Genomic DNA, 52,236 nt, shown 5'->3' with positions numbered 1-52,236 from the left:
GTTGGTTGTATTTTTTGAAGTTTGTTTTTTTTAATAAAATTTCGCTTACCTTTTTCTCAAAAAAAAAAAAAAGAAGTCCTGTCGACCCAAGCCTTACCAACCCCTCCTAGAGTATATATATTGATCTAGCGTTAAATAGCTAGTGTAATAGGGTTTTTTTTTTTTTCGTAAATCGAATTCTCTTCTTCTTGCCGCAACAGACTGTTGTCCATGGCAGTGGATGCTGTTTCTTCTCCATGTTGCAATACATCAAGATCAAGAATAGAACAACTTCCTGATGATGTGTTGTTGGAGATCTTTTATCGACTCCCTTGCCGATCGGCTGTAGGATGCAGTTCCGTCTCAAAGCGCTGGTGTTCTCTTATTTCTCATCCTAATTTTATTCCCCACTACATTAACCACAGGCACCAATACCAATACATAGAACCCTTCACTCTTGTGTTTCAGAACGGCGACGATCTCGTGGTTCTTCCATCCGATAATTCTAGTTCTGAGTCCTTCGAGGACTTTGGACGCAGTGGCGGCTATGGCAGAGTAGTCGATTTTCTCAACTTTCTTCCCTATAGACAACCATACAATGATCTTCGCATTGAGGCATCGTTCAAGGACTTATTACTGGTACGCAGCGAAGTTTCGACAAACTGCGACTACTTCATCTGCAATCCACTTACCGAACAATGGCTCAAGCTTCCTCGGCTTCCACCCACGATGTCGATATGGCCTCCATCCCAATACACTTTGGTCGGCTTTATTTGCGAACCCTTTACACATAGTTGTAAGGTGGTACGTATTCATTGCCCCACTAGAGAAGCCAATAATATTACTCTCTTACGAGTGGAGACATTTTCTTCTGAGACTGGTGAATGGAGCAACTCGTTTGTTTTGTCGCCGCAGGGATTGAATCCCTTCTCATTTGTGTCAAAGCTACATCGTGTTATTGCCTGCAATGGAATGCTGCATTTGGTGCAAGTGGATAGTGGAGATGGACGTGGAACGATGAAAGGCATCCTTGTGTTCGATCCACAAGGAGGCCACCTCCGTTATATAAGTCTACCCGTCTCGCCTCGAGGCTATGTCATCTCCTTTGGAGTGTTCCAAGGGCGTCTCCGGCTATTCCAACGTTCCCTAAACCTGCGCATTCCTGACCGCGAATTGGGATATCGTTATTTTAGTTTTTGTGCCAGCGACGCTTGCAATTTTTCCGTTTGGGAACTTGAGGATTACGCTGATGCAGGTACATGGTCCTTGAAGCACGAAGTTTACTTCAAGGACATGCTTTCAGAATGTTCTACTTTCATTAAGATGGTGGCGCGCAGAGAGCCTGTGGTGTTCATAGCCTTCCACCAAAATGATGGTGATATTGTCTTCTTAAACTTCGGCGATGACATCCTCTCGTGCAACTTGAGGACGAGGGTCTGTACCTTAGTTCGCGGCATTGTGTCGTCTATGCATAAGTCGTCTGTATTCGTACTTGGCCAACCATCGTGGCCAACACCAGTTCATCCACTCCCATTGAAGTTTGAAAGCCCTCCTCCTCCTCCCGATTGTTAGTTTAGTTCAGTTGTTTTTTCAAGTGTGTAATAAGATGTGTGAAACAAGTTTAACCCATATGTTTATGGAATTTTTATAATGAGTTTGATATTTATATTCGATGCTGTGAATTTGGTTTATATTATTTGTTTAGTTTATATAATGAACTATTTTACTGGGGTCTGTTCTGGCTTAAATTGCTAGCATATTTTCATGAGGCTTAGCATTTCTAAGTACAGCTTAAGCCAATAAACTGAGCTCATCCAAAGATTCCAAACACACTACTAGTTTTGTAACCTTGTCATTAGTCATGTTACTGCTGCTTCATCTAATTATTCTATTGCTCATTCTTGGGAAGCTGCTACTACTCTTCTTACGCATACAAATTATCTGATATTGCATTCCTGCTTTTCAAATATATCTGCTGTTGAAATTGGGTTCCATAACGTTTTTATTTACCTTAAATATCCTTACAACTACAATAAACTATAACATCTATGAAATTTAAGTTTTATTTTTCTTACATATCTTTCTATGCTTAAGTGCACTAAGCAATTTCATGGTCTTTAGATGTTTAACCTGTTTGAATATTTGGCTTAGATATTTGGAAAAATGCTGTTTTTTTTTTGGGTAAGAAAAAGAAAATGTCTCTTGGTGCTACAAGAGTTTTGCAATTAAATTAGGAGAAAGACATATGTTAATGATGACAATCTACTTGTCTGAACAATCTCATTTTGGGTAGCTGTTGATAAATACTCTCTGACACTGACCATTGACGACATAAACCCACTTTTAAACGAGAATATTTCTCATTGAAATTGTAGTTTTGATAGCAATTCCATTGGTTTACTTCATTATCCTCATCCTGCTTGGTTTGGACATTGTCATCACCCATGTAATCCATTGCTGCAGTGAATTTTCTTTTTCACATTTGCTTTTGTCAGCTTGCCGTGGATTACAAGTATAAATCTTTACTATATATGAATTGGTTATTTCTGTCTTGCATTTCTTCCTATGTTAATTTCCACTCTTTTGCATCATCTCAATTTTGATTATACCGCTCATAATGGCTTTTTTGTATGTTATTACCATCAAATGGCAATCGAAGTCAAGTCATTATCTAATCATATTATAATTTCTGTATAAGTTAGAATTTATTTATCAAATAGTATTTAATGTTGTTCTTCTCAATCACTCTGTCTTCTTTTTATTTCCTTAGTTTTCCTTCTGCTATAAGTTCCCTCATGTTTATGCTCTAATAAATTCGTTTGGTTTGATTTAGTTTATCACAGCCATCGTCATTATTGTTTTATCAGTATTGTGAACTTATTTCTTTTCCTTTTTTCCTTGGTTTTCTTTAAGTACAATTAAACAGCCTATGTCTTATTGCATGGCCCTTGACAATTTATGGACTAATTTTCTTTACTAATTGAATATACTGAAATTTTGGTTCTGTCTTGGGGGTTTCTCAAACATGCATCCTGGTATGATGGAGCCTGGATGTATTTTTCATTAACAGGATCTTTTTTAGAAGTGTCTGTTGCGATTTATTGCAGTTATATGAACTGCAAATCTATTAAGCTGCTCTAAATTTACTAATAATATCATATATTTTGCTGAAGTATTGGTTTTTACCAAAATAATTTTTATTTGAAGGTCTGTTGATAGTGCTTTTATGGTAGTGTTTCAGTGTAAGCTTACATGTCTAATGTTGTTGATTAGTCTTTTGGTGATAGTTCCTAAGGAATGCCAAGATATACAACCTCGTAGTTGGCTTGATAGTCTTGATGATGGTACAACTGTGGTTGGGATCAATGCTGTCTTTGATATTGAAAAAGCCCATCTAAAAACGAACGCCTTCTGAGTTTGTTGTTCTTTCTTTAGCATGACTCCCGACACTTGTGTGCTTTTCTTTGTAAAAGTTGTAATTTATCTTACTTTTTTTGGATGTTAATATAAACAATTGATGCTCAAAAACATAAATGGATTGGCCGAGCAGAATGTCCATATGAGGAGGCAGAGGAGCCTTGTGCAGAGTCTTTTTTTACCAGTTTTAAAGTAGAGAGATGGAGTTAAAACATTGCTCAGAAAATTTATTTACTGTCTACGTAGCGCTTGCTTGTTTGGAATTTTTTTTGGCACCTGAACTCCTTGCCGTGCCCTTGTGCTAATTTACGAAAGTGTTATAAATGGAACTCAAAGAGCATAAATGATTGCAGGAACCTATTGAGTGCTATCCCCAACAAGCAAATTGAGCAAGTGTATCACGAAGCCAACCAATGTACTGATGCACTGCAAAGTTTGTAGCTGACACTCAATGTCTTTTTGTCTCTTTTAATGAATCACCGCTTGTGGTGGAGAACATGCTTGCTTTTGACAAAGTTGAGCCAAGCTGTAACAAACTTACTAACTTTTAATGTAATGCATATCCTCTTTTCACCAAATAAAGTAAAAAACATGTGTTAACTTTCCTATTAAAAAATGAATTTCTTATGAAACTAATACTAATTCCATTCACTTGTATAGTTGTCAACAATATTAACTTGTTTTATATGCACACAGTATATGACATTGAAATCCAATAGCATTTGGGCCAATGGCGTCTCCTCTCCCTATAGACAAGGTGTCATGTTTTCAATTCTATACTGTGTAAGTTGTATAGAAAAGAAATGCTACACTAATCACATCTATGTATGTAAATTAATTCACAAGGCATAGACTCCAATTATACTCAAATCATTCAAGGTATTATCTCTAACATCAAAAACTCAACACTTTATAAGTAGTTTCCACAAAATTTATATAACATCATCAAAAGACCCATGACACCAAAGTCATAATATCATACAAGACAAACAAATTGAATCTTTAACTAGTTCCAAATAATCAATAAAAATTATATTCACCATTTATCTCACATTAAAAAGCCAAAACCCCCAAATCTTCACCACAACAAACCTTAGATAGCCACCATTGTAAAAACTATAAAATCACTCATCAAATAAATCCACCAAGACAAAACCCATATCCCATACATATAAACACATGAATATCACTTCCAAAGCTCATAAATCAAATGAGTATCATTATCAAATCTTAGATAAAGAAAGTCTCTAGCAAAAGCATATAAACCCACCAAAAAGATTAGAAATTTTTACCTCAAATAAAAGGGATGAAGATGTTTAGAGGTTCTTAAGGATTTTCTAGTGATCTTGCTGGAAAAATGAAGGTGAAGGAGGTACACCGATGGGAGAGGATGAGAGAGTGAGAGAGGAGTGTTTGTATTTGTGAGAAAATGAAAAAGAAAACAAGTGGGTCCTTGTTGACTAGCCAAGAGAGTGAGAGTGTGAGATGATAATGTGTGGTGGGGAAATAAAAGGGGTAGGTGGGTTGCATGTGTGTCTCAAAAAAAAAATCTAACCATATACTTTTTTTTTTTAGTGCTGTGATGTTACGCTATATGCTCTGAACTCAATGGTGGATCAACAACCTAAAAAAGAAAGAAAGACTATCAAAGGTGATCGTGGTGGTATCGACCAAGGTCACTCTGACAGTTTCAATATTTCTCTCAAGGACTCAAGTATGAGAAGTGGATGAATAGTTATGCATACCTTGACTTGATTAGGCTTGGTCCCTTTTATAGAAAGTTTAGATTGGGTCTACTTGTTAGGTGACACTATCATCGTGGGAGATGTGTGGACTTGTGGGGAGAGTGGACCGAATTTCGAAAAACTCACCCCATGTCTTAGAATAGTGGATTATGGTGCAACCGTTCTTGGGTTGCAGAGAACACCTTAGAATTTACCAAGTGCTCATTGGTCGTCTACAGTCTCTTGTTGTTAGACGATCTTTCTCCTTAGACGACCTTTCTCCATGGTGTTACCATTTTTCCTTCTTCCTTCCAAATCATTATTTTGGACGAACCTTGTTCTTGTGCACGACTCATATGGACGATAAACACTTTTTTAATTACTCATCAATATATAGGGTGCAATATGGTGCAATTACTCCATTTTGTAGGCAGTCTTGGTCAATTTAGGAGGGATCATACAGTTTGCAATTTAAGCGGTTTACTGAACACCCCTATTTGACTGTGATAGATTACCATAAATTGGTTTTATCTACCTAAATTACTCTTCTTTTGCTATGAAAGTGAATGCTTATTTTCAAGAAACCTATAGCATGCATAACATGGACCCGTAAAAGAACTCCTCATGCTTTGATCATTCTTTGAAGATAAATTTTATTAGGGAAAATTCTATTAGTGTGTGAGCTTCTCATTAACTTGAAATTAGTAACAAAAAAAAAAAAGTCTTGATCATCAATATGAAAGAACAATTTATACAGAAAATTCACCAGGGGAGAGAGAACATTGATTATACATAAATTGCACCATATCGATCTTAGACTCATAGTCACTGGGAAACCGAACTTACCCAAACTTAAAATAAATGGGCCGGATACCTAGTGAGCAAACAACAACATTAACAATTATCCAAAATTAAATTAAAATAAATATATGGGATTGGATAGTAAGACATAAACAAGGAAAAGGAAACGGAAACCGACATATTTACCAAAAAAAAAAAAAGGAAACCGACATATACAAGTCGGCGGAACGGAACTGACGTATAAAAAAAAAACATATCGCTGAGTTCTTTTATCTTACTCCCAACAAATATTTGCGATTCTGCTTCTATTGTTGCCACGGTGATGATGGTTCCGCGTCTCAAACGAAGAAAAGAAGAAGGTTCAGGTTCGGTGGTGTCTCTATTTCCATGTCGCAAAACATCAACATCGACATCAATACAACAGCTTTCTGATGATATGTTGTTCGAGATCTTTTGTCGACTGCCTTGCGAATCCGCTGCGAAATGCAAGTCCGTCTCAAAGCTCTGGCTTTCTCTTATTTCTCATCTTTACTTTATTCCCGGCTATATTCGCCACCACCACCAAACCAATGGTAATGCAACACAACCTTTTACTCTTCTCTTAGAGAGTTTCAGTAATATCGTAGTTGTTCCATCTGAGTTCGATAAGAAAATCGGTGTCAAAGTAGTGGATCTTCTCAAATTTCTTCCCCCTGCGTCTGAACTACATATTGAGGCAGCTTTCAACGACTTATTACTGGTATGCAGCAATGATTCACGGTTTTGGTTAAAGAACACAAGCGTCTTCGACTACTACATCTGCAATCCATATACCAAACATTGGCTTACACTTCCTCGGCTTCCACCCATGACCGTTGCCTCGACTCCATTGCTCGGCTTTATATGCGATGCCAACTTTAGATATAAGGTGGTACGCATTCACTGCCCTTCTAAATCTTCATCAGCCAATAATAATACTACTATGTTACGGGTGGAGATATTTTCTTCCGAGACAGGTGAATGGTGCACCTCATTTGTTGAGTCACTGCCGGAATTGAATCGCTTCTCACAGTCGACTATGCAGCATCCTGTTGTTGCCTGCAATGGGATGCTGCATTGGCTTGATATAGATGTGTATAGTAAAACTCGAAGGAACAAAGGCATTGTTGTGCTAAATCCACAAGGATGCCACCTCTGCTATATCGATCTGCCCATCTTTCCTAGTGGTTGTTTCATCTCCTTGGGAGTGTTCCAAGGGCGTATTCGGATATTCCAAAATTCTATAATCCGGTGCCCTCGCTATTGCAGACTTCCACCTCGTTATTGTCCTTATTGCGCCGGTGATGATATGAATTTTTCTGTTTGGGAACTTGGGGATTATGCTAATGCAGGCACATGGTCACTGAAACACAGAGTTTACTTCAGGGACATACTTTCAGAATATCCTATTTTCAATATGAAAGGGGCGGAGCTCCCATGGCCTGTGAAATTCATAGCCTTCCACCCCAATGATGGCGACATTGTCTTCTTACAGTTACTCGAAAATTGCATTGTCTCGTGCAACATTAGGACAGGGGTGTTCTGTTCCTTACCTGCTATTGTGTCTATGGATGTGAAATCTGTATTCCTACTTGTGCAACCATCATGGCCAACACCAATTCATCCACTCCCAACGAAGTTTGAAAGCCCTCCTCGCCTCAATTGTTAGTTTAGTTACTCTGGTTAGGTAAGTTTGGAACTACAAAAAGCTTTTCAATTTTTCATCAAGGTTAACTTGCAGCATTCCAATGCTTGAGATTGTATTCTTTAGTTCAGTTTGTTGACTGGATTATATGTTTATGGAATTTTTAATTGTGGGTTCTTTGTAATGAATTTGATAATGGATTTGGTTTATATTGGTATTTGTGTAGTTTAATATGAACTTTTCTAAGTACAGATTGAGCCAATAAAAATAAGCTTATCCAAACATACTAGAAGTTTTGTAACTTTATCATGAGTCATGTTACTGCTGCTTCATCTAATTACTCTATTGCTTATCTTGGGAAGCTGGTTTTACTCTTCTTACAAATTATCTGATATTGCAAATACTTCTGTGGTTAAAATTGAGTTCTATAACATTTTCATTTTCCTTGCATATTTTTTTACAACTCTAATAAACTATAGCTTATCTTGGGAAGCTGGTTTTACTCTTCTTACAAATTATCTGATATTGCATTCCTGCTTTGCAAATACATCTGTGGTTAAAATTGAGTTCTATAACATTTTCATTTTCCTTGCATATTTTTTTACAACTCTAATAAACTATAGCTAGCAGTTGTGAAATTTAATTTTTATTATTGTTACATATCTTTCTATGCTTCATTGCACTAAGCAATTTTATTATCTTTTATTTTTAAATATTTGGAAAGGTGTCAGGCCAAATCCAGTGCTTGAATGTGGTTCCCTCCGTAGCAATGCTTGGGATCATGAAAGTTTGCCTTATCAGTGCTACAAGAGTTCATGCTCTTCTCAAGAAGAAGAAGGATGCTTTAACAGGCTAGTTCCGTCAGATTCTAAAAAGATTGCCTCCAAGAAAGAATCAATGGGAGAGATCATGAAGACCTCCTCATTTGCCCAAACTGAAGCCAAGTATATTTCTAGGGAGAACAGTACATTGTCCTCGAGAATATCCAAGATGCATCTCTTAAAGTTTGATCAAAGCAGGAAAATGTTGCTGGTTTGAAGCTCCTGAAGTTTGAGTTTTTCACTGATGGTGAGACCAAGAATGACCTAACTGGATGGCTAGGGGTGGACTACAGGTTCAGCTCTGTTGTGCTGCTTATGTGGAAGCAATTGAGGTACTTGTTGAGCTCACTTCACTGCAGAAATCATTCTTAACACTCAATGAGGCAATGAAGACCACTAATCATAGAGTTAATGCTCTAGAGAATTTTGAGAAGCCAAGGTTGGAGAACACCATAAGTTACATTAAGGGGGAGTTGGATGATCTGGAAACAGGATTCCTTCTGGTTAAAGATGATGCAGGGTTATAAGAAGAGGGAAATTGAGAAAAATATTGCGGCTGTCAAGCAATTTGCAGAGGTGTCTTTGCAGAAAGGGATTTCAAAACACAAAGTTTACTTTAGGGTCATGATTTTAGAATAGGGAAGTCACAATATTTAGTGCATTTCGAGTGTGTGTGTATAAGTTTGTGTGAAAGAGCGTGTGTGTAATAAACAGCAGTCTTCATAATATTCTAGCTAGGCTTGTTAAGATAGTGAAGGTGCACCAGCCCCCTGTGGATTTGCTACCCTTCCAACAAACTGTTGGCAATTTTTTTTTTTACAATTTGACAATTCTGTTGCCTTCTACTACATGCGGACAAGGGTATTGAAAATGGCTAGCAAATTACAAATTACAGTTAGAATCGAAGCCAGTAACCCCAGCTACATTGTGTTTGTGCCTGTAAAATCTGTATTTCTACTTTTTTCGGTTAACAACTTTTACCTTCTTCTTTTTTTACACCTTTTATTTTCCAATGCATTTTGGTTTTGGATTACATAAAATTTTCTTTGCTTTTAATGTGTGTGTGTATATATATATGTATGTATGCATGTATTTTAATGGTTTCATGACAGTTTGTCTAGGTATGGGAGTTAAAATTGACGGAGACCAAAAGCTAATGTGATGACTGATGATTGCCCCATGTAGCAAATGAAACCATGTGTTGTTATGAGTTTTACTAATTAAAGTGGTTTCTTTTACTGATGACGTTAAAGTTTCCTTTGCACTTTGCCCTTTACTTTGTGTTAAGCATTTGATAAAACCTAAGCCGTAGCCTATGTTGCCTTGCTTAACATTATCCTTCCACATGCCAAATTACGTGTTGAAGAATCCTAGCAACCCTTATCTTGTGCTTGTGATGCTCCTCTTTGTTTGAATTTTCTGTCCATGTGTGCCTACACTCTACAGGTATGACCAATAATATGAGTTTTTCAATTAAATCAGGAAAAAACATATGTTAATGATGGCAATCTACTTGTTTGATTATTCTTATATTGGGTACCTGCAGCATAATTTCTCCCCAACACGCTAACCATTGATGACATATACCTGGCCTGAAAGCCTCCAAGAGTTCAAATTTACATTTTGAAACAAGAATTGCTTCATTGACATTGTAGTTTTAGCATGAATTATGTTGGCTTTCTCCTTTATCCTCCTCTTGAGTGGGTTGGGCATTGTCATCATCAATGTAATTCGTAGCAATGAATTTTTCACTTTTGCTTGTGTCAATCTGTTGCAAATTACTGGTATAAATCTTTACTATCGGTTGGTTATTTTTGTCAAATATCTATTCCTATGTTTTCTTTGCACTGCTCTGTATTAAACCTTGCTAGTGCATTGTAATTTCCACTCTTTTGCATTATCTCCATTGTTGATTATTATGTTGCTCATACTGATTTGTTGTATGTTATTGCCATCAAATGACAATCGAAGTCATGTTGTCTGATCTTATACTTCCTATAAATGTTAGCATTTAGCCATTTAGTTACCAAAAAGTATACAATACTGTTTTTCTCAGTCACTTCACCCTCTTCTTTCTATTTCCTTAGATTTCCTTCTGCTATTATAAAATAATAATAAAAGAGTTTTCCTTCTGCGATTAATATCCTCCTTATATTTATACTTTAGTAAATGACACTGGCTTTAATATATTTTCTCTCACACTCATAGCCATCATCATTATTGTTTAATCAGTTTGTTAACTTTCTTTTTCCTTGATTGGCTAGCTATAATTACAACTGAATGGCCTATGTCTTATTGTGTTAGCCCTTGTCTATTTATGGGATAATTTTTCATACTGAATATGCTGAAAATTTGGCCATGTCTTGGGGTTTATCATACATGCATTCAGGCATGATGGAGTCTGGATGTGTCTTGCATTTATAGGATCCTCTTTAGAAGTGCTTGTTACAGTGAATTTAAGTAAAATGAATTGCAGATCTTGTAATGTGCTCAATATTTACTAATGATATGTTATACATTTTGCTGAAGTGTTGCTTTTTATCAAAATAATTTTCAAAGGTCTGCTGATAGTGTTTTTATTATGGTAGTGTTCAGTGCAAGCTTACAAGTCTAATGTTGTTGGATTATAGTTTTTTGGTGATAGGTCTTAAGGACTGCCGAGATATACAACCTTGTAGTTGATGTATTCGGCTTGATAGTCTTGATGATGGTACAACTGTCGTTGAAACAAATGCTGTCTCTGATATTGAAAAGGCCATCTCAAAACGAATGTTTTCTAAGTTTATTGTTCTTTCCTTAGCATGACTCCAACACTTGCTTTCTTGTCTCTGTAGAAGTAATTGACTTGTAGTTTATTGATAAGGTCTACCCTATCATGTGTTGGTGTCTTGCTGCATTATATCAGCTAGTATATTGCTGCATTGTATTAGCCACCTAGCCACTGGTATCAGCTACTGCTGCTGTTGGTTGTGTCACTTGCTATTGCTGTTGGTTACATGGCATAAGGACTATCATGGGACTGCACAGTTGCTGCACTAGCCGCTCTATAGTTTATTATCTGAATTAGTGTGGCTGTTCTTTTAATTGGATATATAGTTGCTATTGTAGGGTAGTTAGTTAATACAATTATTTTTTTGAGAATCTAATACCATTATAGTTTAACAGGAAAACTTGCTTTGCATAAATGCATATATATTATAATTAGAAAAGATGTATATGAGTGTTTTGCAAATATAACTTTCACAAACAAGTCTTTGTTTCTTTTTCTTTGATTGCAGATTAGGATTCCAATCTAAAAAATTGAACGGCAAATATTGTTTTTCTAAAATTAGTGGGATTGTTTTGCAACTTTAAAGAATTTTTTTGTTGCTTCATAGTAGTCGTTGAATAAATCATTTTTTTCTCCATGAATGCATATGTTGGTGTGAGTTGTACATTGCTTTCAACATTAATTCTTTGCAACTTAGTAGAATCATCATTTGGTTCCATCAGAGTAGCAATTCGGCCTACTTGGTCCATTTCGGTCTGTTTGGTATATTTCAGTCCACTTCAGTCTACTCAGTCCACTGGTTACACTTCAGTCTATTTAGGTCCATTTCAGTCTATTCAGTCCATTAGGCACAGTTCAGTCCAATGGGTACGTTTCAATCCATTTTAGTCTATTCGATCCACTTCGGTCTAGTTGGTCCACTTTAGTCTAGTTTGGTCTATATCAGTGCATTAATTAAAAATGAGAAAAAAAAAATTTGAGTTGCACTTATTCTAAATCCGAATTTATTAAAAAAAATAGATTCAAACTCAAGGGATGGCAACAGTAAACAAATCATCAAATATTATTATATTATACTCACTAATATAAAATATAATTAATTAAATTTTAAAAGATTTAGGGGCTGTTAGGTACTAGATTTTTAATAACAGTTTTCAGTGTTTAAACAGTGAAACACGTATATACACAACACTTTTTAACCCACATATATTTCCACAACACTTAAACAACGATACTAAAAATCTCTAACCAAACAGGCCCTTACTATTGGGTTTTGCCAACCCCTTGCCAACCAATGGTAGTTGTTGTGGCAATGTTCTTCAGTGATGTGTAAATCTGAATTTGTGAACATATATACATATATTTTTTGTTATTGAATATGCAAATGTGACAATTGATATATACTTGATCCGCTTAGGGCTCAATCATCAACTTTTTGGGATTAAACGGCAGAAGCCCAATCATCAACTTGAATGTCAGGTGCAAGCAGTTTTAACTTTTAATAATTAATCAATCAGTTTGCAATAGATGGGAGAGTTCTCCACCTGAAGGGATTAGGTTCAGTGGTAATTCCATTCCAAACAGAACATATGAAATGTGTTGTACCAGTTATATATAAACCTCAAAAGTCTAGAGACAAACTTTATCGCCCACTTTACCATAACATACGCATGTTGTGTTATATGGAGATTGGATTTTTCACCAAGTACCAGCTGGCTTAATGCATTGCAGAGTCTAAGACAATTACTACTTTAAGTGAGATCTATTTTTATATTTTAAATATTAATAAATGATTAATTTAACTTTTGGGGGTCTCTTTTCATTGGAGGCCTTAGGTGGTTGTCTACTTGCCTCATACTTTGAGACGGCCCTTCTAAGTACTAATAGTGGTCCCATGTGTAAGTGATATAATCCAATCACAAATTAACAAATGTACAAGTTATGGTAAAACGTGTGTCTCTAGAAGAACAAACTATAGTGCAACTCGAATGTGAGCCTCAAAACCAGAATAAATATTATACACACACACCCCTCATCTTCTTATGCATCTAGTCAAGGCAATATAACAGGATAATCAGATAGAAATAAGGAATTAACGTTGACACACCTATAACCTCCAACCTCTATATATACATCCCTCACCCCAAAATCTTATGTACTAGATTACAATCAATTTAAAGATGAAATGCTACCTGCACACCCTATATTTGGGTAGCTGCAAGAGGGAGGGCAGTCTTAACCACAGAATACAGATTAAAGGTAAAACCCCCTAACCCCCCTTCTTCTCAGCCCCGAAAAATATACATATCAGATCAATAATTACTCTTGCAAAATTAACAACAAGCTCGTATTGCGCTTCAATAACTCTTCAAGCTTCTATTGTGCTTCAATCACTCTTTACACAAAACTGCACTTCTATTAGAGGTTGGTTCATTAAATGAACAGGAGGAGAATCATCCATTTTTTCTAAATCATTATTTATATTTTATGAAAAATATTTTAGAATTTATTCAAAGAATAGTAAAAATTATAGTACATGTTATTGAGGTTATTCCCTAAACACATGATGGCATATTATCTGGCCAAACAACCTCTTATAAAATTACATTGTGAAAGAAGCAACACAGACTACGTATTAAAAGAAGAATACGAAAATAAAAAATAATTACCGACTAAAGTTGTTGGATTGTCACAGCCTTTATATATTACTAGTCTAGACTCTAGCCACTAACTACCGTGATGCACCAGATTCTTCACTATGAAAATGAATTAAATCTAATATTTATAATATGAAACAAATTAAGATATACATATTAATTTTGAAAATATAATTAATCATATTGTGTCTTTTTTATAAGATGAAATAAAGACACATTATTTATGTTTTTATTGTATTTAAACTTTTATGAAGCATGGAACAACAAAATACAACAATTTAATGATAAAAGAAAATTTTTTAACATTAGGAAAAAAAAAAAAACAGAGTGATAATAATAAAAACATTATATAACACAAAGTATTCATCAGACAAAACTAAGATATCTAGAGAGTAGAAACTACAGAGAGAGTAAATAGCATGGAAGGTTTTGGTGTGGAGCTATATATATTAGGTTGGTTTGTTTAAAATACTCCATGTTGCTGAATAGTAGTTGGTTTAAAACTCTTTTTTTGACATATATATATATATATATATATAATAAATCAAGAAAAATTTTTTGTAAAATTTTGAAACTAATAACACTTACGTGGCAAAATATTAGTAGTAAGTTTAAAACTCTTTTACAGATTATTAACAAACAAGGACACCAACAAGTACAAGGATTAAGCAGCGTAAGGTATAAGTAAAACGAAAATGCTAGACTTCTTTTCTTCCAAAACAAACATATATCTGCTTCTGCCTCTGCTGTTTCCATGGCGGTTGATTTTGTTCCGTGCGTTTCTCTATCTACATGTGCAAGCAGAATAGAAGAACTTCCTGATGATGTGTTGTTCGAGATCATTTATAGACTGCCTTGCCGATCGGCTATCCTATGCATGTCCCTCTCAAAGCACTGGTTTTCTCTTATTTCCCATCCTTACTTTATCCTCGGTTTCATTAACCATCGCTACCAAATCGGTAAACATTACTATTCCTCAGAGCCCTTTACTTTTCTGTTACAGCACTACGATAAGTTCATGTTTCTTCCATCCGATAATTCTAGTTCTGAGTCCTTCATCAAGGACTTTGGCCACAGTGGCAGTGTAGTCGATTTTCTCAAATTTCTTCCGCCTGGAAGATATAATAAGCTTTGCATTGAGGCATCGTTCAACGACTTATTGCTGGTATGCAACGAAGTTCTACAGTGTTGTAAGTCAGACAGCGACTACTACATCTGCAATCCGCTTACCAAACAATGGCTCACGCTTCCTCGGTCTCCGCCCATGATGTCAAGCTTCAACAGACCCATGTTGGTCGGCTTTATATGCGAACCTTACAAAGAATGTATTACAAATGCCAATTATAGATATAAGGTGGTACGCATTCGTTCTCTCACTGAATCGGATAAGACTACTCAGTTATGGATGGAGATATTTTCTTCTGAGACTAACGAATGGTGCAACTCATTTGTAGAGTCACCACGGGAATTGTATCGCTTCTCATTTAAGTCTAAGCGACTCGGTGTTGTTGCCTGCAATGGGATGCTGCATTGGGCGGATGTAGATGGTGAAAACGGAATGACCAAAGGCTTTGTTGTGTTCGACCCACAACAGTGCCACCTTCGTTATATCGATCCACCCATCTTGCCTATCGAGCGTTTCATATCCTTTGGAGTGTTCCAAGGGCGCCTCAGGCTATTCTATAGCCCTATGTACCGCTCTCCCGATTGTAGACTTGGATATTGTGATTGTGAAAACAATGCTAGCAATATTTCTGTTTGGGAACTTGTAGATTACGATAATGCAGGTACATGGTCGCTGAAACACAAAGTTTGCTACAAGGGCATAATTTCAGAATGTTCTACCTTCTTCGATAAGAAAGTGGAGGAGGAGGAGGAGCTCCAGGGGCCTGTGAAATTCATAGCCTTCCACCAAAACGATGGTGATATTGTCTTCTTACAATTTAGCAATTACATTGTCTCGTGCAACATGAGGACGAGGGTCTGTGCCTTTGCTGCCATTGTGTCTATGCGTGTGACATCTATATTCCTTCTTGGGCAACCATCATGGCCAACGCCAATTCATCCACTCCTATCGAAGTTTGAATGTCCTCCTCCTCTCGATTGTTAGTTTAGTTTTGAACCACAAAAAGCTTTTTCCAATTTGTCTAATGAGGAGTATTTCATCAAGTTTTGAATTGTAGCATTCCAATGTTTGTCGATGCTTGAGATTTTTATTCTTAAGTGCAATTCGTTGACTGGATTATGCGTTTATGGAGTTTTTAATTGCCAGTTCCTTATAATGAGTTTGATACTGGTATTTGATACTGTAAATAAGTAAATTTGGTTTATATTGGAGTCTACGTAGTTTAATATGAACTTTTTTTTTTTTTTTTTTTTTTTTTTTTTAAGGGACTGTTTTGGGTTAAAATGCTAGCTTGGACAGCATCTTCGAGCCTTTTACTATTTCTAAGTACAGCTCTTATCCAAACACATTAGAAGTTTTGTAACCTTGTCATGACTCATTTTACTGCTACTACATCTAATTATTCTATTGCTCATTCTTGAGAAGTTAATATTACTCACCTTACAAATTATGTGATATTGCATTCCTTCTTTGCATATAAATCTGTTGTTGAAATTAGTTTCTGTAACTTTTTTTTTCCTTACATATGCTTACAACTCTAATTTATATATATATATATTTAAAAGTTGAAACTGAGAATTTAAATGCTATGCTTTTGTTGGGTCACATTAGTAACCACATCATTCACCTATTTTTCTATTATTTTTAACTCTTTTTCTTCTTATTAATTTTGCACCTTACTGTTACACTTCCTCCAATCATTTCCCCATCACTTTTACCTTTCCAGTTCTTCATTGTTCTCAACCTTAATGTCACTCTTCCTTTATCCCTTCATTTTCATCTTATTTTGGCTCTTCTTATTATTCTGTTACTATAAATTTGTTATTCTCTCTCCCATTCTATACATATTTTCTCACTCAAAAAAATGTTATTACTCTCTCTCTCTCACACACATGTTTTTGTTTTGTGGATTTTTTTACTTTTTGTATCTCTATTTTAGGTTGATGAATTTATGTGTTCTTTAAAACTCAACTTTGATTTGATGCAATTTGGCTTTGTTTTTTTAAGTTATTATCTTTCCTTTTCTTTTCTTTGATTGTTAAATGTTATCTTAATATAAAGATAGTGTATAAGAATATAATTTTATATAGTATGGCTTAAATAATTTGGTGTTTGAGTCATAACTATATCTTTTATTTTGACTCCTCTTCTTCTTATCTTATTCTCTCTCTCTCTCTCTCTCTCTCTCTCTCTCTCTCTCTCTCTCTCTCTCTCTCTCTCTCTATATATATATATATATATATACTTTAGATTGATAAATTATTATATTTTTATTACACCATTTTGGGTAATACGATTTGGCGTTTTTTTTCTTCTTTAGTTTTTCATCACAACTCTTCTCTCTCCCTTTTATAAGTTTTGTTTGATTTTTGTTTGACATAATATTTAGTTATTTTGGAAGTGAGAATGATTTTATATCAAAATACAATCTTGGTTATGTATATGAATGCGTCTATCAACTATTTGAGTAATATCAAGTGCACTTTTGTATAAGTTTTGATTATCATGATAATCTCTTTTAAGAGAATGAGAAATTTGAATGGACAAAACTTAGGTATAGTACTTAGGTACTATTCATTAGGTTCTCCATTTAAGATTTAACTATGTGACTTTCTTCTCATAGGATGGAAGTGTATTTTAGTTAATTATAACCACATGGCTGAATCTTAAGAGGGGAAACTAAAGGAACAACATCTTAGTACTATACATAATTATAAGTTTTGCCTAATTTTAATAATATATTTGAAAATTAAACAGTTTAGTTGTGCGGGAAAAAAAAAAAAAGAAAAAAAAAGGAAAATATCATGCACCATAACATATTTTAGAAAAATGAGGACAGCCTAAAACAGAAATAATATCAATTAAACAAATCCAAATAATAAAATGATGATATATTTTTTGAGATAGATAAATAAAAAATAATTTTACAAATTGTATAACTTTTTGGGAGAACAAATTATTTTCCACAAAACTTAGAGAACAAATTATATATTTTACGATAACTACAAAATAATTATTTATTCTCACGCATCGCGCGAGTCTGAGACTAGTAAACTACAACAGCTGTGAAATTTTATTTCTCTTAAATATCTTTCAATGCTTCAATGCACTAAGCAATTTTATTATCTTTGATTTTTAAATATTTGGAAAGATTTCCAGCCAAAGCCAGCGCTTGAATGTAGTTCCCACCCTAACAATGCTTGGCGTCATGAAAGCTCGCCTTATCAATGCTACAACAGTTCGTGCTCTTCTCAAGAAGAGTGATGCTTTAACAGGGTAGTTCCGGCAGATTCTTAAAAAGATTGTCTCCACAATGGAATCAATGGGAGAGATCATGAAGCCCGCCTCATTTGCCCTAACTAAAGCCAAGTGTATTTCTGGGAGAATAACAGGCACATTGTCCTCTAGAATGTCCAAAATGCATCTCTTAAAGTTTGCTCAAAGCAATAAAATGTTGCTGGTGTGAGACTCCCAAAGTTCGAGTTTTTCGCTGATGGTGAGACCAAGAATGACCTAATTGGATTGGCTAGAGGTGGACAATAGGTTTAGCTCATTCTTTCTGCTTATGTGGGAAAAATTGAGGTTCTTGTTGATCTCACTTCACTGCAAAAAATCATTCTTAACACTCGATGAGGCATTCAAGACCAGTAATCGTAGAGCATTCGAGACAACTGAAGATCACTCATCAAATGAGAATCTCATGAGCAAAGGAGAGGTAACTTGTATGGGAAGATAATTGTCATCTCTGCATGTATTACTCTTTCCTATTGATAGCCACCAATCATTAAGTGTTAAATGACCCGTTTGAACAATAGGGAAGGCTAATGCAAGCATATAACCTCTTCCCTAACCTAGCAATGACCCATATGGTGTGACGGGATCCCACTACCACAATACTTTTTTTTTTTCCTCAGAACTGATCCACCTAGACTATAAATATCCCCATCACATCTCATTGAAAGGGGTCTAGCTTTTTGGAGAGAGAGAGAGAGAGAGAGTCCCAAGGAATACATTTATGTTTAAGATAAAACAAGGGAGTTGAGTGTGTGAGGAGTTGTAACTTTCCAAGTTTTATTATAATTTTGTTGAGATAAATGAATATACTGTATTGAGTTTTATTTCTTTTTGATTCGCCCTTTCGACCTTCCCATTTAGCGTTACGTTGTTGGTGTCTCCTCTCTTGACTTTTTTTTGGGTAGGTTCTAAACAAATAAACATTATTTCAAATTGCTACAATGTTGTGGTTTATATGAAATCATAGAAACACATGTTTCTTTCTTGACTATATCCAACTGCCACATTTGGTTTCACGGATTGAGATTAGATGCCAATACCTAGGATATTGCACCTAATGCAATTATCCACATTTCTTTTACAATATTTTTTATATTCTTAACTTATTACTTCTTTTTAATATTTTTTATTTAATGGTTGAAATTGAAAGTTTCTTTTTCCGACTCTCAATCTCAACCATTCATTACAATTGCATCAAATTGTGGCTTCACAGAAAGCACATCAGTTTATAAGGTTTTAAATAAAGTTGTGACTTTAGAGTTCAGAGTACTACTTTGAGAATTCAAAGTCATTGGATGCTACCAAGTATAGATATATTCAAGATCAACATATACAGTATTGTTTTATAAGATCTTGAGTTCAAAACATCTTGAGGCTATTCTCATGGGATTTCTTCATGTAATTACCTAGTGCGTGTTGGATGGGAAACTACATACACCTGAAAGGTCAAATACTCGAAGAGATATGAACACCCTCATTTGTCCCCCCAAAAATAAAACATATATGATGTAGTGTTTAAAGATATACAGAAGGTTGGGGTTGGAGTCGTGATTAAGAATGATCAAGGCTTATTCACTGCTGCATCAAAATCTCTTGAAGACATGGGTACCCGTACAAATGCTCAGGTGCTAGAGCTTTAGCAGCCATTTGTGCTTTCAATTTTGTGTTTTCAGTTTGCCCTTTGGTGTGAATGTGGAAGGAGACTTACTAGGTAATTCAAGCTTTAAGATCTGATAAACCAAACTTGTCTTAGGCAGGCCCTTTACTATTGAACCTCGCTAAACACAAATGTTAGTTTTTTAAAGAGATTTCTTTTGCCTATGTTGGTAGGGAATGAAATGGAGTTGCTCAAGTATTAGCTTGTCATGATAGAACTTCGAGTCATTGTACCATTTGATTGGAAGAGGCACCTGCATTTTTGCATCATAACCTCCAAGAAATTTTTTTTTTTTTTTTTTTTTTTAAATATTAGTTAAGATTGAATAACATTTCACATAAAAATTTTATGCCACATGGACTCAATTCAAACAACTGTAAGTTCTATACCCTGAAACCCTGGGATCTGCTGTGGTACTGCCCACAGCTGGGCTAAACATGAAAGAATTTGGTGGCCTAGAGCATTTCCCACGGCTGAGCTAAGTAGTAGCATGAAAGAATTTAGTGGACTAGAGTTTGGACCGTATAGAGCAATGCTAAACTGTACTTGTTTACCCACAGAACTAAATGAAAAATATCTTCTCTTTTCCAACCACTCAACCAAATACAATGAATAAAAGTTGTAGAGAGCTCATACATTACATTTTCTGTTCTTTTTCCAATTTAGAGCACATACATTACATGTACTGCACAAACATTAAGTACAAAACTAATATCACTTGGACTTGTAAAAGACTTCTGCTAGATTATCTGTTGAATTATCACCAGTTGGTCACAACCAATTTAATATTACAAAGAACTTTAAAAAGTCCAATATTGTTAGGAGAGATTCTTTACAGTGTAAGAGGATGATAAACTTCCCTGGAACAATGTTTATAAATATTCGGATAGATCTGCTTGGTTCTCCAAATCCCATATAACCACTTTTCCATCCAATCCTGTGACAGTGAGGCATTAGAATTAATGCAAGGGGGCCTTTCTAAAATTGGCAATGTGGTTCACAAATAATTAAATAAGAATTTGGTAAAGATTTTCTTTTCCTTTTCACTAACCTGAAGTGCTGAAGCGCATTACTGTGGAGATCCCTGACCGTCTAAGTGGCAGAATACAACTACAGTTTTCAAAAAATGTTGCCATGCATTCAACTTCATTATAATTAATAAGGGAAACAGTTGCCCCAATTCCACTTGCTTATTGTTTATCCACCCCACCTTATTAATTCTAGGGGACCTACCTCTAAATAAGATATGGGATGGATACACAATATTCAAAATGGAAGTGTGGCTATATATATAAAAAGAGAGAGCGAGGGAACCAGAAAAACTTTTGGAGCAACAAAATAGTTATGAAGTAACTTAGTACTTTATGCAGTTATCATGAATGCCTCCACGTGATCTTGAAGGTTCAACAGCATCATTGCTCAATCCATGCTTTGATTGCCCATATAGTTTCCCAAATGCTTCAGAAAACTGGTAAATAAAGATAGAAATCAGAAACTCTCCTAGGGAGGCCTAAAAAGAAATGAGAATTCAAAATAGAAATATATGACTAATATTAACCCAATATATTTTTAAATAGATATATAATAGTGCAACTCCATCCGATAACTATCTTTTAACGCTCCACAATTAGCTCCACATTTCCTATTAGCTTTCATCACGCTATCAGAGATTGAAAGAACAAACTTTTAAAATAGGAGTTTGGGTGAGAATATGTAACACCTGGAATTGTTGGCTATCCATATACCCAACTGACCAAGTGCATTAGCCACTTGCCCTTTATCTCAAGTACTAAGGCTTGGGAGGAGGAGGGTTTGTGTGGGGTCTTACGTTCAAATCCTTTTTCTTTTCTTTTATTTTTTTTTCTTTTATTTTATTTTATTTTATATATAATTCTTTTTAGGGTTTTTTTTTTAATTAAAAAAAATTTTTATTGAAAATGAAAATTACTTCACATTCATGATGATGAACAGAGCATCTTAAAAAATGACAAGAAGATTATATAGAAGATCTAAAAGAGTGTTTGAATTTCAAGTACAATGTGTTAAACCTAAAACCACATCTGAGACCACTTGCAAAGTACTTATCAACAAGGATTTCAATTGATCAAAAGGTCTCTCAACGTCTTCAAACATATGACTATTCCGTTCCTCCCTCCCATACTATCCACATCAAGCATGCCGACACTAGATTCCATACATCTGAGAAAATTTTCCCACTAAATCCCAAACAGTTCGCTCCACAAAGCACAGGCCACCTCGCAATGGAGCAAAAGATGGTCCAACGTTTCCCACATTATACCAACACATACCACACCAATTCACTTGTGATAACCCCTCTTAATAAGGTTATCAATAATAAGAATCTTACCCCAAACTGCTGACCACAAAAAGAAAGACATCCTTTTGGCTCTTTGGGGCCACAATACACCAAATACTCTTCCAGGGAAAAGAATAAGCATTGATGCCACAAGTATAGTAAGATCAAACATCAAAACTCCCACCCCTATTCAATTGCCATGTTCTCCTATCACCCCCTCCCCTAGGCATCTGGGAATAGATATGATCAAGAATAGAATACACTGCCTCCATCTCACAATCGTTAAAGTCTCTGTGGAAACACAGATTCCAACTCCTAACCATCCCGTACACTTGAGGATCCAACACATCTGAGACTAAAACTTCCCTATCCGCCGAGCACTCAAACAAGACAGGATATAGATCCTTCAGAGGAAGTGTCCACTCCAAAGATCATACCAAAGCCTTACTCGATTGCCCTCTCCAATCTCAAAAGTAACGTGCTTCCTCTCTGATACTCCACCACAACCCACACCCATGCATCCCTCTACCAACTTTTGTACACCATCCACCCCTCTCTCCTCCATAGGACAGGAATATTCTTGAATGGGAAAGCATGCAGGGACAACTCAGCCCTAAGAAACTTCCTAGAAATTTCATAACCATCTCTAGAAGAGTACCACCTATACAACACAAGGTACAATCATAATATATCTTCCTATTTCTCTAACACCACCTAACAGAGAAAAAAACTAAGAACTAAATCTGTAGCAGGACAAAGAAGCATATCCAAGCCTTCTCAAGTTTTAAACTCAGAATATATCATCTTTTAAAGTCTTTTAGATCAGCAGTACCGAATGCAAGAGCATTAATTGTTTTCCATTTTTCTATTACTCTTTTCAAGTGGTTGAAATGACTGAACTCTCAACATCCTTTGTTGCTTCTCTTGTAAAACTGCATATTATACATATATAGAGTTCATAGTTTATAAATTATGGGTCATATTTAACAGTTATTTTGAAACCCAAAGTTAATATTATAAGTACCACCGCACACCCTTGGTATGTTAGTCACTCCACAAGTATAAGTGTTTGTGGGGTGTGGGGGGCAAGGGACAAAATTCAAGTCTCCAGGAGAAAGCTTCACACACATATACACTTAGATTAAGTTAGAATAGAAATTCTATTTTATATAATAATAAAAAAAAAGTTAATATTATAAGTAGTTGTAATGGCACTAATACCCAAATGACTTCAGCATATGATGAAAAAAAATTGTTATCTGATGAGAGATGAAACTCTTTCTTATATAGAGAAACATCATGGACCAATAAGCAGAAAAGATTTGGCCTCATATCCACATTGTAATGAAACCTAGCCCTTGCCTAAGCCTGGCGTGTCCTGAAAATTTTCAACATCATCACACAGCTGACATTTTTCAATGAGCTCATCAATTTTCATAATTTCCTGGTATTATGGATTGGAAAAGGCTTATATGATTTTAGCTACCCATATACTATTTCAGATTAACAACTAAAATGACATACAATTAATCATCTACGCACCTGTGAACCATATTTTGATCCTGAAGAAATTGTTTTCCTTTCGCCAAGGAATCTTATAAAGCTCCTACAAATCCAAAAGGCACACATATCACTTAACTATTTTACTTGAAGAAAAGATAAGACATAATTCTGTGTTGGGGGTAGGTTTTTTATAGTGTCTATGTAGTTGTACTAGAGAGAACAGAGACATACAATCAAATCATGCTGAGGGTTGGGCACTTTTTTGGGATTTTTATTACCTAAGTACAGAGGCGGCCCTACAAACTTTGAGGCCTAAGGCAATATATTTAAATGAGGCATTTTTGTTATTAATTAAATAATATTTAACTAGTTTTCAATATCATAATTATTGGTGCACAAAAATGCATTCTTTTTATCTTGTAATATGTTTTTTTTTTTTAAGAAATGCTAAAACTATAACAAATTTTACTAAAAAAACTTCCAAATGTTGTAGCAATGAATGTAATTAGTGACACTTTAAGAAGATAATAAAGAAGTATTTGAATGAATGATGTTAAGGATATTATAAATTTTACAACATGATGCTTAAAAAGATGTATCACTAAGTAATTTAAAAATGCATTTAATAAGTTGTTGATGTATACAAATCATATTAATTGTCACAACAATTTGAAAAGGTTTTAAAGTAAAATTTATAGCATTTTCCTATTTAAATTATTTCTTGTGATTAGTGACACATATTTGTAAGCCTTATGTATTTAAAGTTGTATTATCTATAGCATTACTCAATTCTTTGGTACTTCTTAAAAGTAGAGGAAAAATGTAAAATTAAATTTTTTTCCTATATCTCAAAAAAAAAAAAAAAAATTTAAAAATATATATTTCAATTTTTGCCCCAAAATTTGGGGGCCTTTCTCTATTAGGGGGCCCTAGGCGATTGCCTAAGTGGCCTAAGCCTAGGGCCGGCCTTGCCTAAGTATGGCCCATTCTCAACTTTTGAAACAACCCTCCACCTTGGTGATTTATACATATGCGTGCATGTGCAGTCCCACACAAATATATATATATATATATATGATGCCCATATGGATAGCTTTTAAAAAGATTTTACATACCATATTCCTCTTTGGTCTGCTGCAAAAACCATAGGGTTGCAGTCAAATCCCACTCCAATGACCATTCTCTCAGAAACAAATAGAACCTGAAAAAACACCATATGTTTGTCCACAATTTGCATATTGAAATTCAAGTTAGTGGAATTATGTGAAGAAAACTATTATAGTCTAAAAAGGTTAACAGAAAGGATGCTGACCCACATCACGGAGAGGCAAATCACGGAATGCAACATTTTGAGCCAAAGGAGAAGGACCAATTTCATCAACAAAGTAAATCATAGAATTATGGCCTGTAAAATATTAAAAATGGTAGTCATAAGAAAACAAAAACAGACTCATTCAGTTCCAATGTTATACAGTAAGAAAAGGATGGATTCAATCAAACTTTCAAAAGTCCAGATAACTTTTTCTGATGCTAATTGCAGACAATGGATAACAAATAGAACAGTTAGAAACTCATAAATTAAGAAAAAATCCTGGCAGTAATGGCAATCTAGGAGCAAAAAAAAAAAAATCATTCTTTAAATTAAGTTAAAATTTGATAAAGCATGCTAAAGGTGAACAGCATTATAGAATTGTGACACAAATATCAACTTTGAAAGCAGTTCCTGTCAATTTATTACCAGATAAATGCAATGAATAAGACAGTTAAATATTCAGAGTGCCTATAGCCAAGTTTCAACTACTGCAAGTCAATATAAGCCAGGCCAAAAACTTTTCGTAAATAAAATGCAGAGGAAGGATATTTCTGACCTACATAAGCTAAGGTATCGCCACTTGGTGACCACTTCACACCAAATGCCCAAGAAAATGAGAGATCAAGCTGAACAATTTGCTGTTACACCAGAAAGAGTAAATAATAAGGCCACACCAGTTTGAGTGAAGAAAGAGAATGCAAATTATGTTAGGGCAAAGACAGGTTAGTAGAAGAATAAAATCATATCATACACTAGTTAATTTAGAACCCTTTTTAGGAAAGTGATATTATAGAGAACCATGTGGGCAATGCATATAAACCATGGAAGGAAAGAAAAATATGGCTCGCTAGTGACTGGTAGGGTTTCAGATTTAAGGGTTGGCTGGGCCTGAGTGTTCACAAATTGTGTACAAATATAATTTGCAAGAACATCTAATTTAGCTGGTTGAGACCCAGCTGAGTTTGGCTTGGACAAAGCAATGAGTTTACATAAAAGATAAAAACAAATGTGAGCAAAAATCAAGCAAAACTGATAATCAGAGTATGACTTCACCCAACTTTAATCATTAAATAAAGAAATAATACAAGTATTTTTTATCCTTAATATATTTCAACAGTGTCAACTTCTCATTGTTTTTCAAACTCCCCTCAACGAAACATTTAAATAGTTTCCTTTCAGCTGAGACATCATCTGATGGAAACAATGGAGTCTCGAAATTACGTATAGGATTCATTTTATATTAATGAAAAATCTGTGCATGAACCTAAATTTTCCCATATTAAGAGGCTGTTGGCTTAATAAATAAATAAAAAAAAAACAGAATTTTTTATACTTAAATATTCCCGAGGTTCTCCAATTCATTAGAACCCAATTATTGATGGTGGTGATCAGTTTAGACTATCTTTTTTTTTTGGACAAGTTCAGTTTAGACTATCACTAATACCAATTATATAAATATGGATAAATTGTTTATCAAGCATAGACTAATTGGAACTAAAATGTATTTTTCATGATAAAAAAATAACATATTCAATCCCTTTATCTACCCCTAGGACTAATTTTCAATTTAGATAACATCATGTTAAACACAGAGTAGAGGTTTTTCTCCAGTAAATTGTGAGGAAGGAACTTTAGATGTTTGTCCAAGTAACAAAGAAAAATAAATTGGAAGATCATTTTAAGTAATAAAATCTTATATTAACAAAGAAGATTTACGCACAATTGAAGAATCTAAAGAGTAATACCTCTTTTTGGTTCCTAGAGTTTGTAATTATTTCATTTTTACAGGAAAATGTCCACAAACAGTTGCACAAAAAAATGTGCAATCAAACCCAAAAACAAATATAAAATTAACAATAAAAACTTCTGTAATGACTTTCTTCCAACATATTAAACACACAATACAATCTAATACTACAAGGGAAAAGAATAGATCCTGAACCTCTCCAAATTTCGAATCTGAAGAAGGGCCTGTTCTTGAATCCCTGAAACATTTTCATTTAGCAACAATAAATACCATATTGCAAATATCATAACAAAATTGACAAAATTCTAAAATCTGACAATGCTTTGCATATATATTTGACCTACTTTGTGTCAACACCTTTGATGAAGGTGGAAAATATTCGGCATTTCCCATCTGCGGATGTTGTTGCAAGAAGAATCTGTAGTTATAAGCAAACAATACTCAGATACAGTAAATAGCTACCTTTCCCGTTTATAATAAAAGAATGATTATTCAGCTTCTAACAATTAACTTGCAATTTAAATGTTCAACAACTAACAGAGAAAAAGGAAACAGTTGCATAAAATAACATATGGGAAAAAAAAACACGATAGTGATAAACAATAGCAAACAACAATAACAAAGTTTTAGTCCCAAAACCATGGGGTCAACTATGGATCCTTAATAAACTAATCAGGGTTGGCCACATGTACTCTTCTCTGCCACTTTCCAAAATCATGTTGTCTGTTACTTTCACAATTAACATGTCCTTTTTTCCTACATTTATTAATGTTATTTTTAAGTCTTTCTCTTCCTCTTTTCAGTTCCTCAAGGCCTCAATTTGAATCAGATCACTCTTCCTCACCAATGCATTCATTGTTCTTATTTACAAATAACCAAACCATCTCAAGTGATTCACTTACATCTTTTAATCAATCGGAACCACCTCAATCTTTAAACAACTTCTTCATTTGGCATCTATCATCAATTGAATTATTCAGTTTGCTCCAATTTCTTGTATGGCTTTCATTAAAAAATTTGTCGAAATACCTCTTCTATCTCTTTTTAATCTCCTTCTCCTTTACTAACAACATTCTTTGATCTTCATCTTTAATGCACTTGACAGTCTTGGCACTCTTCAAATCTCTTGTTTTCATTTTCCCTATCTTGGTAAAAATGTAAACATTCTTTCTTCCATCCTCCATCCCCAAAAGTTGCTATATAACACATCATAAGCCTTAATAGAATCTAGCCCCTGGACCAACTTGATTGCTTCCCTTTTATAACTTTCCATAATTAGTATTAACTCTACATCTAAGTAGGCTTCTATATATCTCTCTTTAATCTAAGTGCTACTTAGACCTCCTAATTCATCACCAATTCTCCTTTATCGGTAACCCGCATCATTTAGGTTATCCACATATTTTTAGCCATTCTTTTAATACAACTAATTATTTCATCCCACATCTTATCAACATCTTCCTCTACGTCCCACTTACCTTCTTTGATCATTCTATTCCTTCAAACCTCCACCATCTAATTCTTGGGTTTCTTTGCTTAATATATCTTCCTTTCCACTTCTAATAACAAACAAAAAAGAGCAGGGTTAAGAGAGCCCATATAATTGCTTCGCAAGAAACAGTAAATACTTTAAGCAAAGAGAGATTTGCTTGATCTTCTCTCCGCGCTCCAAACAAGTATCCGACAAGGTGCATAAAATCAGAAGGTAACATCCTTAGCATTTAAGAGTTTTCTCCTACAACAATTATTTGTCACAAGCAAAGATCTCTAGTTTGTAAGACAGGACTCTAATCTGGATAAAATCAAAAAATATAAATCTTACTTATAATAAAAAAGATCCAAAAATATACATGTAGACACTGATTTGCAAGCCACGTGTGTCCACGATTTTTAAGAAGATAAAAGTACACAACCACTTTAAAAGCATAAAAAAGGAAACGTACAAAATATGATAGAATTACGCACATTATTGGGATGCCAAGCAACACTTGTCACAGAAGAATCATGTCTTTTCCTGATAAGTTTACTGACCCACCTGCATAACAGTATAACACAAACATATTAGCCATGAGCAACTTAAGAGACATAAAATGATCAATCATTTAAACTGCTTTAACCCAAGTTAACATTATCCATCAACCATTACATGCAAAATACTTCACAAACTAAGCACATCTACACAAAACCAATATCCAGAATTGATTTTAAATGCTCTATGAGTAATTTTACCAAAATGAGGTCTGTCAAACAAAATCATGCTCATGCAAAGAAAAAATTACAAAGGAAAACTTGGGAAATCTGGCATTTGCTAGCAATTGACCATCAACTTCACTACGTGATCATAATTGAAAATAATTACAGGCTTTACCATTTCATAGATAATGTAGGGGCACCGTTTCTCTTGTGGTAAGCACTTTAAGAAATAAATAATGTATAAGCATAGGAATGGTGTTGAAAACAAGTTTTATGTAAATATATTTAAAGACATAAGTATGCAGTCATGCAAGGAGTTCATGTAAAAGCAAATCAATGCAATTCACATTTCCAAACAATTTTTTTTTTTGAATAGACATACTCAACTAAAAGTGAAAGCAAGTATATGAAAAGGACACAGAAAGACAATTACCAGTTATTCTCTTGCTCATAGTAGCATATACAAACAGTTTTAGCCCCACTGCCAACAGCAAACTTGTTTTCTGCAGGTAAAGAAAAAGATCAACTCAGGAAGCTTATATGACATGTCAAGAGTGCAGAAAGTTCTAGATTTATAGTCCCAGTTTCTAGGACAAAGTTATAATTAACAAAAAACAGAATCATCTTTTAAATATCAGGACAGACAACAAAGGTACGACACAAAGTTTCTTATTGTTTCTTTCAATCAAGATAAACCAACAGCAGGTCCATGTCTGTTTATATATGTTTCATGAAACATGTAAGCCTATGCATCTAAGTGCAAGTTCATTGCAAAACCATGAGACTTTTTTAATTAAGAATAACCATAACAACCAATACTGGCAATAAACCAAAACAATATGTTATTACGCATCCTTTGGCATCAAGCAATAACACATGAACCTCGATACATGTGTCTGAGTGCAGGGAACATCCAGATGTTAACATATGCTAACCTCTTGCTAAATATTCTATTATTTTTCTTGTTAAACTGAGACTTCCATGAGGGAATAGGTTCGCACCTATACATGACCTCCCCCCCCCCCCCCCCCCCCCCCTTTTTTAATCAACCATTACCTCCATTGGGAAATAGGTTTGGTCTTGTACATTACCCTTTTTTATGTGGTAAAAATATTCTGATATTAGTCAACCATGACTTCTTCAATAGTATGTCAATTGTGTTTACAAATCATAAGTATCCTCAGCCTTCCATCCTTGAGTTTATTAAGCTAAAAATGATATGCTTCCAACTTAAGCCTTAGTAGTCATGTATGTCAATGATTTTAGAATAAACTTCTCAAAAGATATTAATATTACACTTATACCCCATAAAAAAAATTATATTAACCCTCTAAAAGTTAGACTAAGAAAATTATAAATCCAATATCTAGCAAACACAAAATCAACTTCATAACTTCAAAGCTCATGAGACCCATCATTTTTATTATCCTGGGTCTTGGTGTCTCCCTCTATGGTTTCATGCATTTGATATTTATGCACATGACCTGATGGTATGAGAAAGTTAATAGACAAAAAATGTATAACTACTGGTTGCACTTAACATGATAGTCTCTTCAGTAATATAAAAGGATTACACTGGATAAAGTATTTGGAAGGTGAAGGCTCCTTCTAAGGTAGGTATTTTCAATTGGACAGCTGCTAAGGGAAAGATCCTTACATTGGACAATCTGAGGAAGAGGAATATATGTGTCGTTATACCTTCATTTAAAAGAATATTTTTTTGTGTAGAATGTCTCAAATTCAGGATTTTCCATTGCACTGATTTCTTGAGAAATTTCGTGTAAGAATAGTTGGGAATCAGTGGATCACCTACTCCTTCACTGTTCTTATGCATATAGTCTATGGAAACTTGTGTTTAGCATGTTTAGTGTTTCTTGGGTTATGCCTAAACAAGTGGTGGAGTTGCTAGCTTGTTGGAATGGGGGTGTCGGTTGGCATCAAACAGCATTTATTTGAGGGGCCATCCATTGTGTATCATGTGGACTATTTGGAGAACAAACCACTGAACTTTTCAGGGGGAGGAGCGTTCCATCCTTGAGTTGAAACAGTTCTTCTTGATTTATTTGTTTGATTGGATGACTGCTATGAGCAATCTTTCTATTCCTTCCCTTTTGGATTTCTTAGATTTATGTATTTTTGCTTAGTTATTTTGTTCCCTTAGTACACTGCCTGTGTACCAGGGGAAAGGTTTTAATAAAGTTTTAGTTGCCTATCAAAAAAAATATAAAAGGATTAAAAGACCAGTACCTTTTGGACTCCATTGAACACAAAGTGCAGCACGGTTTAGCCTAAGTATAACAAGGGTTGGTACCCATTCTGATCCTTCTAGGTTCCACACATATCTAGAAACACCAAAGATTAGGAAACAGAATCAAAGAAATAATTAATTGAGAGGTAACGTGAAAAATGCGTGTGTGCAAGAGAGACAGAGAGATGCAAAAGCTTTTTTACTCTAGATATCTCGCACAGAAAAAGCATATGAAAAACAAAAATCTAAAAACACATGGTACTCACGAATTCCGATCATGAGATGCAGTTACAATTCTGTTGGACCTTGGGCTCCAGTCTATCCCAGAAACAATTTGGTCATGCTGTTTCAGGACAAAATGGAAAAATTGCTGAGACATTATTGACACAATGTCTTCATCAAAATTAAGTATAAATGATGAAAACCTGACAACAAAAGATTTATTAACACTGATATAACTTGTATGTCATAAGTTTTTTTTTTTAATACATATTTTAAAAATTACTTGTATGTCATAAATTCTGCATCTCATTACACAAGCATGTACACATGTTCCAATAAATAGCAAAGATGTTATCAATCAAAGAGAAGAGAGGGGCAAGGGGTCAATGAGAACAATTTCAATACAAGTAAAGGAAAAAAAGCAATCAATTGAGTATTATATCTCTAGTTAAGATCTCTTCAAAATAATCCCAGGCAAGGTGAGGGCCTAGTTTCTTCATCAGCAGAGTGGTGCATCCAAGAAACCAACCTTGGCCATGAGTGAATGCACTTTTCTTTTTTTTTTTCTTTTTTTGATAAGTAATAAGATATATTGATAAAAAAGGAACACCCTAGTGCATAGGGAGTGAACAAGGGAAAAGATATCAAATACAAAAATTGCAAGAGTCTAGGAAATAAATAAAAGAAGGGAATGATTTATTTTGCAAAGCAAACAACCAATCCCTTAAAGTTCTAAAAAAGAGAAGCTTGAGGTCCGGAATAGATCTCTCAAAATCTTCAAAATATCTACTATTCCTCTCCCTCCAAAGACACCACAATAAGCAATGAGGAATGATGGATCAAATATAACCATTTCGATGACGACCAAGAGTGAATGCACTTAATTTCAACAAACCAATATCAGAGCCTTTGTCATCACATCAAATTGGTATCAAAGCCCAAAGTTAATCTTGAGATGAAGGTGATGCTTGCTTCAGGTAGCAACTCCACCACTTGTTTAGACACAACCCAAGTGGGGTGAGAACAATGATCATCTTGTTTGGGATGTATTGAGGTTTTAGGTTAGGAAGCATAGACACTTCATTTGGGGTGTCATGCTTGTGTCGTACTGGTGTCATGCCTGCCATGTTATGCTATAATTTTTCAAAAATTGCTCATGTCGCTGTGTTGAACCCGTACCTGTACCTATGTCGGTGATTCCTAGGTTTAGGCTTGTGAGAGTGTTAAGTGTGTGAGTTAGTATTGAGTGCATGTTTTGGGTAAACTAAGAGTTTGGTTAGTTTGTGCTTGTGAGATGTCTTGAGTGTGTTTGTATTTGTGAGGTTTGTGAGTTGTTTTTGTAAGAGTATGCTAGTTTGTTTGTGAGGATTGGATGAAAATGGTCGTAATCCATCAAATTGATTATAGATTTTGGTTGGCATTGCCTGTATATGTAGGGATGGAATTGGCCAAATCATGTTAAAAATTTATCATCTATGCACATTTTAATTTCCTACTTGTGTGAATGCACTTTTTCTAGTCCCAAATTTCAAAAAACTGGTATCAAATTTGTTGTTATCGCAACATTTTTTTTTATAGGCATTATCATAACATATACAAAGCAACGATCATGTAATTTACATCTATGCTCCTAGAGTTGGACTTCTTGATGTGATATCAATTAGCCAAGTGTCAGTAGGTAGCTCATCAAACAGCTTGATAAATCCTCCCTAGTGCCAAAATACTCAAATTTTCCTTTCTAAGGCAAAATAAGTTTACATTTCTTAATTTAAGTGTGAGTTTGGATGTTACTAAAAACTGAAAGTTTAGTGTGTTTGATGTTTTTCTGTGGGTCCCGTGCACTGTTCACGAGACCCACAAGTACGGAATTTAGCAAATTTTGAGTTAAAACTGGGTTCCACGGCACTATTTACACATTTAAAAATTATTTTGCTATAGTGTTTTCAATTTTCAACCATAAGCGGTATCCAAACAGACCCTAATGTACATGATCCAAAATGACACCCCAATTGACAAATCAAAATATCTTCTACTCATTCATAAGACTTGAACCGTCTTCTCTACTGAGTGAAAGATTTTGAAGAGTACCTTTTCAAGAACATGCACCTTTTCCCACTTGTCTTGTGATAATCTATAGATATGAACCTCATTATTGTTGGGACAGAATGCAACCACTACAAAGGAAATTAAAATATATTACAACACTTCATGGGGGAAAAAAAAAGAGTGATTCAAACTAATGAATAATACTCTTAAGAAAGTCATTTGATGGAGGCCCTGGTACTAAGTATTGACAAAGAAGCACTAAACAGAATATATTTTTATAAAAAAATACAGAGTATTCATCAAACATAAGCAATGAAAATAAAATGAAACAAAAAATAAAATTCATGCAAAGTATCTAAATTCCTCCACACTATCCAAGGCCCTTCCACTAAAGTAATAGTAAAGCCAACCTGATAATGTAGTACTCAAAATTAAGAGAAAAAATAAGTATTTTTTTATTATACAAAAGAATCAGAAACTTTACATCTAAAGAAACACCTTTTTTGTTGTTGGTATATACAAAAATTACAATCCTATGTGGGCAGAATTGTTCATCAAACTAGATGGTAGCAAATCTAACATTTGTTCTAGAACCACCATCTCATTGCAGTCAATATGGTAAATAAACTACACAAAGGGACTGCATAATAAATTTTTGGGGTCAAAAGATACCGCCGCAAGTAGCAAATACCTTCTTTTAGCTTGCTCACATGAAGTACGCAAAACGAAAAGAGATTAATCACTTTAAACAATCCTAACATATTGAGCAAAGATTTGTTTCAACACCATTCCATTTGTTTACAATTCAGAATATAACCAACCACAATATCCATCATTTTCTGCCCCACTTTATGCAAAAGAAAATTACAACAACAACAATACAATCAAAAACCCCCTATTCACAAATTTATATACGCAATGCCAAAATACCCCAAATCATCCCCTTTTAGATCTAAAAGCTCAGATTATAATGTTGTTCAACACCAATAACTAAATCAATCAAATAAACAATACAGTTCTCTGCAAACTTCACAAAACCCTTCCAACAATTTCTCAGGAGCCAAACAGTGCCACAAACAAAGCAACAGATCACTGCATAAATTCAAAATCACACAATATTCCATCAAATTTCCAAGCCAAAAAAGACTCAATCATCAACCACTACCAGCTAATCAGGGCCCAAAAATAAAATGCTCAAATAAAAACAAAAACATTGACTCTAAAACACTAACGCTTTTCCCCCAACTACAAAATTAACCTGATCCATGAGCCGAGTAACGATTTTCTTACTTTAAAAAAAAAAAAAAAAAATATCGGGAAACAAACAGAGTAAGAAAGAAAAGATAGGAAAAGTAATAGAAGAGTACTAGAGTGGTCGGGGCCCCAAGCATGGCAAGTGATGGACTGAGCGAACTGGTTCACTGCGATCGCAGTCATTTCTTTGCTTTTGTTTGGTTTCAAAGCGATTTTCTTTTGAAGTCTGAATTTGATTTGATTTGATTTCTATTTTGGTAAGTTTCTTGTGTTTGTGAGTTTGAAATATAGGGGAAATGAAATGAAATGAATGTGTGAAAGAAAAAACAGAAGGGGAATCGTGAAAGGGAGTAAACTGGGAACAGATCTCACCAAATAATAATACCTCAAATCAGATCCAAATGGCAAATACAACAGTCAACAGAGATGTACCGTTTTCTTTTTTTCTTTTTTTTTTTTGGTGAAGGTTGGGCACGTGTTTGACACGTGCTATCATTTTGATGATCTTTTTGAAAATTTTAATTTTCTACCTTACTTTTTCTTAAGATTTTTTTTTTTTTTTTTTTTGGTGAAAATTTTCTTAAGATTAATCCTATCATATATATATAAAAAAAAAACAAAAAATAAAAGTGCGAATTTAGTTTATAAAACAAGTGAAAGCATATATATATATATATATATATCTAATTTTAGTACGTTTTACATTATAAGAACATGTATTTTTTTTTTTTTTTATAACACATTATAAGAACATGTAATAACTTTTTGTAGTTTTTTTTTTTTTTTTTTTGAGAAAGATACTTTTTGTAGTTTGAATAGTTATCTAATTTTATTTTTGTCTCATATTATTTTTCTTTTTAAATTTGAAATATATATATATATATATATTTTGTGAATCTAATTATATATTATTAGATCATTTTTTTACTAGAACAACACAATCTTGGCCCTTGGGAACTAGAATTAGGTGAGTTTTGGTGAAAAAGAGGACATCATGTGTTGAAAGATGAAAAGGAATTGTCAATTTAAAGTTGCTACTTGTTATGCCATCCTTTCATGAGCACTGTTTGGAGTTTAGAGTCTCTAAAAAGTAATATCCTTTGCTTGTATTGCAGTTTGTGAATAATTACCAACGTTGGATGATTTAAGAAAGAGAGGGAAGAGCATTGTAAACTGGTACTGTAAAGGTTATACTAGTTACCTATGCACTTTTGCCTGATAAAAAAAATGCAAGTTTTAAGAAAGATAGAAATCGCTGTACTCCACTACTCCATTGAATTTGTTGTTTTGCATTAGATGGGTTATGCGGGAAACAGTGATATTCAACTTTTCCATGATTTGGGGACATGGTGAAAGAGTTTATAAATCAGTACCCTTGTGTACCTATTTGAAATTCTGAACCAAGTAGCACAATTCCACTTGAGATTTCTTAGGCAAACAAAATTGCATGAACCCATAACACCAATCATCTTAGTAGAATAAAATTATTTCACTATCCTAAATATTTTTGTTTTGTCTTGGTTTAAGTAGGCTACATCAAGAGTTTTGTTGTTCAACTCGTTGGCAACTACTGCTGTTGTAATAGGAGATATCTAGGTTCATATTCCCGCCTCCAACTAAGTGTTCTCTTCAAATTGGATATGGAAATTAAAATGTTGTCCAAAAACTAAATCCTTTTTATTGTTAGTAGCCTATATTCTGATGAAGATGGTCATTAGAAAATCACTTTGTTTCTTTACAACTATATATCGATATAATGTATGACATTATGGTACAGACTGTACATTAATTACTGATGATTCATGAGAATCAATTGAATTAACACCTAAAAGATGGCCAGCCACTTCTGATTCAATATATGAAGTGGTGGAATCAGTATATGGACTTTCAATACTCATGCTTTGGGTTCTGCTTGGATTCTGCCAGAAGTGATTTCTTATGGTCTTCAATTCGGAATTATTTGCTGAAAATCCTGGACCAGAAAGTGGTTCTTTCACGGCAGTTCGGCCTTCAAGCATGCTCACTACTTGGGACATTATAGGCCTAAGAGTGGGGGATGCATTGGTGCACAAGAGAGCCACATTTAGCATCACCATTGCCTCCTCTGTTGTATATTCTGAACCCAAGCCTGGATCAACTAACTCCAATAGACTGCCTCTTTCTTGCAGAACATAGGCCTGAAAAAATTCCCAAAATCAATGAAATAAAAATAAAATTCAAAATTGATTGTGTGTGGAAGAGAGAGAGAGAGAGAGAATGAACTATATCAAGTTGTTAATTTATTAAAATCAAATAGGGAACACTTAAACAGAAATATTGTTTTTATTTGTATTTGCATTATATTTGGACATACTTGCAACCACAGATTGTGGTCTCAATGTTTAGACAGGTAAAAACCTAGAAGGAAATAGCACACCTCTAAAGAATAAAAAGAAAGAAATTCTGAAGCAATTTTAATTTTTAATTACCCAGTCTAGAAGGTAAACAAATTCTTCCTTTGGCCGATAGTTTGTGTTGCTCTTTCCACTGACAATTTCTAATGCAACAACTCCAAAGCTATAAACATCTGCTTTGTTAGTCAAGTAACCACGCATTGCATACTCAGGAGCCATATAACCACTGCATAATCAAATAGCACAAAGAATTTTCAAATAAAACCAGTATTTCAATCTTAAACTGATATTTATGGTATTAATTCTGAGGGCAAAGACGTTGAAGGGACTTGTAATGAGGGATTGGAAGGTAGAAGTATCAAGTCAAAGAAATTCTCTACAATTTCTTTTAAGTCTAACAATTGGACAAAACCTGAATGGGCAATGTTTGCTCACATGATAAGGATAAATTCTTCCTCTTTTATAATTTCCATAACAAATATTCATGATTAGCTAATTTTAGATAAGTTCATGCTGATTTTTTATGACAAAACTTACATTGTTCCAGCAACCCGGGTACTGATGTGACTATTGTCATCTTCATTTAGTTTTGCCAAACCAAAATCAGAAATCTTAGCATTGAAATCCTTATCAAGCAATACATTGCTTGTCTTTATATCCCTATGCACAATTTTTAGCCTTGACTCCTCATGGAGGTAGGCCAAACCTCTAGCTATACCTAGGCAAATTTTCTGCCTGGTAGGCCAGTCCAGTTTCAATCTGCATGTTGTGTCCTTCCCTGTATACAGTAAATAAAAAGAAAAATCAAATTTTCAGTGGCCTTTACTTTTGATAGGTAAGAATAAGTTTACTAAAAGAAGACTACTTCATGCACAATGGACACATAGTAGACTACAGAATTATAAAAAAATTATGTACAAAAGGACAAAGACTTTAAGAACAACGGAATTAAATTTGTAAAACCCCATGCACAAGACCAATCAAATTGAGAGCCTCTGAAGGTGGCTAAATTTTCAGTGCCCTTTATGAATAACAAGATATAGTGTATGTGATTTACACGTCTGAGATGGTTAGAAGTGCTCACCAAAAAGTGCACGAGATAGACAATTATTTTCCATGTACTCATAAATCAGCAATAACTGGTTCCCTTCAACGCAACATCCATACAACTTTACTAGATTTGGATGTTGTACTCCAGATATCATGCCGATTTCATTCACAAATTCTCGATTTCCTTGCTTAGATTTTGAGGAGAGTTGTTTTACTGCAATTACTGTGCCATCTGATAATTGACCCTACTTCAAAAAGAAGAGTACTATTATACTTGGTATCAACAAATGAAAATCACACAAATGCGGATGCGAATTACATATTAACTGCAGCAAAATGTAAAGATAATATAATTTGAGTATCCTAAATTCAAGTCATTCTTCTCATTTAGGATTTTTCTCACTTTTTGACCCTTCTACCGGTTATCAAATTTTTAATGTTCATAAATTATGAGTATTTAATCATAGTCAATATATTATCTTAAACAGCTCCTCTGAATTCCTTGAAAGATATGGATAGCTCTCATGAATGAAAATCCTTGAAACCTTTCAAAAAGTTGAAGTTGCAACACAATCATTAATACGCTGGAATAAGTAAACTATATTCCCCCATAACTTCTTGTGTACAGTTGAACGTAGGTTCTAAATATAAAAAGATGGAATAAAACAAGAATAAAGGCTTTACCAAATTTCCATTTAAATAATGTCAAAGACACAAACACATGCATATATATATATATATATCCAATCGATTACAGGAAGTACTATCTGCTCTCTTGCAGTGGACTTGGTCTAATAAGTAGACCATATGATCCATCAAGAACGTGTAGGAAAACAAATTAAAAAGATGCAAGAGAAACACAAAATTACCTTGTAAACTACACCGAAACCACCTTCCCCAAGTTTGTTTACAGGATCAAAGTTCTTGGTGGCAGCTTTGATCTGTTGTAATGTAAATAATCCTGTTTGCAGATCTATACCTCTAAGCTCTGCCAAGAATGTGCTATTGAATGTCAATAGAGAGAGACACTGAAAACTATGTCTTTTATACCCTTTTGTTAATTTGCTGCAGCAAAAGAACATATATGGAATATGGAAACTTTCTAGCAGATACAGTTAAAACTATGCTGACAAAATGTTTTTGGAGTTTAACTGAAACTGTTTCCAAGGAAGTCATCTCACTTTTATTAAAAAAATCATGGTAATGAAAATTGTTGCAAACTTTTAAGAGCACCTTCAAATGCAGGAAAGATATAAATAGGATTTTAATTGTTCAATGCAGCTAATTCCAGCCAAAATGATACGTTAAAGTATGGATTTTTAAAGACTGGATATGGTTATGCTATTGTGGATTGTCTTTTGCTGGACCTGGCTGTGCTGTTCTGTAAGATTTTAGGAGATATCCAAGTAGTTGAAGATTTTTTTAATTAAAAAAAAAGGATAAATTTTAACTTTGAAGACCATCATTAAGATATGGGTACTTTCTAGAAGATTAACAAGTTAGAAATATGCTGGCAATTTCTTTTACCTCGAATTTAAAATAAACTATGTCCAAGGAAGTCATTTTGATTTTCTCAAAACATGGTGGTAATGAAAACTATTACTTTTTAAGAATATCTTCAAATATAGGAAAGAGATACAAATAGGATTTTAATTTTTCAATGCAGCTAATTCCAGTCAAAATGATACACTAAAGTATGTATTTTCAAAGACTATGTATGGTTCTGTGCGGCCATTCTGGACTGTCTTATGTTTCAACAGTTCGTACTGGTCTGCATGATTTAAGGGGATATCCAAATAGTTGCAGCATTTTCTTTTTTAAAAGGAATCAATAGTAATATAAGGGGAATTTCTAGCAGATAAACTGTTGAAACTATGCTGATCTCTCTCTCTCTCTCTCTCTCTCTCTATATATATATATATAGATAGCTCAAACTGTGTTCAAGGAAGTCATCTTAGCTTTCTCAAAAAAATCATGGTATGAAATTATTATTGACTTTTTAAGGCAACCTATATATACGGGAAAGAGAGACAAAAAGTATTTAATCTTTTGATGCAACTAATTCCAGTATAATGAGACATTAAAACACAAATTTTTAAAGACTTTGAATGGTTATGATAATGAGGACTGTCTAATGCTTGACCTGGTTGTGCTGGTCTGTAAGATTGAAGGAGATTGTGTGTGGAACACAAGGAATATTGGAAGTTGATATGGATTTTTTTGTTCAATAGATCTATAGTAATTTCCATGTGGAACTGTGATGTGTGATGTATTAGAAGGGGACTTAATTATATTGCAGTTGAAAGGTGTACAATGTTGTTTTAAGAGATGCCAATAAACAAGGATCCTTTCATAGTTCATACCTTTGTCTACAGAGACTTTGCCTCCCAGCCAGCCTTTCATCCTCATGACCCACAGGGCAAGAAGAATGATAAAAGCTGCTGCAGCCGCTGTCCCAACTTCTATCATGAGCTGTCTTTTTTTGTTATCATCTGAAGGAGTTTTGAAATCTGTAAAATGAGGAATTATCTCCAGTCAACAAAACTAAAAAGGAACAAGTTGGTGTAAATAAAGGTAAACAGAAATGACTAGCCCAACAGGCACATCCCAACTCATTAGGACATTCATTTTTTACAAAGTAATTTGATACCAGTTTAATATTAAACTGATTAAAAAAAGAGCGGAATTATTGTGTCATTAAAGAAAACTAGCGGGTCATTATCATATTCAACATAATTTACCGTGTGGTAGGCAAGCCCTTTCCCTTCTTCTTTGCATGAACATATAGGGAAATGGAACAAAATGCATTGATTTGCAACTTAGTAAGGAGCTTTTACAAGATTAGTGATTTCCTTACTGTAATAATAAAAAAAATCCAAATAAAAGCCAACCAGTTGCATTTTTAAGTGCTTCACAACAAGCTCTCTCTCTCTCTCTCTCTCTCTAAAAAATTTAATATTATAGAATAAGACTCATGTTAAGTGACAGGATATACAAGATAAAGAAGAATCTTGAAGAATTTATAGCTTAGATTAACTTACTAGGATCTACTGATATAGCTGATACAAGAGGACCATACACTCCTCTAAGTGGGATGCCTGTTGTCCCTTTCCCAGCCCAGTAAAAGTGAATCTTCAATGTATGACTTGTAACAGCTGCAGTAAATGTCTTCACAAGAGGCTTACCAGCTCCACCTGCCTCGTCTTCTATATTGAAATTTTGCAGGACCAACTTGTCCTATATTCACAAATAAAATAAAGATTGTACTCATTTGTATACAACACAGACAAAGTGCAATTTCTTTGTCATTGTGTGTGGTAAAGTTTTTCTACCTGGATGTAAACATCAAATATACGTTTCCCAGGGCTCTTAAATGATCTGTCACTGGTGAAAATAATCTCTGCAAAGTGGAGCTTAACAGTGTAGTTCCCATTCATGAGACACAGTCCATAATATGTCAAAGAGAGGGGAGAAGCACGTGCTGTTGTGTACAGTTCTGAATCAAGCCTAGATACATTTGAGAGTGCTGAACTATTAGCTACAATGTAGATATCTGAATTAATATCATTGTCCAGGAAGTTCCCAGTGCTGCTGATTGCCCAGCCCTGACCCATGTAAAACATGGAAGCAGCTCTTTGTTCTGTGTCATCTTCATACTTCTTACCGAGGACATTTGCTTCCTTACCACCACAATTAATGTACAATGAGTAATGACCTGTTTTGAGTTTTGAAAGTTCAGGAAAAAATATTTAGAAAGAGTTATCTTCACAAACATCCTATTAATAAACACTTGAAGCTAGGCTCACCATAGTACTTTATATTCATTCGGCATTAATAGCTACTCTATTCAGGTGGAATTAAATGAGCGTTTCTAAAGTTGTCAATTGAACTGACTCCCCTCATACTCTCTGTTTGTTTTGTTTTTCCTCTCTAGAGAATAGACTTTATTGTTACTCCTATTTTCAATCACACAAAAAAAAAGTATAGTTAAACAATTCTAATTTTTATAGCAAGGGCCCATACAGAATGCAACAAATGAATTCTGAGTCTTTAGTTTAATTTTAATTTATTATGAAAAATTATAACATGAAAATATATATATTTCTTTCTTACTATGCAGTGCACCTTTCACTATTACATATTGGTCCCAACTTTCAAAGAAATACTCCTTTTTTTTTCTTTTCTTTTTTACTTTTTTTTTTCTAATCCTTATTTTCCAACATTCTTGCTATTAGTACAGGATGCCTGAGAAGAAGCAAACTGGCATACTCATCTTCACTTGCTGGATTACCATTCATTATATTCAGTAATAACAGTGACTATTGTCACTAAGTATTGGTTCAACAATAAAGTAAAATTTTCTTCTAATATTTACATTTCTGATTGCGTCAAAAACAATTTCCAGAGACCAGGACTTTTCCCAATTACAATCACAAAGGAAGATACCTACAATTATTTTTCTTTTTTTCTGGAAAGAGTGGAAGGGGTGTTTGTGTGTTTTATTTATTAAATTCATATTATTCAGTTGAGAATCCAGAAAGATAAATGTTTATCACAATCAACTACTGAAAAGAAAAAACACCTGGATTGATAAACTTACGTCGATTTTTTATAGAAGGGCATGGGAAATTCCTTTTTAGGCATGGATGAATTTTACTTCTGCAACAGATGGCAAAGGTGGTTGAGGTTATTATATGAAGACAAACATGTCAAAGATTGAAGATATAATTCACAGACCACAAGCATTGACAAATTCTTTTGGTTAATATGAGATTATATCATACAGGAACAGAAATCATACGATTTATCTGCTGATGAAGAGTAGCTCTCCACTAAGTTTCTGCAAAATTGTATCAAATGGTTGTTTGTTGTCATTCTCTTGAATGCTGTTGATTAATTAGAAAAATATAACTTAAATAACACTCACACATTCCCATGAATACATTCTGTTGGACTTGAGCTTTCCCAAGTGAAGTTATTGTAAGAAACATCCCTGTAATACCAAAAATCAGCAGAATAAAATAGTAACCTATTTTTTCACATAAATAAAATGGCTTCCACAAATGCTCTGGCTACTTTTTTTTTCCCAATGTATGAAAACTGCATGTCAGAATCAGAGGACCAAAGTTCATGACGAAAATTGTAATCCAAATGCAATAAACTCTAAGTGGAACCAAGCAATTATCAAAATGGTACTATCGTTATTGCTATTAAACGCATTCAAAAAGGAGATGGAAGGGTAAAGATAAGTATCAAGGAATTACATACATATACTTGTTTCTTCCTAAGACCCATGGTGGTATAGTTCCAATGAGCTTGTTCCCTGTCAAATAACTAGTACAAAACAACACAACATTCACACCTTAATGATAATGTGAATGACAATGTGAAAAGGTAAAAAATAAAAATAAAATTATGGGACATCCGCTTACATGAAATCTACTTGTTGAAGTTGGATGAATGATTTTGGAATTTCACCACTCAATTCATTAAAGCTGAGGTCACTGTGTAAATAAAGCAAAATGGATATTAATTTCTACCACAAGGGAATCAAAATCAATACCTACTCAAATTAAAAATGCCAATGTTTAAAGCAAAACAAAGGATCATAATAAGTATATTGTTTATATTCATACATGTATGTATATGCAACTTTTGAATATATTTATATTGATGTCTAAAGAAGTCTAGAAGAATGAATCATTGGATGTTAACCATGATCATGCAGTTGCACAAACTTAACCAGTGGAAGAAAATATGAGGACCTTCTGTCATAGAAGTTTCCTGAGAATCATGGCAGAATTCCAGATTCTAACTATCATAAGAGGAAAGTAATACCATTTAACTCTTGTTTGGGGTTTGCCAGAAAATTTGTTAAACTTTTACTTCTCCACTTCATCAGAATAGCAAAATTTTTAATATCTAGAGATATGAGAAATCGCCTGAGAGATATAACCAGAATATCAATGAGGTTCTGATATTCTACCAAAAGCACTTAGAATCTTTAGTCTACAATGAAATACTCCATAATTCAGAAGAAAAATCAGGCAACGTATGAAATACTCCATAATTCTCAAAACCTATATATTCAAATTTCTCCTCTTTCCCTGGAACTTTTACCTAGGTGCTTCTTGCTGAAATAAACACAAAATTGGAATAAAGGACCCTCCTAACTGTTTATCATTGTAAGTAATATGTTTGAAAAATCTGAATAGTGTGAGATGAACAAGCTTATTTCCAGCTTTCCCCAGAGTGGTATAAACTCATTGTCTATTTATTTTGATTTGCAAGGATCATGATAATGCAGATTATCCACAACCATTTCCACAATCAACTTTCTCCAAACATCATATAAAGTTAAATTCCATGGAATCTTAACGGACTAGGGTTTTCAAAGAGGAACGTGGGGTTCTTCGAAGCTCATCACAGTCATTTGCTGATCTACTTACAGGTTTTTAAGTTTTGTCATTTCTCCAATATACTCTGGGATCTCTCCATAAATTAGACACTTCCTCAGTATCCTGCATTACGACATTGTTGTCACTAAAAAGCACCATAATTTGAAAGTATCAGAAGAAGAAAACAAGGTAATCAGAAATTCAACTCACAGCGTCTTCATGGATTTCAAATTAGTCAATGGCGGGAATGTAGACCCTCTATCTTTTAGGTCAGTTATCCTCCTAAATATCACAGTACACAAACTATCACTATATAACATTTTTTTGGAAGGAATTAAACGATAAAGTAGTATAATTGCATACAGATCCCTTAAGCTTGTTAAAGCAGAAATGCTCAAAGGTATTGGCCCCTTAAGAAAGCAACCCTCCATATGCCTGTAACATAGAGTAAAATTTTGTGATCAATAGAGCATAGACTATGAATGCAGTAACAAAGATGCAAGAAGCTTACAGTTTTTCAATCTTTGTCCAATTACTGATGAAATCAGGTATCTTTCCAGAGAAATTATTGTCACCTACCCTCCTGAAATGTAGTATAGAAACAAAGTTTATGAGTCATTCTGGGAAACATCAATGTATCAAACACATTTAATACTAAGAAATTATAACTTCAAATAACATTGTATATTATGAAATAATCATACAGTATCAGAAGGAGGATATATCAAGTAAAATATTATAATTATAATGTGTTATTTGTATTTCTAGGAATCCTGAAACAGGGGCGGAGGCAAGGGGGGGGCGAGAGGCGGCAAGTGCCCCCCTTGACCTCCTAAAAAAAATCTAGAGTAACAACCTAAATATTAGGTTATCAAGTATTTTGACCTTGACACAAACATTCCACACTTAGAGACTAGAGAAGAAAGCAATATTAGGTGCAACTCTTCCTAACATTATTTTGTCTTTTTCCAAACAAAACAAAGTTTTGTGGGTCCTACTTAACACCCATACTGTTTTTCCTTGCCACATGTTCTCAAGCACTGGAAATTTTTTTTCCTGGGGTGCTTTTCTTAGGGCAATTTGTTCCTCAAATAAGGTATTCCCACAAAATCATAATAAAAAAAATATATTTAGGTCCTTGTATATCAAACTAAAACCTTAGCGTTCCCTAATCTTTTTCTCTTCTACTTTAACTTTTTCATAATTTCAATTTTGAAACACTTTATTTTTACTATAGAACCAATTTTAACTACTTACTACTTAAAGAATAGAGTAAAAAATACTGAATTTTGCATAAACGAAAATGCAACTTTATAATTCTTTTATATTGATTTATTTTCTCAATTTATTTTAAGGAATAAAATTACATGTTTAAATTCTATATATTTAGAATAATCTCTTAATTTGCATAAACGAAAATGCAACTTTATAATTCTTTTATATTGATTTATTTTCTCAATTTATTTTAAGGAATAAAATTACATGTTTAAATTCTATATATTTAGAATAATCTCTTAATTTGCATAAACGAAAATGCAACTTTATAATTCTTTTATATTGATTTATTTTCTCAATTTATTTTAAGGAATAAAATTACATGTTTAAATTCTATATATTTAGAATAATCTCTTAATTTGATTGTTATTAACTATAATTTTTTTTATATTTATGTTAATAATATGAAATATATACTTATAATCAATTGAGATTATGGAGAAGCCAAATTATAATAATGATTTAGATTCAAATTCTAAACAAACTCATATCGAGGTGTATTTTACTAATCTTCCAATTGAACAAATTAAATTATGTATGAAAAAATAAATTAGAGTTTATATTATATTAGATTTTGTATGACAATTGCATTAATAGTATATAATTCTATATCTTTTTTTTTTATTAACATCGATTAATAATATTTAGATTAATTTTACTTTCAATCTTGTCATTTAATTTTGCCCTCCCTAAACTGAAATCCTGACTCCGCCACTGTCCTGAAATGCTTCCATTGCAGCACTAAAGAGAGCTGTTATAATATAAATGGCTCAGCTGTCAAGTCCAGTCTGAATTTCATAACACTGGGCTTGAAAAGATATCATGAATTTATATATTTTGGTCAGTTAACTGATCATTTCAATAAGAATATAGGTGTTAACTCACATATCAACCAATTTGGTCAACTTGGCAAGTGCAACTGGCAGCTCTCCTGTGAAAGCATTCGAGCATAGCATACTAAAAAAGAGAGGATAACAATAACATTAAAAATATTACAACATAATTCTCAGTAATGGTCCGTTTTGATGATTAATGTAAGTGAGAATGTGAGAAAGATTTACAGTTTTCGTAAATGGATCAACTTTCCTATGTCTGGTGGAATGGGTCCTGAAAATCTGTTTCCTTCGATACTCCTGTAAAACACATAAATTACTATTTACTTTAGATAAAGCATCTAAAGCTGGCTTATGGCCATTTATAAATCTGGCAATGTTTAACCTAGACATGCCAAGCTCCCATGGATTAGAAATTTACAATCACCATATATAATTCAATTTTACACATGTCGTGTTTTAATTTGGATTCAGCACCAAAAATCCAGATAAGATACTCTAAAATTTTAGAAATATTTCATTAATTCTCTTTTGATAGAAATAAGTTGATGGATTCTTTCACATTTAGCCTCAATAAATGGATTGGACTGGCTACTATTCAAATTGATTTAATTATGAACTAGTTTGCTTCTTTTCTTTTTTTTTTTTTTGTGACATGATGCAAATATGGCCTGAAGACCAGCATCAACTTATCCAATTGTAACATATATAGATTATGAATATGAAAATTGAATGATTCCAACATACAGGTTTTTGAGAGTGGTGATGTTGGTGAGAACTTTTGGGAAGGGACCTGACAAGCTGTTCCCCATAAAAGAGCTGTATATTCAATAAACAAAAGCATAAAACTTCAAGTTGTACAAATTGAAAAATTTAGTAATGATCCAATGGAGTGACGAGTATAATAGGGTGCTTACAGCTCGACCAAGCGCATGGTAGCCCATTGGGAAGGTATAGAACCAGTAAAGTAGTTTTTAGAGAGATCCCTGAATAAAAGAAAGTGGAACATTAGCCAAACAGCTCTAGCTCAAATAACACCTCTTCCTCTTATAAAACCAAGGTAGAGGATGAGGTCATGGGTTCAAGACTCATCGAGTGCATAACTTGCCAATAACAAAAATGGTTGAAATGATTATTTAGTTTACATTATAGAATAATTCTGGTTTTTTCCTTACAAAAATTTGAGGTGGGGGAGCTTGGAAAACTCTGGTGGAACAGTGCCTGATAGATTTTGTGTCTTCAAAGCTCTGCATATCTCTAAAGTAAATTAGTTGAACATGGCACTCATATCAAATGAACTATTTTAAATTTGGAATCCATATAGTACAGCTGATTCAAAATAATCAAAGTGTGGCTAAATCTATCATAATAACTGTAGAAAAACAGATCTGCTAAATCTATCATAATAACTGCGGAAAAACAGATCTACTTCCTACATTATTAGCACATAAAACAGAGAAAAGATCAGAATGGAAAAGTTTACCCAAACTCTCATATCATACAAACCAAAACACATAAAGCAAACGAAAAAGAAAATGTAACTTGAGTATTTTATAGGACTGAAGGATTTTTATTACATTAATTGATGACTGTTAAACTTTATTTGATAGATCCTTTTAGTAAATTTAGATGAGCTTTAACCAGTAACTGCATTTTTCTCACCAAATTCTCTGTGTAATCAGAGAACTAGGGTTGTTTAAGAGTGTCCCATCATGTATCACACCATTTTTGCAAATTTAGAGAACTACATAGGTCTCTAATATAAAAAGTTTCCATGTATGAGTCAAACCCATGATTGTTGGAGTTCACGTGTCAATAGAATTTTCAATTCCCATCTACAACCTTGCATGAAAAAAATTTCAAGCATATGGTAGCCAGAAAATACCCTATATGGTCATGATAAAAATGTTCAGATCAATATATTGTACTATATGCCATACTGCAGAACAAAACCAAACTTTAACATGTAAATGTTGTGTTATTGAACACACTTATGACAAATGGTCTTATATCTCAGTGGTAACAAAAAGAGGTCTACATTCATTCATGAATACCACGATGTGGTGTGAGATCTTATGTAGGACTGGCTTTATACTTTTGTACAAAATTAACTATAAATCCCAGAGTTTCATGGGAAATGCTTCTCTCTCACTCTCACTTGTAAGAACACCCATGTGAGTGGGTGGGCAAAATTAATCCAGCAGTGCTTCATCGTTATGAAGACACTAATTCTAGGAATCTAGCCAAACCCCTAAACCCACTTAATGGAAATTTAACTTAAAAAATAAAACAATAAGATCAAATCCCACGTAACTAGTGCACACAACTGACACAAGCTAGACAAAATCTATCTAAGAACATGTTTACGAACAATCTTTTTTTTTTTTTTTTTTTTTTTTAAGAATCATTTACGAACAATCTTAAGATCACAACAAAATTCACAACTTTTACCATAACTTACCACATGGACCTACTACTTTTATCCACCATTCACAACTCGTCACGAGGCGAGTTGTGGTAAAAGTTGTGAACTTTGTTGTCATTCTAACCTTTTTCCATTTTATTCTACTATGAGAAAGTCTAGACACAAAATAATAATAATAATAATAATAGCAAATTCAACCCTTGCTAAGGTGGTAGATTGTTAATGATAACTGATAAGTAAAAAAATAATGTCAATAATAGGCTCAAATGAATTCCATTACTAGCTTACCGTATCAACAGATGTCAAACATTTCTCATGTACAGCACTAGTAGAGGCGAGAGTGAGTGAGAATGAGACCTTTAACATGCACAATTACAAACACATGCCAAACCTGACAACCCTATCCCTATCCAAAGTCATCCGGATTCAAGCTGGCATGGGGTGTAGGCCCAAACCCGATTTCTTGAACTTTGGAGTTTGGAGATTAGTTTGTAACTTTGTCACGTAAATAAAACCCATTACCTAATGGGCTGTGTTTGTTAGTTATTCACGTGTGTTTTTTAACTGAAAACATGATTTTACATAGTCACGTTTTCAAGTTACAACAGCACAATGTGTTTTTAAGTCATATTTTCAAGTTATAACCACATAGTATAGTGTGTATCAGTGTATGTAAAACACAGTATATATAATTAAGAGGATTTTCCCTTACCCATTCCCATTGGCCATTACTTTATACAAATACAACCAGAAGATGAGGTTCTGTTTTTTAAATTAAAAAAACCGATCATAGAAAAGTTGACCCACGCGCTTTACACACTGCGGTCTGCAGTCAACGTGTGAACGCATCACTTGCCTTTTTTCTTTTTTCTTCTTTTGCTGTAAGTGGGCCCACTCGTACACTACTCTCTGTCTCTCTTCTAAAAGAGAATATGTATAAACTACTATAATTTACGTTAAATTATAAATTCTCTAATGTTTATCTATTTTTAATTCAGGCCCTTGGGTTTTTTTTTTTTTTTTTTTTTTTTTCACTTTTATTTGTTTTCAGCCTTCTGAGTTGCTTTACTTTATATAGACTATAGAGTATAGACATGAGGACTAAACTGAAAAATATATTAAAAACATGTCAAAATTAAAAGATATAATAATTTCTAGCTAATTAGCCTTATTTTTATCTTCCATTAATAAATCCTATTATATATAATCAAAATAATGATAAATATAATTCCTCCACAACTTGTGTGCCAAAATCTTGTTAGGGAAAAACATTAGCAGAGAACAAATTGAATGTGGAAAAAGGAAGAGAGAGGAGTACATGCTCACAACATGGCAAGAGGAATTGTGGTTGAAGGTGCAGTCACATGTCACATTGCTCTCAAAGCTTTTCCTTCCATCCCATACTCTCCAATTCCCTCCTCCACTGCAAGGATCTACCCCAAAATCCCAATCTTTCTTCCCTAGTTTCTTCCCTATCTCTTTCAATACCTCCACTGCACCATTTAACATATACCAACAAAACCCAATACAAATATCAAATCACCTGTTTGCTTTCTGAGAAAATATACAGACCCAAAGAAATAAAAAAGAGCATTCACTTTTGAATCTTGGATCTTTATTGAAATAACTATATGGGCAACTAAGATAAGTAACAATCTTTTTGAAACAAAAAAAAAAAAAAAAAAAGCTTAATGGTTTACAAATTACAACTAAAAATAAATAAAACATTGATGTATTAAAACTTTGAATCTCTCAATCAACTATGTTTTTGAGAAAACAAAATGATGTATAGATTAAAGAACTCTGAACTTTCAATCATGGACTTTTAATTTATATTCATTATTTGGGACCCAGAGTTGATTGAAGCCAATGCATCTGTTTACCATAGTTGAACTGAGCTGATTCAGGAATAACAAAAAGAATCACAAACTTTATATATAGTTGGAGAGTACGCACCTTCATCACTATGAAGCTTAGCAGTGGCTGCTAATCCAAGGGTTGCAAAGTAAAACAACGTAGTGGTGAAGATAACATGTGTAAGAAGCAACTTTATAAACGTAAAATCAGCTCCCATTTGGTTTTAGAATTGTGCCGAAGCTCCAGGTTAACAGTCTCAACTCAGTTTTTTAGAAGCTCGGAGAGAGAGAGAGAGAGAGAGAGAGAGAGAGAGAGAGAGAGAGAGAGAGAGAGAGAGAATGGTGAAGGAGATTGGAGTTGGGACAGATTCATACCGTGGGACAATGTTATATGTATCTTATTTGTCTATTCCTTAGTGCACCATTATTTGTCTATTGCAAAAAGATGAGTGTGGAAATTTTGGACCAACTATTTTGAGATTTTTTTTAGCACAACTATTTGAAATTTTATTTTTGGCAATTTTAGTCGGAACACGACATTTTAGGATGTGACAAGCTTCGTATGATCTAGAATTTCCGATCCCCTTTTAGTGGGGACATCATTTTTAAAAAAAAAAAAATTAGGAGGATAAACCAATTAAACTATAAAACTCATTAAGGACACTTGACTTAGAAATTGGATGGAAAGGTAAATCACAAATGCACATAAATGAGGGTTGTTTGGTAAGAGAATTTTTTTTAAAAAAATTTCTTATCTCAAAAAAAGAAAAATTCTAGTTTTAACTTTTAAATGCTAGAAATGATAGATGCTACTAATTATGTGTTTGAGTATTGTAAATATATTTTATAAGATATATTAGTGTGAAAAACATTCTCAATAACTCTAAAAATAGTTTTCAATGACATTATGATAAATATTTTGAAAAATGTAGACCCCACCCAAATCTGACATGACAACACTTAATGAAAATAAATTTTATTAATGAGCTCTCCCTCTCTCCCTCTCTCCCTCTCATCTAAAGCCTAAAGGTATGTTTGGTTGAGTGGATTTTAGGGAGGATAGTAAAAAATAGAGAGAAAAGTGGAGAGAAAATGATAGCTTTGTGTCTTTAGTATGGAAAACATTCTTAATAACTCTAAAAACAGTTTCCAATGACGCTATAATAAATATTTTGAAAAACATAAACCCCACCCAAATCTAACATGACAACACTTAACGAAAATTAATTTTATTAATGAGCTCTATCTCTCTCCC

The 52,236-nt window shown here is 33.8% G+C and overlaps 3 protein-coding genes across 6 annotated transcripts; 1 reads left to right on the top strand and 2 right to left on the bottom strand.

Annotated features, from left to right (window-relative positions):
• The first annotated feature begins 210 nt into the window (after positions 1-210).
• On the top strand, positions 211-1,551 carry LOC126696369 (putative F-box protein At4g09190). The gene has a single exon (XM_050393125.1). It carries the CDS (start codon positions 211-213, stop codon positions 1,549-1,551), a length of 1,341 nt encoding a protein of 446 aa, XP_050249082.1.
• Positions 1,552-20,518: 18,967 nt separating this feature from the next.
• On the bottom strand, positions 20,519-35,160 carry LOC126696171 (actin-related protein 2/3 complex subunit 1A-like). Its single transcript, XM_050392950.1, has 15 exons — positions 34,865-35,160; positions 33,540-33,625; positions 31,496-31,572; positions 31,229-31,323; positions 29,415-29,484; positions 28,754-28,823; positions 27,133-27,206; positions 26,984-27,026; positions 25,598-25,679; positions 25,046-25,134; positions 24,845-24,930; positions 23,769-23,832; positions 21,271-21,377; positions 20,961-21,019; positions 20,519-20,846 (listed from the first exon to the last, which is right to left on the bottom strand). Exons 1-15 carry the CDS (start codon positions 34,932-34,934, stop codon positions 20,782-20,784), a joined length of 1,137 nt encoding a protein of 378 aa, XP_050248907.1. The 5' UTR covers positions 34,935-35,160; the 3' UTR covers positions 20,519-20,781.
• Positions 35,161-36,404: 1,244 nt separating this feature from the next.
• On the bottom strand, positions 36,405-51,369 carry LOC126696170 (probable LRR receptor-like serine/threonine-protein kinase At1g07650). Of its 4 annotated transcripts, XM_050392947.1 has the most exons (24): positions 51,082-51,368; positions 50,444-50,618; positions 47,876-47,947; positions 47,618-47,686; positions 47,448-47,519; positions 46,929-47,000; positions 46,753-46,824; positions 45,104-45,175; positions 44,956-45,027; positions 44,803-44,874; positions 44,644-44,715; positions 43,627-43,698; positions 43,463-43,528; positions 43,122-43,187; positions 42,996-43,034; positions 42,795-42,853; positions 41,527-41,909; positions 41,236-41,431; positions 40,558-40,704; positions 39,064-39,182; positions 38,229-38,439; positions 37,682-37,922; positions 37,220-37,370; positions 36,405-36,928 (listed from the first exon to the last, which is right to left on the bottom strand). In XM_050392947.1, the coding sequence occupies exons 1-24, from the start codon at positions 51,197-51,199 to the stop codon at positions 36,518-36,520; spliced, it is 3,099 nt and encodes a 1,032-aa protein (XP_050248904.1). In that variant the 5' UTR covers positions 51,200-51,368; the 3' UTR covers positions 36,405-36,517. The 4 variants fall into 4 exon arrangements, with proteins under 4 accessions (XP_050248904.1, XP_050248903.1, XP_050248906.1 ...); XM_050392946.1 differs by having other exon boundaries at positions 44,803-45,027; positions 51,082-51,369; XM_050392949.1 differs by lacking the exon at positions 50,444-50,618 and having other exon boundaries at positions 44,803-45,027; positions 51,082-51,217.
• Between the last annotated feature and the right edge of the window lie 867 nt (positions 51,370-52,236).

Source organism: Quercus robur, chromosome 8, assembly GCF_932294415.1.
Source record: "Quercus robur chromosome 8, dhQueRobu3.1, whole genome shotgun sequence".
Lineage (NCBI taxonomy): Eukaryota > Viridiplantae > Streptophyta > Magnoliopsida > Fagales > Fagaceae > Quercus > Quercus robur.
This window is presented reverse-complemented; position numbering and strand designations above follow the sequence as displayed.

Excerpts from the sequence above, each read along its gene's own strand:
- LOC126696170 (XM_050392946.1), bottom strand. The coding sequence starts at position 51,199 with ATGGGAGCTGATTTTACGTTTATAAAGTTGCTTCTTACACATGTTATC. Across the intron at positions 46,825-46,928 it reads TTGATCCATTTACGAAAACT|TATGCTATGCTCGAATGCTT; the intron begins GTAAATCTTTCT and ends TCTCTTTTTTAG. Across the intron at positions 43,188-43,462 it reads TTAGGAAGAAACAAGTATAT|GGATGTTTCTTACAATAACT; the intron begins GTATGTAATTCC and ends TTGGTATTACAG.
- LOC126696171 (XM_050392950.1), bottom strand. The coding sequence starts at position 34,934 with ATGACTGCGATCGCAGTGAACCAGTTCGCTCAGTCCATCACTTGCCAT. Across the intron at positions 33,626-34,864 it reads TTGGGGCCCCGACCACTCTA|TGGTTGCATTCTGTCCCAAC; the intron begins GTACTCTTCTAT and ends TTTCCTTTGTAG. Across the intron at positions 20,847-20,960 it reads AATGCGCTTCAGCACTTCAG|GATTGGATGGAAAAGTGGTT; the intron begins GTTAGTGAAAAG and ends TCACTGTCACAG.
- LOC126696369 (XM_050393125.1), top strand. The coding sequence starts at position 211 with ATGGCAGTGGATGCTGTTTCTTCTCCATGTTGCAATACATCAAGATCA.